Genomic DNA, 71848 nt, shown 5'->3' on the forward strand with positions numbered 1-71848 from the left:
ATGATTAAGTACCTGACAGTCATAATAGCATATCTGAATAAAAGAACCTACAAGTACACCTTGTGACCACACAGTTAGCCAACTTTCGGATGGCTATTATCTGGTGTAGGGTTGCATGCAATGTCATTGATGTCACGTTACAAGAAAAATGCTTATTCTTTTAGCGTGCGTTTTATTAATTAAATGTCTAGACAAGCTGGCCGTATAACGAAACAAAATAGAACAACATGCATGACTCCATATATAACAACGTATAATAACAGCCTCAGTCCTCTAACATAAATATAACCAACCTAGCTAAATAAAGGAATTAAACATGAACACTTAGAATATTTGTAGTACTGGAGAACAATAACAAGTAACAACGAAACCAACATGAGCATGCATGGATGTAAGGGATAAGGATCTTAATTTATTATTTCATTTGAAATCGATAGTATAAATGATCTATCAATCAATCACTTTTTGGCGATCGAAACCTATTAATCCAGACATAAGCAAGAGCCACGGCCAGCTGTTAATTAATGGTATTGATGCAGCACGCGAGATATCAGGAAAGACCAGAAAATTCAGCCATGAATGGTGGAAGGTTGCAGCAGCTTTTCCAAATGAGATCAAGATATCCGAGTCTTTAATTTCCGCAGATTTTATTTCCTTTCGAATAAAGTTTCCTTAGTTGTTAATTTTACAGCAAGCTCATTTCCATTCTGAATAAGTTTCTTTAATTGTTCTACCTTTCTTTATATGAGGACTGAGTATTGTAATGGAGATATTATTGACTCGAAAAGAAAAATAAAAGTATTATTGTGGTGTTTTCCAATTTATTTGGATTCATTCATTCGTAGGAAACACAGATTTCCTATTTGTTTTGTCTTTGTTGCTTTCCGCTACACCAATTTGGCATCAGAGCAAGGTTGCGCCTGGCTCAATGGCAAGAAATGAAAACAATCAATCCCAGAATGAGGGTCCTGGTGCGCAGGCCCTTTGGGAATCTATCCAAGCACAAAACCAACAAAACCAAGAACGGTTTGAGGGGATCGAGCGCATACTACAAGAGATTCAAAGGTCTATCACTAATGTCCATATGGAGGGCAATAGGGACCAAAACGAGAGGAGGCCGGGCGGGGGCAGAGGATTTAGACCACCACGGCAAGACCATGCGGGAGATAACTCCTCCAGTGATGAAGAACTCGAGAACTTGGTGGGAGGAGGAAATCGAAGAGCTCGTGATTGTAATACCAACTTCTAGATTAAAATTGACTTACCGTATTTTAATGGACATCTCCATGTCGAAAGTTTCCTTGATTGGCTTCTAGAAGTAGAAAAATTCTTTGACTACATGCAGATACTAGAGGCTCAGCAAGTGAAATTGGTGGCCTATAAGCTACGTGGTGGAGCATCTGCTTGGTGGGAACAAACACAGAATAACTGAAGGCGCTAGGGTAAGCAACCCGTCTGCGTGTGGCCTAAAATGAAGAGATTGATGATAGCACGATTTCTTCCGCCAGACTATGAGCAACTTCTATACCAGCAATACCAAAATTTCCGTCAAGGTGCTAGGACCATCAATGAGTACATTGAGGAGTTTTATCGCCTGAATTCTCGGAACAACCTTGCGGAAATTGAGGGGCAGCAAGTGGCAAGGTACATTGGTGGGTTGCGCGTTGCCATACATGATAAAGTTACACTACACGCTGTATGGACCCTATCAGAAGCAGTCAACTTAGCCATGAAGATTGAATCACAGCTTACCCGTCCCCCTACCAGAGCACCGGGTCTCTCACCATCAACTAAAGGGGCTGAGTTGCCAAGTCAGTCGAATCCGCACACTTTCCTTTGTCCACCCGTGACCAGTGGACACAAAATAATTACCAGGTTCCTAAGGCCAACACTATCCCGACTGGGACTAGAAGGGGCACCAGTCAAAATCCTTACAGCAAACCAATAGCCGGAAAGTGTTTCCGCTACAACCAACCAGGACACCGCTCCAACGAGTGTCTTGCGTGTAAGTCTGTCAACCTGGTGGATGGTGATGATCCAACTAAGGAGAGTGACAATGAATCAGAAGAGGTTGGAGAGTTTGTTGAAGGGGATGAAGGGGATTTGGTGAATTGTGTTATCCAGAGGCTACTATTGGCGCCGAAACTGGAAGATCATACCCAGAGGCATGTTATATTCAAAACCCACTGCACCATCAATCAAAAAGTTTGCAACTTGATCATTGATAGCGGGAGCTGTGAAAATATCGTATCAAGGGCGTTGGTTTCCACATTACAGCTGAACACAGAGAAGCATCCTAAACCTTATAAAATTAGTTGGATCAAGAAGGGTGCCGAAAAAAAGGTAACTACCACCTGTCGTGTCCCATTTTCAATTGGTAAATTCTATAACAACGTGGTAGATTGCAATGTTGTGGAGATGGATGCCTGTCACGTACTACTCGGAAGGCCATGGCAGTACGATGTGGACACCACGTATAAGGGGCGCGACAATACTTATACATTTTGGTGGCATGAATGAGAAGTAGTGTTGCTGCCCGCAGGAGAACGACCCCATGATGTTATGGTGCTTGAGAAGAAAGCTACTTTCCTCACAGTACCAGAAGACCAGTTCTTAATGGACGCAAAAGAGTGTGGGGAAATCATAACGCTGGTCGTGAAAGGTAGAGTAGAGGAAGCAGTTTCTGAGTCACCTCCATCTGTTCGGCAACTACTAGAGGAATTTTCAGATATTGCTCTGCAGGAATTACCAGCTGGACTACCCCCTGCGTGACATTCAACACTGCATTGATCTGGTACCAGGCTCCAGCCTCCCCAATCTACCTCACTACTATATGAGTCCCAATGAGCATAAGATCCTACAAGATCAGGTAGAGGACCTCATACGTAAGGGACTCATTAGAGAAAGCATGAGCCCCTGCGCTGTCCCAGCGTTGCTTACTCCAAAGAAAGACGTCAGCTGGAGGATGTGTGTGGACAGTCGCACCATCAACAAGATCACGGTAAAGTATAGGTTCCCTATACCACGGCTGAATGATTGTTAGATATGCTTGTAGGATCGAAGGTCTTTTCAAAGCTCGACTTGAGAAGTTGTTACCACCAAATAAGAGTTCGGCCTGGCGATGAGTGGAAGACAGCTTTCAAAACAAAGGAGGGACTCTACGAGTAGTTAGTCATGCCCTTCGGTTTGTTGAATGCACCCAGCACCTTCATGAGACTCATGCACCAAACTCTCAAACCTTTTATCGGCAAGTTCATTGTCGTGTATTTTGACAATATTCTCCTATATAGTCAAGATGAATGGCAACACATAGAGTATTTGAGGGAAGTACTTTCTGTTTTGAGGGAAAATAAATTGTACATCAATTTGAAGAAATGTAATTTCCTCACCAGCAGGTTGTTATTCCTTGGCTTCATCGTTGGCACGGAAGGAGTGCATGTAGATGAAGAAAAGGTTCGAACCATCCGGGAGTGGCTCCGCCCATCCACCATTACCCAAGTCCGAAGTTTCCATGGGCTAGCCACCTTCTATTGACGTTTTATTTGAAATTTCAGCACACTTGCTGCACCTATCACGGAATGTATGAAGAAGGGGCGATTTCATTGGGGCAAAGACCAGGATGTGAGTTTTGCTGTCATTAAGGAGAAGTTGTCTACAACCCCTATTCTTGCGCTGTCCAGTTTTGACGCTTCCACCATCGGTATTGGGGCCGTTCTCTCAAAAGAAGGCAAACCTGTTGAGTTTTTCAGTGAGAAGCTAAACGAAGCACGACACAAATGGATTGTCTATGAGCTAGAGTTTTATGCAATCATCATGGCGTTGAAACATTGGGAGCACTACCTAATCCAACGTGAGTTTGTATTATACAGTGATCACCATGCCCTGAAATTTCTCAACAATCAAAACCATGTGAACCGAATGCATGCTAGGTGGGTTACATTCATACAAAAATTTACCATGGTCCTTAAGTACAAGTCTGGGCAGCATAACAAAGTTACGGATGCTCTCAGCCGACGGGGAGAGTTTTTGATCACCCTAAAGACTGAGATCACTGGTTTTGAACATCTTAAAGACCTTTATGTGGAGGATGAAGATTTTGCAGAAGCATGGAGGAGGTGTAAACTCAAGCAACCTGCGACTGACTTCCACATTCAAGATGAGTACCTATTTCGGGGCAACCGGCTTTGCATACCATGGTCATCGTTACGTGAACACTTAGTGCGTGAATTGCATGGGGGTGGTCTGGGGGTCATGTGGGAAGAGATAAGACTATAGCCTTAGTGGTTGAACGTTACTATTGGCCCTAATTGAGGTGAGACGTGGGAAGATTTGTTCAAAAATGCCCAATCTGTCAAGTGGGGAAGGGGCAATCGCAAAACACCGGATTTTACACTCCCTTGCCTGTACCAGAGAACATTTGGGAGGATGTAAGTATGGACTTTGTGCTTGGTCTCCCATATACTCAACGAGCAGTGGATTCTGTCTTTGTAGTTGTTGACCGGTTCTAAAAAATGGCCCATTTTATTCCTTGCCGAAAGACAGCCGATGCATCTAACGTTGGCCACCTTTTCTTCAAGGAAGTTGTGCGACTTCATGGAATTTCGAAGTCAATCACCTCAGATAGAGATGTCAAATTCCTCAGCCATTTTTGGATCACCCTCTAGAAGAAGTTTGACACGAGCCTTAAATACAGTAGCACTTGCCACCCACAAACTGATGGTCAAACGGAAGTGACTAATCGAACATTGGGCAACATGTTCCGATGCATTTATGGGGACAAACCAAAACAGTGGGACGTTTGCCTTCCGCATGTGGAATTCGCTTTCAATAACATGGTCAATCGATCAACTGGGAAGACGCCCTTTGAAATTGTTTATATTCGGCCTCCGAAGCACACCTTGGATTTAATTCCTCTTCCTAAACTTCTTGGACTCAGTATGGCAACAGACAGCATGGCAGCAAGAATCCAGCAAGTCCATTCGGATGTTTATCTTAATTTGGAAAGAGCTAACTCACGCTACAAGCAAGCAGCGGACAAACATAGGTGAGCTAAAATTTTTCAAGAGGGGGACTTGGTGATGGTTCATCTTCGCAAACATCATTTTCCTGTAGGGACCTACAACAAATTGCAGAATAAAAAGTTTGGCCCTTGTTGGGTTGTCAAGAGGATTAATGATAATGCGTACGTTATTGACCTCCCTGATAATATGTCGATCTCTTCTACTTTCAACGTGGCAGATATCTTCAAGTACCATCCACCAGATGAACTACTCTACCTTGAACATAGCTCGAGGTCGAGCTTCATCCCAAGTGGGGAAGAATGCGATGCAGCACGCGAGATACCAAGAAAGGACTAGAAAATTCAGCCATGAATGGTGGAAGGTTGCAGTAGCTTTCCCAAATGAGATCAAGATAGCTGAGTCTTTATTTTCCATAAATTTTATTTCTTTTCGAATAAAGTTTCCTTAGTTGTTAATTTTACAGCAAGCTCATTTCCATTCTGAATAAGTTTCCTTAATTTTTCTACTTTTCTTTATATGAGGACTGAGTATTGTAATGGGGATATTATTGACTCAAAAAGAAAAATAAAAGTATTACTGTGGTGTTTTCTAATTTATTTGGATTCATTCGTTCATAAGAAAACAGATTTTCTATTTGTTTTGTCTTTGTTGCTTTCCGCTACGCCAGGTATACATCCTACGTATGACGCGGTGTCATGATAGTTATATCAGTTCTTCTACGTACAACCGCGGTGAGAAACCGTGGTGTAATCGCCAATTTACTTCTATGCCACATCAGACGATTTAAAAAAAAAAAAAAAAACCAACGGACTTTGTTTTCCCTCTACTGCATCGCACCTTATTTCTCCTTCTCTCCTAAACTTCTCTTATTTTCTTTCACAAAGACAGCTCCAAAAACCCAGATGACTCCAACCAGACGACATGAAATATGTTAAGAATAAAATCTAAGAGATGGGTTTTGTTGAAATCAAGAGATGGGTTTTTTTTTTCTAGGTGGAGAAATGCTTCAACGTATCAGCTCTGATTTGCTGCTGGCCTAAAGAAGAAGAAAATCTCAGCTTCAATACTGCTCTCCGCTTTTTGCTTTCCCACCTTCTTCCTTTCTTTTTTCTTTCTTTGCCTTTTTCGTTTCTGTGTTGTATTTCTGCATTATTTTTTTTTCTTTTCCACGTGGGCCAGCCGGTGGGAGCTGCGAATATTCAAGATAGTATTGTGGGGGCTGATCAAAGTGGGTTTTTGAAACACAATAGAGGGAGGGAGAGAGCAAACCTGCCGTGGGGGGTGGGGAGAGCACAGATTCTATTTACCAGGATCTTGGTTTAGATTGCAGAGAAAACAAGTAAAAAAATCCAGAACCCCAAAAGAACACAAATTTTGAAAAAAAAAAAAAGGAACCAAAGTGAGAGTACGCAAGCTAATCAGTCAAATAGAGAGAGAAGAGTCATCATCTAATTCCGTTTAACTTTTCTTGCTTGCGTTTAGCTTTTCTTGCTTGCCTTGGAACGATGACCTCCATTGAAGGACAAAAGCACTTTAGCACACGTCTTTTTCTAGAAAGAGAAGAAGAGTAAAATAATTCTTGATTTGGGTAAAGCAGAAGGGGGAAATGATTTGGGTGCATTTTTATTTCTTTTCCACGTGGGACGCGGTTACTCCGCGATTCCCCCGCACGGTTGTATACATCATTTTTCTAGTTATATGGACGTTGCTACATCTTTCCACCAAACACTACAATTAAATCTTTTTTTTAATATTTTTATCTTTTTTTTACTATTTTTTTAAACTGTTTAAATATTTTTTAAAAATAAAAAAAATCACATATTCATTTAAAAACATTAGTACTTACTTAATCATTAAGTAAAAAAAAAAATTTTAAAAAAATTTCGGTGGTTTTTTTTTAGGAAAAATTTTTGCATCTGCCTACACCGGCACACACTCAATGCATTGAGTCTAAAAAAAAAAAAATATGTGAAGTGTGTGCCGGGTGTAGGCAGATGCATAGCAAACCCTTTTTTTTTATAGACATAGTGTTTTCCTAGCTAGCTAGTTATATATGTCCCCTTGCAAAAGGCACGTGAAACTATTGATTGATGCATGATCGCGCGCTAAGATATTTTTTTTTTTGCAAATTCGACAAAGAGCACCAGGCCGGGGATCACTCATACTATCATATATACATATAATAAGTAATGGCCTGCATTACGTAGGCTATCATGTCGTTCATGTTTTGCGCATTAATGATATAAAACAACGTCCAACGTCGTTAATTCTCGTTGTAAAAAACATATGATCATGTAGGTAATATTTATTAAAAAAAAAAATATATTTTTATTTTAAAATTTCTCATCTTCAATCATTTAAAAAAAATATAATATAATGATAAAAAATATATAATATAATATTTTACACATGTAATTAATAGATAGTATCTATTTCAAGTTAAATAAAAATGAACCTATTAATGGATGGAATTCCATGAAGAAGAAAAGGGGGCTTGCCTCACAGAGAGACGAGAAACTTCTGGGCTTTTTTTTTTTTTTTTTTTTTTTTCAGTTTGGATGTGATCAATGGATACTAATTGATGGCTGCAAAAAGTTGAGGTCGATAGAATCAATAATTAATAGTGATGGAAAAATATTGAGGTGATAAAAGGGTGCAGATTAAATATTATAAAAAACTCTACCGCGTGCAGTTAATAAATATTATAAAAAGTAATTCATCTCAATTTATTATTATAATTTTTTTAAATCTTAATATAAAATATAATAAATAATTTAATTTTTTCAAATCTTAAAATAATAATATTAAAAAATAATATTCTAATAATATTTTATTATTTCAATTCAACTTATTTTAATATCCAAACACACTCTAAAAGATTGATTGACAAGACTTCGTTTGGAAGTTGAGTTCATCTCAACTCATCATTATAATTTTTTCAAATCTCAATATAAAATATAATAAAAAATTCAATTTTTTCAAATCTTAAAATAATAATAATATTAAACAATAATATTCTAATAATATTTTATCATCTCAACTCAATTCAACTCAACTCACTTCAACGTCCAAATCGTTTATGATAAAAACATGGACCAGTTCACTTAATTCCTCTCCATAAATAGGGATGACCATCCAACATTTCTCATTCCCTCCCAAAGCAATATTATTTACACAGATCAGTACTAAAACGCAGAGATAGATCATAGCCTCGGATATGATGAACTCCAAGGTTCTTCCTAATAAGTACGCCCTAGTAACTCTGGCCCTGGTGGCTTTCGCTTGTTCTCTCACCTCTGCTAATGACCCCAGTCCCCTGCAGGACTTTTGTGTTGCAATCGACAATCATGTTTCTGCTGGTGTGTACGCATTATTATTGTTATATTCTTGAATTGTATTTTGTGCATATTATATATGTGTATATATAGTCATGATGATAAAAAACATTTTCTTTCCTTTTTAGTGCAGTATTTGTGAATGAGAAGTTTTGTAAGGATCCAAAGCTTGTCATTGCTGATGATTTTTTCCGCTCGGTGAACATTCTCGGAAACACATCAAATAAAGTGGGGTTGAATGTCACAGCTGTGACTGTGGAACAACTACCAGGCCTCAACACCCTAGACATATCCTTAGCTCACATCGACTTTGCACCACATGGCTTAAATCCTCCCCACACCCACCCTCGCAGCACTGAGTTTCTTATAGTCATAGAAGGTACTCTTCATGTTGGCTTTGTCACATCCAATGCAGACGGTAACCGCCTCTTCACCAAAGTTCTAAACAAGAGAGACGTCTTTGTATTTCCAATTTGTTTCATTCACTTCCAGTTAAATGTGGGAAATACTAAGGCCGTTGCCTTTGCTGGTCTTAGCAACCAGAATCCTGGGGTTATCACCATAGCCAACACAATCTTTGGATCCAATCCTCCCATCAATCAAGATGTTCTCACCAAGGCCTTCCAAGTGGACAAGAATGTAGTTAACTATCTTCAACATCAGTTCTAATTGCCTAAACTAAAATCATAGATTTCAAGATATATTTGCAATATTACGTACCAGCAATAAATCATTAGATCATGGTATGGTCAAGTTTGTCATGTTTCCCAGGTTGTAACATTATTGAAATTATTTTATTGAAACAAAATGGTTATTTATTTATACTCTCTTAATTTGTTATAATGATCAACAAATGTGATTGAACTTAATTGCATTTTGAATACGTTGACGTTGAGATCATATCATTTGAATACATACGCTTTTAATGAAAGGAAATCAGTGGGCGTTAAGCATGATTAAGGGTTTGTTTGGGGTTGTATTGTTTTTTTATTTTTCACAGAAAGAGCTCTGCTAGGGTTTCTTTCTCTTTTGCGTCATATGGTTCTGTTATGTAGGGCTGCATGGCAGCCACGGTTGCTAACGCTGGGCGACGTTCCTTTGCAGAACTCGCTGCGGCTGTGCCCCAGCCTCTCCCAAATGTTTTCTTCCCATCTCATATGCCTAAGAGTGTGGATAGCGTGTTATACTTTCAGTTTTTGAAAGAGGAGATCTCACGTTCGGCTAATCCTTTCAAATTTTCTATTGTCCTGAAGTTTCTCAGAAACCGTCCCTCATTGGATGCCATTAGAGCTTTCATATGCTGCCAATGGGGTCTAAAAGGCACCCCAGTGGCCTTTGCCATGCGGCGTCCTCACAACATCTTTGTTCGTTTATTGTCTGAGGATGATTTTCTGAAAGCGCTGTCTCATGAAGCTTGCGACATTGATGGAGTTTTCTACCCTACGTTCCACTGGACACCCATTTTTAGTGAAGATGAGGAACCCTCCATGGTTCCGGTTTGGATAGTGCTCCCAGGTTTGCCTCCAAACTTCTATCATGAGTCTTTTTTACGTATTTTCACTGAACCTATTGGTATGTTCATTAGAAGAGATAATCCTACTCGGTGTGTGACTCGCACGGATGGAGCTCGTTTATGTGTGGAGATGGATGTGGCGGTACAATCAATTCCGTTTTTCTAGATTGGGGTCCCTGGTACGCCCTCGAGCCGTAAACAAGATATTATATATGAAAAACTTTCTGCTTTCTGTTGTAGATGTAAAGTGCAAGGACATAACTCCCGTACGTGTCGTGTTGGGAACGCTGTGAATGGGGAGAAGTCTTGGGTTTGGCAAAAATGTAATCCTACTAGAGAGGATCTAAAGGCTAAGAGAATGAGGTAGTTTAGAATGTTGTGATTCAAAATGAGTTCGAGAAGGAACTAGAGGCAGGGGCCATTGAATATTTGGCGAGATATGAGTTTGGTGGTGGTTTCTGACGTGGCTAATCAGATGAGTTTTGGAAAGATTATTGATGAGCTTCCGTTGGTGCAACCTTCATTGTCTGAGTTGCAGATGGGTGCCGTTCTGAGGGTGCAACCTAGTGACTCTTCATTGGTTCATACGCAGAGTGTGGTTTTTGAGGTTAATGGCCAGTCTGGTATGGCTGTTGGGCCTCTTAATTCGGTTCCGTCCCATGCTAATGAGTTACAGCTTGATGTTTTCCCGCAGGTGCAATCTAATGTTCTTACTTTGGAGCAGACGTGTCTTATGATTCCTGTTCAGGATGCACTTGCACACCAATTACCTGAGATAGTAACCGAAACAGAGGAAGTGCGCCCTGAAGCAAGGGCTTTTCCGTATGCAGCAGAGGCACAAGTGCATGAGAGTCCTAAAACCAGAGATGAATTTATTTTGGAAGGGATATCAGTTTCAGATCCTGAACCTGATCTCGATTTTGCCTCAGGAGAAGGACTATCATACAGAGTCGGAGGGGGATCTCGCTACTAAAAAAAATATACGAAAAAACAGTTTGTGAAAGTCAGAAGTTCTACTCGGGTTCAAACCCGAACCACTAAAATTTCGTTATGATTGGTTCCATCTTTGTATGGAATCTTAGAGGGATTTGAACCTCTAAAGGTCGGTTAAAGAAGTTGATTGGGTCTCTGAAACCTGTTATTGTTGTTTTAATGGAACCTTTTACTAGTTTTGATCAAGCTCAAAGTTTGATGAGGTGTTTGAATTTTGAGAATGGCAAGTGAAATGAAGCTATTGGTGGGAAAGTTTGGTTACCTTGGAATAATACCATAGTGGTTCGAATTGCTAGCATGAGCTCTCAATTTATTTCGACTCATGTTGAAGCTGAGAATCAGGTTTTTTTTATTTTTTATTTTTTATTTATGCAAAATGTAATCAGAGTGATAGGCAGAAGCTATGGGTTGACTTGTGCTCGCATCGTATTGGAGTCGAGCCTTGTAATCGGCGCAAGAACACCAGGAACTCTATAACCTCTGATTGATCCACCTCCCATTCTCCCTTGCTAGCAGCCATAAGAACTTTCCCTTGTGCATCTCACAAAATAGTTCCAACACCTGCTCTATGAAGATGTTGAAAAGTCGCACCATCAACATTAAGCTTCAAGAATCCCATTGGTGGTAACTTCCATCCACAAAAGGTTCTCAAATCTGAACCATGTTGTCTTCACTTGCACAAACATTTTATGCATTATCAATGCATGTTCTATTCCCTGTCTAGCATTAAGGAGCTCATTTTCATGCAGTTTTTTATTCCTCTAGAACCACAAGCTTGATGCTATGGTAAAAAGTATTGCCAAAGCCTCCAATCCTCCTAAAGTTCTCACCTGCACTGCAACATTAAAAACAAATTGATTGTAATCAACATTAGCCATCACAGGTAGATAAGTTGTCCATAACCCAACAATACTTGGACAGTGAAGTAAAACATGAGTCAAAGTTTCTGTTTTAGAATCACATAGGTAGCAACCCCCTTTAATATCAATCAACCGCTTCTGTAAATTAGCCTGAGAAGGTAAGCACTCTAAACAAGCACGCCAAGAGAATATCTTGACTCTATGTTGCATCTTCAAACGCCAAATGGCTTTCCACAATTTCCTGTGCAACTAAGCCTCATAAGACTCTCCAGATTGTCTTTTATTTGCTCGTAGCCACCTATAAGCAAATTTGACAGTGAAAAAGCAGTGGTTCTATCCAACTCAACACCTAGATGGGGGTGGGTGAATAGGTGTAATTTAATTTTAATGGTCTATTCAAAAAGTTGTTAGACAAATAATTAATCAATAGAATAAAACACACAAATAATCAACACAGAAATTTGGTCACGAAGTGGAAACTCATTTGAAGAACGTCTTCACAATCTAAAATCACTCTGGGTGAAAGTCACTACCTCATATCTATTATACAAACTTTAGTTTGTTACAACCAATTTAGAAACATTGATAAAACCATTGCAATAGCTAAACTTGACTTGCAACACCACGAGTGACCCACTTAATCTCTACACGCATGCAGTGCTAGAACTCTGACCTTTCTATAGCTTCCCATGAGAACCTCTCGATCTCTGCATCAATAGCAGCTCCGAAAACCTTCCAGCCAATGAACACGTCCACACTAGTGGACTCAACTATATTTGATCTTAAGTGTGATATGATGGAGATGTATTTTCCAAGAGAGAATCAACTTTGAATGTGGAAGAGAGTATCTCTCAAGTGCTCTTGGAAAAAAGGCTCTGTTTTAGCTCAATTTATCCACACAAAGGGCAGAATAAAATGTTCCTTTTATACCTACGAAGAAGCATGGCGCTCAAACCCTAGCAAAATTAAGTTGTCTGAATATTCGTTCGAGTGAGTTGTCAAGCACATGTCGAGCGGACGTTGTACTTTAGAAGCTGCTCAAGCTCCAAGTTGAGCAAAGGTTAAACGAACTCTCTGGTTGATTTTCACTCAAGTGCTATGTCGAGCGCGGGTTGAGCGAACTCTCTGCTTGGTCACTGCTCTAGCTCTATGTCGAGCGAGAGAGTTTAGCGGACTTCTTGGGCCAGTTTCGCTCGAGTGCCCTGTCGAGCGAACTCTGTATATGAGTTCTACTCGAGCTATTTGACCCATTTTCACTTTAACACACTTCAACACTTGTTACGACACAATTTATCAAAGGTTTTCACAAAAATATGCCAACACACTCATTTTTATATTAATAATCTCCCCCTTTGGCATTTATGTGACAAAATCTCTAACCTATACATTAAACCTAATTTTGACACACCCCACACAGGATTCCCAGATACAAGTACAATCTTGAACAAGTTAAGATATTTCTGCACACATAACAAACAGGTGAACGTACCAAAATAAGATATGCAAGAAATATTTATACGTGTAATCAATGTCTGCTAACAAATTAAGAACTAGAATTCAAGTATAGACATGATAAGCACAAAAATTCAGGTTGGCCAGCAAGTACAGCCTGAGGGTTGGCCAAACATAAATCACATAAACATGTAAAAATAGAGAACAATGGAAAAACAAGAAACATGTGTTTTCAAATAAAAACATAGAGCTGACCAAAATTATAGAAGTCAACATCACATGGCCCATAATCACTGATACTCGCCATTGATATGTAAAAAGCCTTGCCGCTCAGCGGGTGAATCATGGAGCACGACATAGGCACAAAACCAATTATCCTCCGGCAACTTGGGCTCAATCTCCACCAACAAAGTGACACAACGCCTAAAGATATCAAGGTCGTCATTGCTATCCATTTTTGGCGCAGACCCCTTGCTCCGCTTTGATGCGGAAGCCTCAACCCTGCCCTCGTAGCACTTGCGGCGTGCAACAGACGTGTTTTGTGTGCGTAAGTCTTCCTGAGATGGGTTGGCCTGTTCCTTTTGTTTACGGGGGCAAAAAATGTGTGTCGAAGGACCCAAAGTCCCCATGGAAATATCAGTGGCATGTGTGCCCAATGTGGGGCTTTGCATCTCAGCATTAAGGCGACGCTCCTCATCACCTTCTTCCACTGGTTTGGCTGCTGGACTATGAAATGTGCCGGTGGTGTCTGACGCGCCAAAGATCGTGCATAGCTGGACATACAGTGGGCAGCCCGCATTCTGGAAACACTTAAAGTCACTTTTCACCTAGCTCAAATAATGGCACAGTTTGGTATAAGATATTGGTTATGAAGCTATAAAAAATGAAGGATAAAGCAATGATGAGGAAAGTGTGGAGAATTGCAAAAAGTATAAGATTCAGAGATCTCAATTCTATTTTCATGTTGATAGAATTTGATGATATTTGGGACAAAGATAGAGTGCTTCGAGATGGATCATGGTCTTTTGACAAACACTTGGTGTTGATGACAGAAGTGGAGGGTTGTCAACAGGTTCACCAAATTCAAATCACAGAGGCATTGTTCTGGATCAGGCTTCATGATTTACCTCTTATAGCTCGTAATGAATACGTGAGAAATTTGATTAGGAAAGTGGTGGGTGAAGTGGTAGAGATGGATTTAGACGAGGGGGAGATGAAATGGGGATTCATGCGAGTGAGGATAAAACTAGATATCATGATACCTCTTCTTTGAGGAAAGCAGATCAATCTGGGAAAGGGGGAGCCTTTATGGGTACAGTTCTCTTATGAATGCTTGCCAAACTTGTGTTATTGCTATGGACGACTGGGCCATAGCCACAAAGATTGTGTTCTCTGGGAAATGAGTCCAAGCAAATTCGAAGATGGATTACGATATGGTTAGTGGATGAGAGCTGCTCCTTTCAGTGGTCGGGGAGGATTTTGGCATGATCAGAAGATGGGACCAGAGTTTTTTGATCTGATGGCTGCTCTAGTGAGGGAAAATAGACAGTCGTCTAGTTCAACAATGATTGGTGAGAAATTCGTAAAAGATTCTCAAAGAGAAAATTCAGAGGAGGCGAGATCTTTGGAGTTTATCCAAATGGGTACAAAACTGCCTCAAGAAGGGGAGGAAAACACGGAGGAGATGTGTACGTTGAAATGAGGAGATGATGGGGAAACAAAAGAAAAGAGTTTTCAAACTTCAGTTAGGGATGTAATGGTTACGAGGAGGAATAAGGGGATTGGGGAGGATGATTCATGTGGGCTTGAACAAGGGGCTTACAAATGGGCTCTGACATGGGTGTCTCATGTGAATGGGCTGAAGGCTCTAATATTCTTGGGCTCGAAATGATAGAGTCGGAGCAGGTGAGTAACAGGCCCGAGAGGCTATTAAAGCACAATGTCTCCATGGTAGAAAATGGAAGAGGATTTTGCAAGTAAGCAACTCTCAAAAAAGGTTGTTTAAGGCTCAGCTGAAACTAGTTCTGAAAAGATGAAGGGAGCTGAAGGAGGGTGAGGAAGATCAAAGGAGAGCATCAAAGATGGTTGTTTCATGGAAGCAACATTAGGAGGATGAAATTTTGTCCAATGATTTGGTATCGGCTATGGTTGACTCTCAACCCTACTAGGAGCCATGAAACTCCTCAGTTGGAATGCCTGTGGGCTTGAGAACCCACGGGGCATTCGGATTCTTCATGATTTAGTGAAAAAGAAGAGCCCAATATCTTGTTTCTGCAGGAGACCAGATTGCATATTCGTGACTTTGAGAAATGTAAGTATTTGTTGGGTTTTACAAATTGTCTTGCTGTTGATTGTGTGGGTAGAAGGGGGGTATTGCAATGTTGTGGTCTGAGGAAGTAAATTTGATTGTTTTGAAATATTCCAAATTTCATATCGATGCTTGTATTGAGGGAGTTGAGGGTACAATATGGTATGTTACGGGGGTGTGTGGGCATCCAGAAACAAGTCTTAGACATGGAACTTGGGAGGTGATGAGATCTTGTTCTAGGAGGGAGGGGGAAGCATCGTTAGTGTTTGGGGATTTTAATGAGATATTAGATCAAGAAGAAAAAAAGGGGGGGAGACTAAGGCTCGAAAGGCAGAAAGCTGATTTTAAAAATTTACTTATTGACTGTGCTTTGAAGGATATGGGCTTTAGTGGACCACAATTTACCAGGTGTAATAGAACGGGGGAAGGTCTTAGTATTAGTGAAAGGCTTGACATATTTTTGGCTAATTCTCAATGGGAAAGAAAAACTATTTAGATTCGAGGCAATGTGGATTGGTGAGAAGGGTTGTGATGATATTGTTGCAGATACTTGGAGGAGGGGAATTGAGAACTATAGTTTTCATAAAGTGATGGATTTGATTTTTGAGTGTAGTAAAAAATTGACAATATGGAACCGTGTGAAGTTTGGGAATGTTTATAAGCAATTACAAAGGGCAAGACAGAATTTGAAGCACGTACAAGACACAGATCCTGTGTATGATAATAAAGAAAGTCATGAAGAAGCTAGAGAAGAAGTGCTCCTTAAGTGGTTAGAGAAGGAAGAGATGATGTGGAGACAGAGATCAAAGGCCCTTTGCCCCTCTCACAGGAAGCAGTAAAAATATTCTTGAAATACTCCTTAATCAAACAATTATGAGCATCCCCCTCCTGCCAACTGCCTGACTCATCTTTTAACCTTAGAATTCTATTCTTTTGAAATATCGAGCCTTATAAATTTTATGAAGTAGAGAACCCTCCTCATGCAAGATTCTCCATGGGTCAGTTCTTTGATGCAGGGCTGGGGTATAACAACTCCTATACTTGGAGAGGTTTACGGGAAGCAAAGAAATGGTTGATTCAAGGTTGTAGATGGAGGATAGAGGATGGACAAAGGGCAAAAATATGGAAGGACAGCTAGATCCCAGGGCATCAAGCTCTCTGTACAAAAATATTGTCTTTGAGTAGTGAAGAACAATGGGAGGAAACAATGGATAGCTTGATTGATAAAGATACAAACTAGTGGAAAGTAGAAAAAGTCAGAGCTCTATTCAATCCAAATGTTTCAGTTGAAGTCTTGAAGCTTATCATCTGTCTTGGCAACCATTTTGATAAGTGGATATGGGGTTATGAAAAAAGTGAAAAATTTATTGTGAGAAGTATGTACAGACTGATCAGAGACAGATTACATGGTCAAGAAGGGGAGTGTTCTGATACTAAGCAGCAACAGGCATTATGGAAGTCTATTTGGAAGATGAACGTGCCAAACAAGATTAAAGTCTTTGCATGGAGATTATGTAAGGAGAGTATTCCAAATCAACATAATCTGAGCAAGAAGAATGTCAGTACAGAGGGGGTTTGTTGTTTCTGTAAAAGTGTATTCGAAGACTTGTTGCATGCCATATTGCATTTTCAGTCTATTAAGAAGTATTGGAAAGAACTTTTGCCCATGATGGGAAATCTGGAACCACAACTATCCATGATGGAGGCTATAATGAAATTGAAAACAAGAGGAAGTATGGAAGATTTGGCATTGTTTTTCTCAGTGGCTTGGGGTGTTTGGTTTAGGAGAAATAAGATGATTCACGACAAAGAGAATATGGAGCCTAGACAAGTCATCGAGCATGCATTGTCATTACAAAGGAGCTTTGCAGTTTGTAAGGACCTACCTGTTATGAAGACTAGGGACTATTTCAGATGGCAACCTCCACCTGTTGGAGCGTTGAAATTAAATGTGGATGGTGTTATGTTAAGTGATGCTGGAACCTACTGTAGCTGAGCCTGAATCCATAGAGTTACAAGTTATATTTCGGAGCATGCAATTATAGGGATCAATACACTCATGGTGGAAAGTGACTTTTTACTCATGGTGAGGGAACTGCAAGCTAAAGATGATTCATATGCTATGTATGGTATTCTACTGCATGAAGTCAGAAAGAGTGATGTTATTTGAAGATTGCTCTATTCAACATGTAAGCCGATTGAGTAATGTGGTTGCTCATAGGCTTGTTAGGTTTGCTTGTAATGTTGAAAGCTTAATAATGTGGTGGGATTGTATTCCAGGCTTTATTTCTCAAACTCATGTGTGGCTTGATTAATGTTTGTAATCACTTTTTTAATATGAATGATAGTTTGTTTTGTTAAAAAAAAAAAAAAAAACAACGCGGGAACCAACATGAGCATGCATGGACATATATAATAACTATGGATAAGGATCTTTTCCTATTTCCTTTGATCAAATCGATACTAGTATATATCTATCAATCAATCACTTCTAAAAACACAATGACTAAAATACTTCATGGATATATCGTAGTACTGTATATATATAAAATGGGGATCAGATCCTATTCCAGGCGTGATCAAGAGCCACCTGGTAATGGTTCTATCCGGCCACGTGTTACGTTGAATATTGATGATCACTAAGATATGTTTTTGCAAATTCGATCGACAACGAAGATTGTCTTGTATATGTTGTTTAGCATGATGATATAACAACCAACATTAATTGTCGTTGTAAAAAACACATGATGATCGTGTAGGTAATATACCTGAAACCTAGGATCAGTAGAGATTAAGGTGAGAAAGGCAGATCATCCTTGAATTTTCTCAGTTTGGATGTGAATCATGGGTAAAATGATGGCTGCATGCAAAATGTAGAGATCAATAGAATCAATAATAGAGATAGAAAAATATTGAGGTGATCATTAAGGCTGCAGATTAATGTTATTTGATGAAATGCCTGTGCATGAGGACGCATGCACATGATTTAGTCTATTTAGACCAAGCACGTCGGCCTCACATTAATGTTAATTATCGTATTCAGGTCAACAATGATGGAAGAATATCGAGGTACTGAGAAAGGCTCGTTCTTAGTACAGCTTATAAAAAATATTATATTTATAAAGGTGAGAAATTAAAGGCAGATGATCAATATTTTAAAGACATGTGGACGGAAATTTTGACCAAGCTGATCAAAACTCAGGACATTATTATCGTATTCACTTGTTAATTAATTTTATATCACAAAAAATGGGTATATGTATATATATATATGTATGTATGGAGTATACTTATATATACAAGACAAATGGGACAACATATATATATATATATACAAAACGATGGTATCTTCAAGTATTATTCAAACCCACGTACGCAGTAATTGACGATTTAAGGAGATGGAGTACGCTCACATTGCCTGAGTTTACATCTAAGAAAGGAAAAAAAATGAATTCTTTCTGTGAGAGAGAGAGAGAGAGAGAGAGAGAGAGAGAGCTGGGTCAATGTAATACAGCTCAATATTTGTGGAATAATGAAAGTACTGTATGCACCGTTCCATTATTTGAAGGGGTCGAATTTGGTTGCATTTTCAATGTATATATGTGTGCGAGCAATATTAGTGGTTAAAGAATGTTTCCACCATCAAAGAAAAAATAATAATAATCGATAACCTTAGATTAATTAATTAAAGAGTAGTTGACAAGTATTACACGTTTATGGAAAAAACATGGACCAGTTCATGATCAGTAATTCCTCTCTATAAATAGAGATGTGACCATCCAACATTTCTCATTCCCTCCCTGCCAATATTAATTACTTACTTACACAGATCAGTACTAAAACCCAGAGATAAATCATAAATAGCCTCAAATATGATGAACTCCAAGGTTGTTCCTAAGTATGCCCTTGTAACTGTGGCCCTGTTAGCTTTCGCTTGTTCCCTCGCCTCTGCCTATGACCCCAGTCCTTTGCAGGACTTTTGTGTTGCAATCGATAATCCTGCTTCTGCTGGTATATACACATTATTATTGCAGTATTCCCTGATCGTATTTTCTGCATAATATCATGTGTATAAATATAGTCATGATGATAACAAACATTTTCTTTTCTTTCTTTCTGCAGTATTTGTGAATGGAAAGTTTTGCAAGGACCCAAAGCTTGTCACTGCTAATGATTTCTTCCGCTCGGTGAACATTCCCGGAAACACCTCAAATAAAGTGGGGTCGAATGTCACTGCTGTGACTGTGGAACAACTACCAGGCCTCAACACCCTAGGCATATCCTTGGCTCGCATCGACTTTGCACCACGTGGCTTAAATCCTCCCCACACCCACCCTCGCAGCACTGAGTTTCTTGTAGTCATAGAAGGTACTCTTCATGTAGGCTTTGTCACATCCAATGCAGACGGTAACCGCCTCTTCACCAAAGTTCTAAACAAGGGAGACGTCTTTGTGTTCCCAATTGGTCTCATTCACTTCCAGTTGAACGTGGGAAATACCAAGGCGGTTGCCTTTGCTGGTCTGAGCAGTCAGAATCCTGGGGTCATCACCATAGCCAACACAGTCTTTGGATCCAATCCTCCCATCAATCAAGATGTTCTCACCAAGGCATTCCAAGTGGATAAGAATGTGGTTAACTATCTTCAGAAACTGTTCTAACTAACTTCCTCAACTAAAATCATAGATTTCAAGACATATTTGCAACAAACCATGAGATGCTGTCATTAAGTTTGTCAATGTTTCCCAGCTTGTAACCTCATTGAAACTATTTTATTGAAATAAAGTGGTTGTTTATAATTTATAGTCTCTTTGTTATAATCATCAACATAACTTAATTGCATTTTGAATACGTTGAGACATAGAGAGATATCACTTGTGAGGGGGCCCGACCTTGCTCCCCCTATCTTTTCGGCACCAAGGCAAAATATACAAAAATAAATAAATAATAACACGAATGAAAAATATATTACACGTGAATTTAATGGATAGGATTCAAATTAATTTATTATTGAAATTTATTACTTGAAATGTATAAAATGCCTTGTCACGATAATTCTTAGTCAATAATGAGGTCAGAGACTTGATTGTTGGTCCAGATGCTCTAGTGTACGATGGGACGAAGAGCATTAGGTAGGCAGATTTATCTCTTTTATTCAAGATCCTGAATTTGATCATCGCTAACCATATTAACCTTCGGTAGCACAAGACCGTGGTTGGCATGGATCGAGCGAGATTTATGATATGGGTTGCTCGTGGCATTCCGATCGACCTGGTGAGGTATATATTTGAGAGGATCCGATCAGAGGCTCGGTACATTACGACAGATATACTGCCATTTGGGATCTTGATCACTCGATTTTTGCTACATTCCAGGGTCATGCCAGATGTTGCTGAGAGTTCACGGGAGTCGATAGGATTGATCAACAGCGCCACCCTATCATGGAGCACGGGACCCTCGAGATTTCATTTTCATGGACCTGTTCTTGATGACAGGGCTGATATTTAGAGAGATGCACAGTCGGGAGATACTGGAGTATCGATTGGTGAGGCGTCTACACATGCCTAGGCATCAGGCACATCTACTCTTGAGGAGATAGTTGACATTCTGCATGCTGAGATTAGCATACACACATCAGCGGTGATCGATGTAGTGCATACTGCCATGACTGAGTTGAGTACAGAGATTATGGCTAGCGTTTCTGAGTTACATACAGAGGTTAATGAGTTACGTACAGAGATTAATGCCAATAATGCAACTCAGGTCACGCTTAGTACTTGACTGGCATAGGTAGAGAGACAATTAGCTGCAGTTGAAGCTCGATGCTCTCACCATGAATCGTAGCAGGCGATTTTAATGTGATTAGTAATGATGGGGAGCGCATTGGTGGAAACCCAAGGCCTTTCTCCTCCCTGGTGGAGTTTAATGGTTGCATTGACACTTGCGGACTCATAGAGATGCAGGTGGTGGGGCATCGATTATCGTGGTGAAACGGGCATGCAGGACGTTCCCGTAGTTAGGCACATCTAGACCGTGCGTTAGTCTCTTACCAGCTCGCCTCTTAGTACCCCAGTAATTATTTGGAATACATTGAGAGGTAGACGTTGGACCACTGTCCTTTGATTTTTCATTTCCAAAAACCAGAGATTAGATATGGTCCTCACCCATTTCGCTTTCAAAATATGTGGTGTACCCATGATAACTTCTTGCTTTGTGTTAAGGAGGTTTGGACGGAACCTGTGCGCTCGCTGGGTCTCTTGCGTCTGGCGGAAAAACTCAAGAAAACCAAAGTTGCTAAGGAAGATTGTTAAGGAAGATGTGGTGGAGGCTGCAAGAGATTTTTTTTCAGGCTCCTCTTTACCCCGATTTTATTCCTCTTCTTTTATTGTATTGATTCCGAAGGTGGCGGAGCCGAAAAGCTTTGACAAGTTTCGGCCGAGTAGCTTGTGTTCGGTTGCTTATAAAATCTTTTCGAAAGTTTTAGTGAAACGGTTGACTTGTTTTTTGCCTCACTTGATCTCTCATGAACATGGAGCATTTATTCCAAGACGAAGCATTTTGGAGAACATTACTTTGGCCCAAGAGATGGTACACTCTTTGAACAAAAAGGCAAAGGGCGGAACCTCATGGTGAAGGTCAATATGTCCAAAGCATACGATAGGGTGGACTGGTCTTTTTTGCTTCGAGTGTTGTATAGTTTTGGCTTTTCTCCAAAATTTTGCAACTTGGTGGCAGAGTGTGTGCAATCGCCATGGTTCTCGATTATGATGAATGGGATATACAAAGGGTTTTTCAAACCAACTCGGGGCCTTAGACAAGGTGATCCATTATCCTCATATTTATTTATTGTCATGCAAGAGATTTTGTCCAGGCTTATTCAAAAGAACTTCGCGGAGGGTCGTTGTAACACCCCCTTCCCGTAGGCTAGGAGTGTCACGTATTTTTCATAAAAATAGAAACAGCAAGAGATCTCAAATTTCATAAATGAAATTAGAAATTTATTATGTAGAAAAAAGTCTAATAAAACATCTTTAAAAAACATTAAAATGAATAAACTGAATAAATTCAAGTCATAAAAGCATGTTTTATTTTAGAAAGTTTGAAACTAAAATTAATTGCTCCTTCTATTCCTGGCATGCCTGCTCATAGTTATCATCCTCATCTGGGTAGTTAAAAACATGAAAACAAACTAAGATGAGTCGAAGACTCGGTAAAAAATCCATCACAACGTAAAAATAATAAACATAAGGATTTCATAAAAATTTTCATGCTGAGAGTTTAAAATTCATGACTGTTCATACTGATGCTTATGCTATGTATGACTGATTTAACTGACTGATTTGGCTGATTTAACTGATTTATCTAACATGGCTTACGGCTTGGTAGCTTGCAGGTGATTGATACGAGGGCAAGGATTCTTGTTTATTTCAGAGGCTTCGTGGGTTTGTATAGAGGGAAAATGAACGTTTACTGATAGGATTTTAGAGTTGGTTTTCATTAGGATTTGGATTTACCAAAAATTAGGGGATAAGGATGAGTATGAGGTTAGGATTATAACATCAAGATATGAGGTATACGGGTGGAGATAGGAAGAAATAAGATTTAAATTCAAACAAAACTCTAGTGGAACGTAAAATCTGATAAAATAATAATAAAATATTTATAGTCATATGAAAAAAAAATACATAAAACTTATCTTATGACCTAATCTTAGGATCGGGTTGTTATAGTCGTATAGGTTGTTTCTCGCATCCCATGGGAGCTCGCTTAGTCTCTCATCTCCTTTATGCGGACGACATACTTGTGTTTGTTAATGACGAGACCGTCATAGGCTTATCAATATTTTTGGCACATATGAGAAGTGGTCTGGGCATCTATTAAGCAAAGAGAAGTCGGCAATTTTTTTTCTCTAAATCTATTTCCTTTGTTCGGAGGAGAGGGTTGATGAGGTTGACAGGTTTGGAGGGAGGGCACTTTCCGGTCAAGTACTTAGGCGTGCCTTTGGTTTCTGGTCGTCTTACATCTCGGACTTAGAACCGATGGTTGCCAAAATTAAGGGTAAGGTTGCTGGCTGGAAATGCAAGCTGCTCTCTCAAGGAGGTAGGCTCATCTTACATAAACATATCCTCTCCAGTATGGTAATGCAGTTGTTGGCTGTTTTGAAGGTTCCAATGGCTGTTTTCAACAAGCTTAACTCGATCATGTCCACTTTTTTCTTGGGGGAGTTAAATGGCAAACCTCGCATGAAATGGTGCGTGGAAAAAATTTGTTTGCCGTACACAGAAGCGGGTCTGGGTATTCGTAAGTTTTCAAAAGTTCAAAAATCATTACATATGAAGTTTGCTTGGCGGTTGATATCAGTCGATAATTTAAGGTCCCAATTTTTTCGTGCAAAATATGTGAGGCAAGGACATTTGTTGCTTACTGAACCAAGGGCTAATGCTTCCAGATTTTGGAAATCAGTTATGCTTCCAGATTTTGGAAATCAGTTTGGAATGTACTTCCGGATGAAATGTTGGGTCTGCGATTAAGAAAGTTAGATTTCAGAACTCCTATCCTCCGCTTTCAGAATAAGTATCGCGTTTGGTCTAGGTCTGAAAGAAAAGCTGTGATTTTGGGTCTGCAATTTTGGAAGAAGCTTGTTGTTTACTTTTGATGGATTAGTTGGCAGTGGTAAAGTAATGATTAATCGTGTCAAAATCACACAGTTCTTTGCCAAAATTTTCAATGATTTTGGGATTTATCCAAACGGAGAAGTGAGAACTATGAGGTTGGCAGTCGTGATTTTGAAATGAGAAAAAAAAAGGGAAGAAGGGGAAGACGAAGAATAGAAGAAACGCCGTCGTTTCTATTTGGCCACGTGGGACGCGGTTTCCCCGCGGTTCCGCTAGCAAGTTACAAATAGACTTTCTCAATATATATATGGCGTATATATCTATGTATGTGGAGTATTATATATACAAGACAAATGGGACAACATATATACAAAACGACGGTATCGTTAAAGTATTATTCAAACCCATGTACGTAGTCGACGATTTTACACAAAATTCTGATCCTCGTATGATCTATATATTTAAAGATCAGATGGGGTGCGTTCACATTGTCAGCTCAGTAAAAATCTTATAAGAAAAGAAAATAAATTAAATAAATCTTTCTGAATATCTGAAAGGTGGAATTAATGGGAAACTTGTTGTAATTGCATACGTGGTGGTGGTCATCATGAGTACATGCAGGGTCTATTTGAGAGAGAGAGAGAGAGAGAGAGAGAGCTGGGTCAATGTAAACAAGCTCTTTTGTGGAATAATGGCACCGTTTCATTATTTGAAGGGGTCCAATTTGGTTGCATTTTCAATGTATATATATGTGTGCGAGCAGCAGTATTAATTTGGTTCCATTAAATTAATATAATTAGCGATAACCTCAGAATATTAAACGGTTGACAAGTGTTACACGTTTATGGAAAAAACATGGACCCGTTCACTTAATTCATCTCTATAAATAGGGATGTGACCATCCAACATTGCTCATTCCCTCCCAAGCAATATTAATTACACAGATTAGTACTTAAACACAGAGATAAATCATATATAGCCTCAAATATGATGAACTCCAAGGTTGTTCCTAAGTACGCCCTTGTAGCTGTTGTCCTGGTAGCTTTCGCTTGTTCCCTTGCCTCTGCCTATGACCCCAGTCCCCTGCAGGACTTTTGTGTTGCAATCGATAATCCTGCTTCTGCTGGTATGTATGCATTATTATTGTTATATTTTGGATTGTATTTTGTACATATATAATATATGTGTATATCTATATAGTCATGATGATCATAACAAACATTTCCTTTCTTTCTGCAGTATTTGTGAATGGGAAGTTTTGCAAGGACCCAAAGCTTGTCACTGCTGATGATTTCTTCCGCTCAGTAAACATTCCTGGAAACACCTCAAATAAAGTGGGGTCGAATGTCACTGCTGTGACTGTGGAACAACTACCAGGCCTCAACACCCTAGGCATATCCTTGGCTCGCATCGACTTTGCACCACGTGGCTTAAATCCTCCCCACACCCACCCTCGTGGCACTGAGTTTCTTGTAGTCATAGAAGGTACTCTTCATGTTGGCTTTGTCACATCCAATGCAGACGGTAACCGCCTCTTCACCAAAGTTCTAAACAAGGGAGACGTTTTTGTGTTCCCCATTGGTCTCATTCACTTCCAGTTAAACGTGGGAAATACGAAGGCTGTCGCCTTTGCTGGTCTGAGCAGCCAGAATCCTGGAGTCATCACCATAGCCAATGCAGTCTTTGGATCCAATCCTCCCATCAATCAAGATGTTCTCACCAAGGCCTTCCAAGTGGACAAGAATGTGGTCAACTATCTTCAGCAACAGTTCTAATTGCCTAAACTAAAATCATAGATTTCAATATATATATATTTGCAATGTTATTACCGGCAATAAACCATTAGATCATGGTATGATTAAGTTTTTCATTTTTCCCAGCTTGTAACGTTATTGAATTTATTTTATTGAAATAAAATGGTTATTTATTTATACTCTCTTTGTTATAATGATCAACGAGTGTGATAGAACTTAATTGCATTTTGAATACGTTGACGTCGAGAGAAATCATTTGAATACATACGATTTTATTCAAAGTAGTAAAAAGTACTTAAATAACCTAAAAGTTCTTTAATGATAAAATTATGTTTTTTTTGGTTGTTACATACTAAAATAATTTTTAATCTAAAAAAAGTTTAGAAGTATATTTCAAGAAAAATATCATTGTAATGGTTTTCCTCACGCGCGTGCTTTTCTGAATAATGCGGAGCATAGTTTCAATTTTAAAGGAGATTGTTAATGAACAAAATGATCATAAAACTTTTAGATAATTATAGTTTTGCCTTTTGATTTTATCATAAGTATGACACTGCCTTAAATGACCTTTTATGTCATTTCTACCACCAAAAAAAAAAAAAATTATATTTTTTTCCAAACAAATGTAAAATGTTTAATGAAAGTGCTTTAGGCATATTGTTACCGAACAGTAAATAAATCTTTAAAAGTTAGTCTACATACATTCTCCTAAAGGGCATTGCTCATATAAGTCCATACACAATTAAGTTTAAAAAAAATTTTAAAATTACAATAATATTATTTTTAAAATGATTTTTTCCCTTTTATTCCCATTTATAAATGAGACTGTCCCCCACTCAAGACTGTAAATAAAATTTCTCAATCTTTTATAATACTAACTCAAATTATTACTTAAGTTCTACAACTAAAAGCTTTGATGTTAAAAGTTATATTATCTATTGTAATTCCAAACTGCATGCACTAAACTTCGAATCCCCAATTGTAATTAATTAACCCGCTTGTACGTAGTTGATGTTTGTGGAACGAAGAGCTAGCATGGTGATGAAATCACAACATTATGCCACTACACCATTTATGGCCTTTTCTTACGAGTCAAAATGGTCGGATTACATACCACCTTGGTGAGAAAAGTTTTTAACTCACCAAGTTCTTTGGTGGGAGTTTGGTGGCATATTATTGCAGAGATGAGGTACCTATTTGTTCCCATCAAAATGCTATCTTGTGGGGAAAAAATACTATTTCCCACGATGAGATTGGTGTGGAAATCATCTAGATTTGGCAGCAAATATGTCATCCTCTGTAGCGGATTTGGTGAAAATAAAGACATTTGTTATGAAATGAGGTGGTGGAATTCAGTTGTTGCCATGACCAGTTTTCGTGGGAAATACTTTTTTTGACATTGTGGAAGGTACATATTTCCACCACCTCAACTCTTCTTAAAATGTATTTTCTCACTAATACATCATGTAGGCAACTACCAGTATTTGTGAATGGGAAGTTTTGCAAGGACCCAGAGCTTGTCACTGCTAATGATTTCTTCCACTCGGTGAACATTCCCAAAAACAACTCAAATAAAGTGGTCTCATTCACTTCCAGTTGGTCTCATTCACCAAAAACAACTCAAATAAAGTGGCCTCTTCACCAAAGTTCTAAACAAGGGAGATGTCTTTGTGTTCCCAATTGGTCTCATTCACTTCCAGTTGAATGTGGGAAATACCAAGGCCGTTGCCTTTGCTGGTCTAAGCAGCCATAATCCTAGGGTCATCACCATAGCCAATGCAGTCTTTGGATCCAACCCTCCCATCAATCAAGATGTTCTCACCAAGGCCTTCCAAGTGGACAAGAATGTGGTTAACTATCTTCAGAAACAGTTCTAACTAGTTTCCTAAACTAGAATAATAGATTTCAAGATATATTTGCAATAAACCATGAGATGGTGTGATTAAGTTTGTCAATGCTTTCTAGCTTGTAACCTCATTGAAATTATTTTATTGAAAAAAAATGGTTGTTTATAATTTATAGTCTCTTTGTTATAATCATCAACAAGATGTGAGGATTGGACCTCATTTATTTCCCTACATTTTCTCTTTCCTATTTTCTTTTCTTCCTTTTTCTTTTCTTCTTTTCTTTTCTTTCTCCCCTGGTCTGTTTCCTGCGCGCGACGCACTGTCTCTCCCTTTCTCCTCTCGTTCCTTCTTCTCCACCCAGCGCTGCCGTGAGCTGGCGGTGACCGTCACCGCCCAGCCCGTTAGCCTCCCTAGCCGCTGGTGACCTCACCCCACCAACCTCAACTCCAGTCGCGCCGCCATTAGCCACCACGAGCCTCTCCAAGCCGCGGCCACCATTTGCTCTAGCGCCGCCGTCGCGCCACCTCCGGCCACCATATTCTCACCACATCATCCTCGACCTCCTAGCAACCCAATGGACCCAACCCCAGCTCCGATCCATCACCGGTGAAGCACAACCAACCCCATTTCCAATTTGGGTATTTTTTATCTTTAACCACCCATTTCGCCGCCACCATCGGCCAACCTTCACTACCACTAGCTTCACCGACATCCCTAGGCCCTACCCTATCATTCTTGGGTCTTCGTTTGTCTTCGTTGAAAAGTGAGTAGTTGAGACCCACGGCCACAGTGCATTTTGCACTGTTACGTTGCTCAGACGTCACTTCTTGCAGCTTCGTGATCCTTCAGAAATTGCTATATAGCGCTGTAAGTATTTCTCCAAAGAACTTTCGTGATTAAATGTATTTTTGCACTAACTCATTTCACTGTATTTGGTTGAACATGCCGGACTGAGTCCGAGAAGTACGGAGGTCGGATGGATTGGTGATTGGAGTTGTTTGTGTGATCGATTGGGTTGGTAATTGTTGGTTTGGATATTGTGTTGTTCATGTACATTGCATTTTGCACGCATGATCATGTTTGTAAAGGAAACTGGGTTTTCGTGTATTGCATTCATGTTCATGTGTTTATGAAAACTGGGTTTTCATGTGAGAATAGATTTTGGGTGCGTGTGTATCACAACCCCAAGTCGAGATGAGGCATTATCTCGGTGGAGCTCCTCTGGTTACTCGGGAGCGGAATATATTGAGTAACGTCCCCTGGATTGTCGCTGGGCGACAATGGAATCAAACGAGATGGTCCGGTGCCAACTCCGTGGTCCTTCTGCTGGCGGGGACTAGAGGATGTCTGGCAATGAACGCGCTGGGCGCGGAACTGGGCATCGCTTGTTGCGTAGTGGGTACTTAGCCATGAATGCGTTGGGCACGGAACTGGGCATCGCTACGAAGCCAGGATGTGCGGATGATCCCTAGGGGAGATCATGATGCATATGGTAATAATGGATTAATGAACTATTTTCTGAGAAAATAGTGTGTGTTGGATTTCTGTGTAAATGATTTTCTGGGAAAATGTTTTACGGATATTTTGGGCCAAATGGGATTTTGGCGTGTGTTGGAAAATAATCATTTTCGGGGAAAATGATGTTTTGAGAAAAATGCATATTTCATCATATGCATGCATGTTGGTTGCATTAATGCATTTTCATTACGTGGTTATTTGGGTTATACTTACCTGCGGTACCATTTTGTGGTAATGCAGATTTTGATGCAGATGAGTTGGATGAGGACGAGCCTGGGAGACGACTCCACCCGAGGAGTGATCTGGGATCACTTGCTTAGATATTTTATTTTACTGTATTGTATATTAATTTTGGATGACTGTATAACTACTTTTTAAACCTTACTGATGTTTAGATTGTATTTAAATTCTGATATTTAGTTGACTAATCCGCTGCATTGTTTTGTACACCGTTGCATGTACACACTCACTTGGCACTATCGTTGGGATGCGTGACAGTGTTGTCATCATCCTGGCGTCTCGATTCCCGTGTTTCCTTACATGGGAGTCGGGGGCGCCACAGGTGGTATCAGAGCAGTTCGGCTCTGGGTAAAACCACATTTCCTGTAGGTGCAGTTCGGTTCATGAAGGAGCTGTCCAATATTTCCAAGAGTTATTAAGCCACGAAGGTGAGGGGGAGCTTCCAGAGTTGAGCCAGTTTATTGACAAAGAAATAACGGAAGAGGAGAATAAAGAAATCACCAAGTGCCCAGCAGTGGAAGAAATTTGGCAGGCCTTTTTCAGTATCCTAGTGGAAAGTAGTCCGGGACAAGATGGTTTTGGCGTGGGTTTTTTCAGAGCATGCTGGGAATTTATACAAGGGGATGTGGTGGATGCTGTAAAGGAATTCTTTGAAGGAAAACAACTACCAAGGTTTTATACGGCATCGTATGTGGCCCTCATTCCCAAAGTACAACAGCCCATCGAGTTTGAGAAATTCAGGCCTATAAACCTATGTTCCGTGGTTTATAAAATTTGATGATTATGTAGGTAATATTTTTATATAAAAATAATAAGTTTTATTTTAAATTTTATCATATTATATATATCTTCGATTATTTTTAATAATAGAATGATATATAATAAATATATAATATTTTACACTAAATAACTAAATAGATAGTATCTATTTCAAGTTAAATCAAAATGATCTAGCTATATATATAGTATTCCATGAAGAAGCTAGAAGAAGGGGCTTCGCTCATAGAGAGAGACGCGTGTGCATGAAACTTCAGGTTTTTTCAGTTTGGATGTGAATGGGTAAAACGATGGCTGCATGCAAATTGTAGAGATCAATAGAATCAATAATAGAAAAATATTGAGGTGATCATTAAGGCTGCAGATTAATATTATTTGAAATGCCTGTGTATGAGGACAGTACTACATGTACATGATTTAGTCTATTTAGACCAAGCACGTCCCTCACATTGTTAATTATCGTATTCAAGTCAATAATGATGGAAGAATATCGAGGTACTGAGAAATAGGGGTGAGCACCGACTGACCCGATTAGTATTTAGGATCGACCCGACCCGACCCGTCACGCAGAACAAAATAAGCGGTTTGACCCGTCCCGACCCGACCCGACTCAAGTTTGAAGAGTAATAAGACCTTAATATCAAGAGATCGAGATACAAACGGGTTGATGTAAGATTGAGTTCGAAAGGGGGTACAGGGGCATAAACGCAGAGAGAAAGCGAGAGTGAGAGGAACTAACAGAGGAAATCGACAACATCTCTGCGTTCGACAAGAAGGGACGGATGTTCGACAAGATGGGATGGGTCGCCATGGTTGGAGCTCGCCATAACCTCAACCGTAACAGAGTGGGAGAGCTCGCCGTGGTTGGAGCTGCGTTCGACGACATCGCTGCGTGGATCCTGCGGCTCTAGCCGTGGCACTTGCGGGTGACGGTGACAGTGGTGGCCACAAGAGCCCCCTGATATCAATTTGGGTTCTCCTCTCAGGTGTTAGTTTCGTCACTTTCATGTTGGTTTTCATCGGACCCGTGATGAAATGGGCATTTTTGCAGAGCATCCGATATGGGTTTTATGGAGATTCCAGGATGGTGCTTGGACCGAGCTCCTTACGGTTGATGCAAGCAAGCCTTGCTTTTCTTCTTCAATTTAATTCGTTGGTTCGTTCGTGTATTTACAAGGTTGGGTTTTTTCCGTGATGAAATGCTCTGTTTTTTCTCTTTTTTTTTTTTTTCCAAATTGGCATAAAATTGAGGATTTTCCTTGTGGTTGAACGATGCTCCAACTCGTGCTTTAAATCAACTGCAAGTGCTTATAACGACAGAGAGAAATGAGGAGGGATGGCAGCTTGGGTTTGTGATCAATTGTGAAAATGTATAGTCGATTTCAGCGGGTTCGACCCGCAAGCTATTTCAACCCGCATTTTCGGGTCGGATCGGATCGGGTCTTACGGACGGATCGGGTTATGTACTTTTTTGCACAGCCCTACTGAGAAAGGCTCATTCTTAATTAGTACGTGAGCTTATAAGAAAATATTATATATCAAGGTGATCAGAAAGGCATGTAGCAGATCAATATTTTATAGGCATATTTGGACGGACATTTAGACCAAGCTGATCAAAACTCACATTATTATCGTATCCACTTGCTAATTAATTTTCTATCACAAAAAATGGGTATATATTTACCCTATTATAATAAGTGATTATCTAACTATGAATACTAACTTTTATTATTTTTCCGTTAATTTTTCTTGTTTTTCTGTTAAGTTTGTTAAATTATATTTTACCAAAAAGTCCTTAAAACCCTTGATGATTTGACATGTAGCTCCATTGTAGAATTTAATGCAGGATCTTGTTTTACCAAAATGTCTTTAAGATCCTTGACCATTTAACGTGCATTTCTCTTGTAAAACTTAATGAAAAATCATGTTTTACCAAAAGGTCCTTAATAGCCCCATGGCACACAAGAATTGACGTCTCTTTTCCATGTCCTTTTTGTTCTGAAAGTGCACTCATTCTCCTTTCTTTTTGTTTCAATTTTTTTAAAATAAAAAATTAATAATATTTTATTATTATATGGAGAGTAAATAGATAATTTAATATATATAGATACAAACCAATACTCATACTTTGTTGAAGTTTAAATTTTTTTTTTAATTTTTAATTTTTGTCTTTTTTTAACCTTGTATTTTCTTTTTCCAGACAAATAAATAACTGACTTTTTCACTTTTGATTTTTACTTAAATCATTATATCAGGTACACCCCGAGACTAACGCATCTAGAGCCATTCCCTAGTGTGTATATATATATATATATATATATATATAAATGAATTCTTTCTGAATATCTAAATGGAATTAATGGGAAATCAGCTGTTGCAATTCATGCCGTGATACGTGGTGGTGATCAGTTTGTGAGAGAGAGAGAGAGAGAGAGAGAGAGAGAGCTGGGTCAATGTAATACAGCTCAATATTTGTAGAATAATGAAAGTACTGCATGCACCGTTCCATTATTTGAAGAGGTCGAATTATTTGGTTGCATTTTCAATGTATGTGTGCGAGCAATAGTGGTTAAAGAATGTTTCCACCATCAAAGAAAAAATAATAATAATCGATAACCTTAGATTAATTAATTATAGAGTAGTTGACAAGTATTACACGTTTATGGAAAAAACATGGACCAGTTCATGATCAGTAATTCCTCTCTATAAATAGAGATGTGACCATCCAACATTTCTCATTCCCTCCTCGCCAATATTAATTACTTACACAGATCAGTACTACAACGCAGAGATAAATCATATATAGCCTCAAATATGATGAACTCCAAGGTTGTTCCTAAGTACGCCCTTTTAACTGTGGCCCTGTTGGCTTTCGCTTGTTCCCTCGCCTTTGCCTACGACCCCAGTCCCCTGCAGGACTTTTGTGTTGCAATCGACAATCCTGCTTCTGCTGGTATGTACACATTATTATTGCTATATTATTTGATTGTATTTTCTGCATAATATCATGTGTATATATATAGTCATGATGATAACAAACATTTTCTTTCCTTTCTTTCTGCAGTATTCGTGAATGGAAAGTTTTGCAAGGACCCAAAGCTTGTCACTGCTGATGATTTCTTCCGCTCGGTGAACATTCCCGGAAACACCACAAATAAAGTGGGGTCGAACGTCACCGCTGTGACAGTGGAACAATTACCAGGCCTCAACACCCTAGGCATATCCTTGGCTCGCATCGACTTTGCACCACGTGGCTTAAATCCTCCCCACACCCACCCTCGCGCCACTGAGTTTCTTGTAGTCATAGAAGGTACTCTTCACGTTGGCTTTGTCACATCCAATGCAGATGGCAACCGCCTCTTCACCAAAGTTCTAAACAAGGGAGACGTCTTTGTGTTCCCAATTGGTCTCATTCACTTCCAGTTGAACGTGGGAAATACCAAGGCGGTTGCATTTGCTGGTCTGAGCAGCCAAAATCCTGGGGTTATTACCATAGCCAATGCAGTCTTTGGATCCAATCCTCCCATCAATCAAGATGTTCTCACCAAGGCCTTCCAAGTGGACAAGAATCTGGTTAACTATCTTCAGCAACAGTTCTAACTAATTGCCTAAACTAAAATCATAAATTTCAAGATATATTTGCAATAAACAATTAGATGGTGTGATTAAGTTTGTCAATGTTTCCAAGCTTGTAACCTCATTGAAATTATTTTATTGAAATAAAATTGTTGCTTATAATTTACAATCTCTTTGTTATAATCATCAATAGGTGTGATTGAACTTAATTGCATTTTGAATATGTCTCAGGAGTGATATCACTTGTAAGGGCCCCGGCCTTGCTTCCCTTATCATTCCGTCCTCAAGGCAAAATATACAAAAATAAATAAATAATAACACAAATGAAAAATATATTACACATGATCGTAATTTAATGGATAGGATTCAAAAGAATTTATTTCTTGAAATGTATAAAATGCCTTGTCACGGTAATTCTTAGTCAATATTAGAGGAAAGGAAAATAAAAAAGACAACACATTTGCGAGTTTGTTTTTGGATTGTCCGAAGCAAAATTACAATATTAGTTGAAGGAATCGAATTTGTATGGTATTTTCAATATTTGCGAGTACTTGTAGTAGTTAAGAATGGTTCTCCCCACATTCGATAAACAAATTTATTAAAAGCTGATCAAGAATTTACCAAGTCTTACCTGTAGCTCCTTACAAGGAAAGACAGAGACCGATTCATGAATAACTCCCCTACATAAATAGTTAGGCATGCTCCCATGCAACATTCTTCACCCCTCACCCAAAGCAAGAATATACGTACAAAATGTTGATAGCCTCAAAGATCTTGTAACTGTGGTCTTGTTGGCTTTGGCTTTGGCTTTGGCTTTATGATCTACCTCTGCCTATGATCCTAGTCCTCTCCAAAACTTTTGTATCGCAATCAAGTACGGTTCCAGTGCTGATTGTTAGTACACGTAGTTCTCTTTGTTTTGGAAATAGTTTGAATTAGCATCTGGATTGTGTTAGTTTTGGCATCACATGTTTAATTTCGGCCAATATAATGGGCAGTGTATACCTGTTGTGATAATAACATTTAACAAGCTTATCTTTCTGCAGTGCTTGTGAATGTGTAATTCTAAGGGGTGTGATCACCAAATGGTATACCCCTTTGAATGACACCCTCTCCAGGGTAATGGTTCCCATGTGGGTGGTGTTTAAGGAAGTATAAAAAGACACAACCTTTTGATAATGTAAAAATGAGTGTATTGACATATTCTTGTGAAAAGTTTTGTTAAATTGTGTTGTAACAAGTGTTGAAGTGTGTTAAAGTGAAAAATGGTCGAAGTGAGCTCAACATGGTTCGAGCAAAACTCATATAGAGAGTTCGCTCAACAGACGCTCGACATATTGATTGAGCAAAACTCATACAGAGAGTTTGCTTGACAGGCGGTCGACATAGCGCTTGAGCAGAACTCATATAGAGTGTTCGCTCAACAAGCGCTCTACGTGAAGCTCAAGCGGTATCCCAGACAGAGAATTCGTTCAACACTCTGCTCTACATGGAGCTCGAGTGGTAACCAAGACAGAGAGTTCTCTTAACCCTCGGTTGACATGGAGCTCGAGCGACTTCTAAAGTAAATCATGCGCTCGACACATGCTCAACACGTAGCTTGGTGAGTAGGAAAGGAAACTTATTTTCTATCCTAATGTGGGAGAAACTGAGCTAAAACAGAGCCTTTTCCAAGAGCACTTGAGAGATGCTCCCTTCCACATTCAAAGACGAATCTCTCTTGAAAAATACATCTCCATCTTATCACACTCAAGATTAAACACAGATGAGTCCACCGGTGTGGACATGTTCATTGGCCGAAAGGTTTTCGGAGCTGCTGTTGATGCAGAAATCGAGAGGATCTCGTGGGAAGTTATAGAAAGGTCAGAGTTCCGGCACTGCATACGTGTAGAGATTGGTGGGTCACTTGTGGTGTTGCAAGCCAAGTTTAACTACTACAAAGGTTTTGTGAGTGTTTATAAATTAATTGTAACAAACTAACGTTTCTATAGTGGATTTAAGGTGGTGACTTACACCCAGAGTGGTTTTAGATTTTGAAGACGTTCTTCAAATGAGTTTCCACTTCGTGACCAAACCTCTGTGTTGATTATTTGTGTGTTTTGTTCCATTGATTAATTGATTGTCTAACAATATTTTTGAATAGACAATCAAAATTGAATTACACCTATTCACCTCACTCTAGGTGTTGTGTTGGATAGAACCGTTGCCTTTTCAATTGGTATCAGAGAGGGTTCACTCCGCTAGGATTTATTTCCTGAGTGTGATCCTGCTTTAGTGATTAGAATGGATAGGTCTCAATCACTCACATCACCACCATATTTTTATGGTAACAACTATGCCTATTAGAAAGTTCAAATGAGAGATTTTCTTAAATCTATAAATGAAAGAGTGTGGGTATCTATGAGAAGAAATTTCTGGGCCTGAAAGGGCATATAACTTTTTTTAAGGCATATAACTTTTCTTCTAATCCATGAAAAAACCTTTTGCACATTAACAACACCAAAGCCATCAGAAAATGTAGAAAATGGGCTGGATGGAAGTGGGAGCAGTGAACCAAGTGAAGATAAATAGGAAGAACACAATGCATGGGCAAAAGTTTTAATTTTGTATTGTATGAATGATTAGATCATTCCTCTCTTTGAAGACTATGAAACTGTTAGAGGCTAAGTATGGTTTAAGATCGGATATTTATATACAGTTATTATTGGATAACTAAAACCAAACTTGTATGAAAGAGAATGATGACATTGGCAATCATGTACTTCAAATGGAGTTGACTGCTAAAGAATTATATGATGCCGGTCATCCTCTCACTGATAAAATGTAAGTTACAACCATACTAAATAGTCTTCCTTCATCTTGGGATCACATTGTTACTCCTTTAACACATAGTGAAAATGAAATAACAATGATATTGCTTCTAATACTGTTAGTACTAGAAGGAGAAATGATGGAAATGACAAATAGAGATAGTGAATCATCCAATTTATTGATGGCTCAGAACAAGCGTTTTACATAGAACAAAATGAAGCCAAAATAGTTTAAGAAAAAGAAACTGTTAAAAAAAACAAAGCAAACCATTTACTAGAAACTATTTTAAGTGTGGAAAAAATGGGCATTACAAATCACAATGTCCAAATAAGGGAAAAACACAAGAAAGTAAAGGAATTGTGATGACAGTCTCAGAAGTAATGCTAGTGTAACCAGCGTCAGATTTATGGTGGGTTGACCCTGCAGCAACAAAACATATATGCAGGAACAAATATATGTTTGTCAAACTTAAAGATTAACAAATAGGAGAGCACAAAGTGTATATGGGCAACAACACATACTGTGATGTCTTAGGGCAAAGTACATGTAAATTTAAAGTGAATGATTCCGTTAGTTTACCTAATGATGTATTATATATACCTAATATTTGGAGGGATTTAGTATTAGTGCCTGTACAAGATCAGAAAGGCTACACAGTTGAGTTTAAGTTTAGAACCATTTTAATAAGTAAGGGTAATATGTCAGTGAAAGGCGTGAAAGATCACGATATGTATGTAATAAATGCTGATATTAATAAAGTATCTATTTCTGATTATTTGAATGTGTCTATAGATTGTGCATATTTATGATATTTATGATTAGACCATATAAATAAAAATAAGATGATCATAATGTATAAAAGTGGATTAATAAGTGAAATAAACTCAGATAGTTTTGATATATGTGAACCATGTATCAAAGGAAAAATGAGTAGTAAATGTTTTTCAAAAAGTTGAAAATCCACAGATTTATTTGAAATTATAAATTCTGATGTTTGTGGACTTTTTAGAACTAAAACCCATAGAGGAATGGAATACATTTATACTTTCATTGATGACTATTCAAAATATGAGCATATCTGAAACTCTGTTGGGTAGGGCCATTAAAGGTTTGAATAATGATAGAGGATGTGAGTTTGAAGCTTTGGATGATTTCTCCAAATTGAATGATATAAGACATTTATACTATACCATATAAATCTCAACAAAATGGCATTGCGGAAAGAAGAAATATAACTCTATTGGATATGATGAGATTGGTGATGGCAAATGCTAATCTACCAATAGATTTATGGGGTGAAACATTATCGACTGTGGCATATATATTAAATAGAGTTAAAAGCAAAACAAAACCTCTTACACCTTACGAGATATGGACGAAACATAAACCAGACTTAAATAAACTCAAAGTGTAGGGTTTTAAGCCACAAGTGCTTATCCCAAAGCCAGTAGGAGATAAACTAAAAAGTAAAACCTGGGAATGCAGGTTTATTGAGTATGTAGAAAATGAAAGTGGATAGAGATTTTATCATTCTGAAAGATGATTTATAGAAAGTAGGGATGTTGTTTTCTAGAAAAATAAAAATCTTATTACTCTAGTTGATCATATGGATTTATTAAATGATTTAGAAAATCAAAATATTTTCACAAAGTCTGACAATGAAAATTATGATATTATTGAGATACAGAATAATAAAAATAAAAGAAAGTCAAATGAAAATCAATCTTCAGGTATTGATGCTAGAGATAGTGGGAGTAAAAGAACCAGGTGACCATCAATATTATTTCAAGATCATTATGCACTAAATACTAGTTTGGAAAATTTTGGAAATGACCCTGAAATTTTCTCTGAGACAATCAATAGTATCGATTCAGATAAATGGCTTGAGGCCATGAAAGATGAAATAGAATCTATAAACAAAAATAATATTTGGGAGTTAACAAATCTTCCAAAAGATAGAAAAGCTATTGGTTGTAAATGGGTTCTCAGAAGAAAATTTAAAGTTGATGGTAGTTTGGAAAGATATAAAGTAAGGTTAGTAGCCAAGGGATATACTCAATAACCAGGTGTAGACTTTGTGGATACTTATTTTCCTGTGGCGAAGTTCACATTCGTAAGGATCATGTCTATTGTTGTCAGGATGAATTTGGAATTACATCAGTTAAATGTAAAGACAACTTTTATTAATGGTGAATTAAAAGAGGATATCTTTATGATTCAACTAGTGGGATTCCAAATTAAAGGACAAGAAGAGAAAATCTACAGTTTGAAGAAGTCACCGTATGAGCTTAAACAATCTTCAAAATAGTGGTACTTGAAGTTTCACAAGCCTTTTTGGAAATGAGATATGAAATGAATCTACTAGATCATTGTGTATACATATGGAAAAATAATAATAAATTAACATTATATGTTGATGATATATTACTGGCAGGTATTTGTCGAGATATTTTGAATGAAACAAAAGAATTCTTGAAATCTAAATTTGAAATAAAAGATATGGGTGAAACCACGTATATTCTTAGTATAAGAATTTCTAGAGATAGAAATTCAAAATTATTATATTTAGATTAAGAAAAATATCTAGAAAAATACTTAAAAGATCTGGTATGGAAAATTATAAATCCTTAAGTACACCTGTTTGCAAAAGTCATGCTTTAAATAAAAATATGTACTAAAAGATGAGGAGAAAATAAACGAAATGCTTAATGTTTCTTATGCTCAAGCTGTGGAAAGCTTCATGTACACAATAATAAGTACAAGACCAGAATTTTTTCATGTAGTAGGATTTGTAAGCCGATATCGATCCAATCCAGGTAAGAAACATTGGCAAGCAGTTAAGCGTATATTTAGTTATTTACAAGGTACCAAAAATTTGAAATTGTGATTTGGGATAAGTGATCTAGATTTAATCGGCTATAGTGATGCTGATTTGGGAAGTGGTGTAGATGATAGAAAATCTATAACTGGATATATATTTCTATTTGGTGGAACAACAGTTTCTTGGTTGAGTAAGAAACATGGTTGTGTTTCTATGTCTATTATGGAAGCAGAATATCTTGCTTGTAGTACTACAATGAGTAATGCGGTGTGGATGAAATGTGTTATTAAAAGCTTAAATTTGGGTATATCCACATAATCAATCAACATATTTTGTGATAATCAGTCTGCCATCTTATTGATAAAAAGTGGAATACAGAGTTTCAAGGACAAATACATTGATGTGAACTATCACTATATTTTAGATATAGTGAAAATATGTGAGGTCAATGTTAATTTCATTTTCTCGACTGAGGTGGCAGTAGATCCGATGACCAAATGATTATCTCTGGAAAAATTTGGAGAACATGTGACTAGAATGTGGTTGAGAGAAATCTAGGTGAAGCAACCTCATGGTCGACATGCCTAACTCAGGAAATTCTGGAGACGCCTAGAAAATTGGAGTTATGGTGATACCCAAATAAGAATTTTGATCATTTGTAAAGTCACTGATAAGGTAATTAAGGAAAACCTCAAGAATGGCTTTAGGGAAAGTATTTAATAAAGTTTCAGTGCAAGTTGATTAACCAAATAATTGGTTTATAAAGTCGCTGATAAGGTGATTAGGAAAAGCCTCAGGGATAGCTTATAGAGGAAGTGCTAAACAAGAATTCTGTGGAGGTTGATACATGTGTTATGTGTTTGGCTAAAATCATCAGTTGTGACAGAGATATCTATTATTGATCTAGTCACGAAGAATTAATATCGTTCATTAAATTTTTTAGTGAAATGAAGTCACCCTTTATATGTAGTTAGTGGGACCACATATGGTGGAGGGTGCAATTAGATAAGGTAATGACAAAAGTGTGTGCACGTATAGCTTTTTCATGCTCTGACGTCGATATGCAAAGTTGAGTAGTGAAAAGCTTATATTGGTACAAAGGTAAAATACTCAATTGAATTATCACCGTTTTATGTGATCAAGTGAGAGATGTAGTTCTATGGGGTGTGATCACCAAACGATGTACTCCTTTGAATGACACTATCTCCATGGTGATGGTTCTCATGAGGGTGATGGTTAAGGATGTGTCAAAACGCACAACCTTTTGATTTAGTCAAAATGTTGTGTCACTTCTTAAGGTTGTCATTTGCCAACCAATGAGTTACTAATAGTTGTATCATTTGCCAACTAGTTCATGATAGCCTATAAATAGGGCTCATTGGTGCATAATTGCACTCACTCAATTCCCTTTATCCATCACCAACTTGTGGAACAAATACCCTCACATAAGTGTCACCATATTGACAAAGTTTTGTTCAAATTTCTGTCGCTTTTTTGTTTTTGATTTTTCTACAGAATGGAGAATAGTTCCTTAGGGACCCAAAGCTTGTTGAAGAAAGTTATGCAGATACAATAATTTAAAAAAATAAATGTGATTTTGAGGCGTGTAGCAAACTTTCTTTAAGGTGATAATTTCCGCCACTCAAAATAGTTTGCTATCGAGTTACAAGCAATTCACCTTCAGGATACAACAAAGTCACCAAATAGCAATTCTGAAGTTTTTCCTTCAGAGTTTATCTACAAAATTGTGTAAGTGACTGAAAATATGGGAGAATGAAATGTTAAAATTTGTGGGTCTCATCACTTATTATGATACCCCGTATTTTTGTGTTTTTTTTAGTTGAATGATTTATTTAATTAACTTAAATATTGGTTTTCTTGTTTTAAATTTATCGGGTTTCTCGTTGGATTTATTTTATAATTTTTAAGTTGTGAAATTTATTTTGAGGTTCCTTTTTTATATTAATTTTTGTTTGCATTTAAATTGCTCTTTGCTTTAATGAATAATTTTATAGTTGGACTTTAATTATTTTATTTTATTAATATTGAGCTGTAGTGTTTTAGTTGGCTCTAATTTATTTTTATTGTGCCTTTTTTTTCTTTTGTCGGACTCTTCTATTTTTCATACTGGGCTTGTTTGAGTGTGTTTTTGTTTCTTTTGGTCCTAGCCCATTTGGTTTCCAGCCCAACCCATGAGCCTTCAACCCAGCCCACTAAACCCCCCAAACGACGTCGTTTGGCCCAGCCATAGGGTTGCTTCTTCTCTTTTCTTCTCCTGTGTTGTTGCCTCTCCAGCTTTCCATTTCAGTTTTCATTCCCCTTTCTTCAATCTGTGCGGCTGCTGCTTCTCCTTTTCTCCTTCATTTTATGTCATTTCTTTCCTCGATTTTTCATTGGGATGCCATCTGCTACGTTCCTTCTTCCTCTACATCCTATTTTCGGTTCTTCCCATTTGTAAGTTAGCAAATGCCACCAGTCAGTAAACGCCACCAATCATTCCTCCATCTTCGGCTAGTAATGTTTCCATTTACATCTCTTTAATTTTCGATTTTCCTTTTAGCTGTAAAACCGTGCAAATCTCTTCCTCTTTAGCATATATTTTTCATCTATTTTTCTCTCCATTTGCAGGTCTGTCCGTGAGCCTCCATTGTTGTGCTTTATGTTAAATTTTTCTTACTAATTTCGTGGCTCATGCTTGTGATTTATTCCCATTGCATTCCCTTTTTGTTTTGTCTTTAATTGCTCTGTTTTGCCCTTTTTTCCGTGCCCTATTTTTCCCATAAAAGCCATGAGCTTCACTCGGTTTCTTGGTGATTTTGGTGTTTGCCGTGAGTGCATCTTCTAGTCATCGCTTGTTGCCTCTCAGTTTCCTTGGGTAAGTCTCTGCCGCTGCTCATCTCCTGATTTTCTTTTGTTTTGTGGTAGTTTTCTTAAGAAAGAAATATACATATGTTTGTGTATCTCAGTTACTCTAATAATATTAGGTGTTTTTACCATTTTGCCTTATTTGAAACACGTGTTAATATTTTGTTTATTGAATCTAAAAGCTTGAGTTTTGTTTTACTTGGGTTACAGTCTATTTTAGGCATAGATGTATGGGCTTATAAACTAAGTCAGTATACTGATGCTTTTAACAGAATATTTATAAGTTGATCATGTTGTAGTTTTTATATGTTAAATTCACTTTGTATGAGTTTTGTTTTAAATACAAATTAAATAAATATTTGAAAGATATTATTAGTATTAATATTTTTTTTAGAAGTACATAGCAGTGCAAGATTTTTTATTTTAAACTCTTTAAAGACATACTAATTAGTCTATTTTTATTAAATGAAATATTTGCCTTCCTACTTTAATCAATTTTGTTTTAATGAGCCTTTAAACCAGAAATGTATTTTACGACATAATTGCATTTATTACTAACATTATTATGCAATTTTAGAAATATCCTAAGTTTAATAGTTATGTGGATATTGAGGAATTTAGGAAGTGATGGTATTTTAGAATTAAGAGAAATTTTAAGTTTTTGAGGAATTAAATAGGTACTTCAGGTGTAATAAGAGATTTATCTGTTCACTGGAGATTTATTTAAGTTACATGAATTTTTATAGGTGACAATTGACAATTGTTCAGTACTGTTGCGGAGAATTTCTAAATAACCTAAGAAGTCCAGGTAAGCGGGGTTTCTATGCTAGGCTTTATACAAATTATTGAGACTGAGGTTGACTTTCTGAAAACTTTGCATATTTTTTGATGAAATAAGAACTTGGGAAAAACTAACATCGGTCGCTTATTTGCATTACTTATGAAATCTGTACTAAAAAGGGAAAATATTTTCTGATATGCATAGTGTAAACATGAGCTAAATTTTGCCATGCTGTCTCTGAAATCTGAAAAAGAACGATGTTGAGAATATGAAAAATTGTGCATTGATTTAGAAAGATGCTCCGAATTTTGTTTTCAGTATATGAGAATGATTTGAATTTCAGTACTCTATTTTGATATGATGTGGTATCTGAAAAACCTTTGGCAAGACTTTCTGATTTTGTTCTGACTCTAATTCTGACTCTGATATGATGATTCTGATTTTCTTTTACTCTGATATGTGGCCCTGTCATGAGATACAATAGTGACATCTGGCCCTGTCACAGGATACAATAGTAACCTCTGGCCCTGTCACGGGATATAATAGTGACCTCTGAGCCTATCATGAGATATAATAGTGATCTCTGACCCTGTCACGAGATATAATAGTGACCTGTGGCCCTACCACGGGATATAATAGTGGATTTCTGTTCTGAGTGCAATCGCTTTGATATTCATGGTTATTTATGTTCTGCTTGGCTTTCCGCATAATGAACAGCCCTACCACGGGGGTTAAACATGGTCTCTGTTTCGATATAATGCTCTGATATGACATGATAAGATGAAGATATTCAATCATGCTGTGCCAAATGAGTCTTTGAATATGTAATGTTGGTTTCTGAATATGAAATGTTTGAAATATCGCTCTGATTTTTTGATAATATGTGTTTTTGAGATTTGCTTGTTGAAACTAAAATGTTTTGTTTCTACATTCTGAACTCTGTGAAAACGGTCATGTTTACATACTAGCATATGTTCTTAGCTTACTGAGGTTTTGATAACTCATCTCTTATCTCCATAACATTTTCAGATATTTTTATGGTCCAGCTGGAGAACAAGAGTAGGAAGTAATGGAAAGGCCTGATGATCATAGATGAATGAGTGCTAAGGGTACAAGTATTTTGGGAGGACCAGATTTAGTAGTTTTATCTCTTGCGGTTATTTTGTTACTTCAAGTTATGAATAATTTGAGTCTTTGTGAGATGTTATTAGTTTTATTGAGGTTTTTGTTTAGTATTTCTGTGGAAGGACAAGGATTTTTGGATCGAAGAAATAAGTTAAGTATTTTGTGGAGTTGTTCATTTATTATTGATTATTGGAGATGTTCTTGAGTAATAGGAGCTAACTCTCCGGACCTTCAGGAACAGGCCGTTACACTTATTCCACAGAATATATAAATCAAAGTGTACTTGTGGAATTTCGAATTTCTACCATTTCATTTGAAACAACACATCATTACCACTGAACCAATGCATCTCTTTGAGATAATAGTTCACGAAAATAAAATAATATCCACATTCCATTAATTCACATATTTAATATCACAATCTATAATAAATATAATAATCCCCACTTAGATTGTGATATTAAATTTTTAGTCAAATATTGATATCCTCATGCATACAAGAAGGTATATCTCGATTAAAACCTTCAATTAGTGTAAGTATATCAAATTCTTAATGAAGTCATTGGTGACCTAGGCTTAAACCAAGATTCTATACATTAAGAACGGACCGCAAACATGATTCCATCCAATTTTAGTGACTTATGGATTTACCCAGAACCAAACCGCTCTGATACCACCAATGGCACCCTTGACCCCCACGTGTGATTCAGTAGAAGTCGTGACACCTGGATGATGACCACATGGATCATACACCCCATCGCCATGTGCAAGTCTATGCAAACATGCGAAATGTGTACAACATAAATAACACAGTGAAAAAATATAAGGCAGTCAAAACTAAGTACCATAAAGTTTAAAAATGATACAACCCAAAACAAAGTCCTCCAAAAGGTTAATATAGTCATCTGGTTGAAATAAAGGAAATTAATAAAAAGGTCCAACAACAAATAACGGGTAAAGTCCCAAGCCATCACTCATCAGGTGGGGCTGGTTTCTCTTGCTCATACCCCTCCTCTGCATCAAAGTCTACGATTCTATGAAACAGAACTGTATGTAGGAATACCACAATGAGATTTTGCAATCTCAGTAAATAAATCAGCAGAGTGATAACCAAGAGATTCAAACATGAAATTATACAAATAAACAATGAACAACAGTCATGGAAGCAAAAACTCCAAAAATATCCATTTTTATGAACATCCCCTAAATGCATTTATTAGAACCTCTCATGCCAAAAACACATCCATTTACTACGCATGCACCATAGTCTTCCCTATGGACCATGCGCACACCTTGGCTCCATTCGTCACACTAAGGTTAACGATCCTGCATGTGACTTCTTAACGAGCAATGCTCAACTCTACACCCAGTGTGTATGTGACTAGGCATCCTCTAACTCCCGCCATCGGAGAGGCTACAAAGTCGGCACGAGAGCGTTACCATCTCGTCCGAGCCCCTTGTCGCTTGGAGACAACCTAGTTGGGGACGTCACTCAGTTTATTATTCTCCCGAGTGACCAGAAGAACTTTACCGAGATAATACCCCACCTCGACTTGGGATTGTGATATGCACGTACCCATAAAAACATTAACAAGACACGAAAACCTTGTTTTCAATTTTATCAGCATAGTATTTAACATGACACAATTGAATAAATCATGGCAAATATCAATAACAGTAATATGCAGATGCATGACAGACATTTTATTGGATGTATTGACATAACACACAACAGTCACAAATGACAACACCGTAGTCACAAATCCACAGTTTCACAAATCCCAACTATATACACATATTTTCCATCCTCCATCCGGCCCTCGGCCCAGATTTCGATAACAACTATGTCAAATATTTCCAACACTTTCCCGGACCCTAGGCCCATCTCAAAGACAACTAAACTGCAACAAAATTAGCAATAATTTCACGTCAAATTTTCTGGAGAGTTACTTACCAACACGAATTAGATTTTCTGGATGATCGCAACATGTTGAGTATATGCGTGTATGTGAGCATTTACTCAACATGTCAAGATCAATAGAATCAGTAATTAATAGTGATGGAAAAATATTTATCGATCAAGTGATAAAGGCTGCAGATTATTATTATTTGAAAGGATAACGTCAGGTTGACTATCAAATGTGCTCACTAAATTAATATGCACATTAGTATAAATGATTTTTTTTTCTTTAAGTACTTTTTAAACATCCTTAACCATTAAGAAAAAAATTAAAAAAATATATAAATTCACTAATAGTCACTTCCTTAATCATTAAAAAAATAAAAATAAAAAATAAAAATAAAAATATATGAATTGACATATTTGGTGCTGGATTCTATTTAAAAGTCGTGTGAGAACGCACATTTAGACCAAGCACGTCGTACATCCTCACATTGATATATTTATATATAATATGGTACATTCAAGTAAATAATGATGGAAGAATATTGAGGTACTCATCAGAAAGGCAGAATATTTTAAAGGCACATATATATATATATATATATATATGGAGTATATATGTATGTATGTGGAGTATTATATATACAAAACAAATGGGACAACATATATACAAAACGACGGTATCTTTAAAGTATTATTCAAACCCACGTACGTACGTAGTGGACGATTTTACACAAAATTCTGATCCTTCGTATGATCTATATATTTAAAGCGACGGTTCACATTGCCAGAGTTTACATCTAAGAAAAGAAAAGAAATTAAATAAATCTTTCTGAATATCTGAAAGGTGGAATTAATGGGAAACTTGTTGTAATTGCATATATACATGGTGGTAGTCATCATGGGTACATGCAGGCCGGTCTATTTGAGAGAGAGAGAGAGAGAGAGAGAGAGAGCTGGGTCAATCTAAACATGCTCTTTTGTGGAATAATGGCACCGTTCCATTATTTGAAGGGGTCCAATTTGGTTGCATTTTCAATGTATATATATGTGTGCGAGTAGCACTAATGCTTAAAAGAATGTTTCACAGGCCCATTAAATAAAATAATAATCGATAACCTCAGAATTTTAAAGGGTTGACAAGTCTTGCACGTTTATATATGGTGAACACAAGGACCAGTTCACTTAATTTCTCTCTATAAATAGGGATGTGACCATCCAACATTTCTCATTCCCTCCCAAGCAATATCATTTACACAGATCAGTACTAAATTAAACGCAGAGATAGATCATAGCCTCGGATATGATGAACTCCAAGGTTGTTCCTAAGTACGCCATTGTAACTCTAGTCCTGTTGGCTTTCGCTTGTTCCTTCGCCTCTGCCTATGACCCCAGTCCCCTGCAGGACTTTTGTGTTGCAATTGACAATCCTGCTTCTGCCGGTATGTACACATTATTATTGCTATATTCTTTGATTGTATTTTCTGCATAATATCATGTGTTTATATATAGTCATGATGATAACAAACATTTTCTTTCCTTTTTTTCTGCAGTATTTGTGAATGGAAAGTTTTGCAAGGACCCAAAGCTTGTCACTGCTGATGATTTCTTCCGCTCAGTGAACATTCCCGGAAACACCACAAATAAAGTGGGGTCGAACGTCACCGCTGTGACAGTGGAACAATTACCAGGCCTCAACACCCTAGGCATATCCTTGGCTCGCATCGACTTTGCACCACGTGGCTTAAATCCTCCCCACACCCACCCTCGCGCCACTGAGTTTCTTATAGTCATAGAAGGTACTCTTCATGTTGGCTTTGTCACATCCAATGCAGATGGCAACCGCCTCTTCACCAAAGTTCTAAACAAGGGAGACGTGTTTGTGTTCCCAATTGGTCTCATTCACTTCCAGTTGAACGTGGGAAATACCAAGGCGGTTGCCTTTGCTGGTCTGAGCAGCCAGAATCCTGGGGTCATCACCATAGCCAATGCAGTCTTTGGATCCAATCCTCCCATCAATCAAGATGTTCTCACCAAGGCCTTCCAAGTGGACAAGAATCTGGTTAACTATCTTCAGCAACAGTTCTAACTAATTGCCTAAAATAAAATCATAGATTTCAAGATATATTTGCAATAAACCATTAGATGGTGTGATTAAGTTTGTCAATGTTCCCCAGCTTGTAACCTCATTGAAATTATTTTATTGAAATAAAATGGTTGCTTATAATTTACAGTCTCTTTGTTATAATCATCAACAAGTGTGATTGAACTTAATTGCATTTTGAATACGTTGAGACGTCAGGAGATATATCACTTGTAAGGGGCCCCGGCCTTGCTTCCCCATCTTTCCGGCCCCAATGCAAAATATACAAAAATAAATAAATAATAACACGAATGAAAAATATATTACACATGAATTTAATGTATAGGATTCAAATGAATTTATTTCTTGAAATGTATAAAATGCCATGTCAAGGTAATTCTTAGTCAATATTAGAGGAAAGGAAAATAAAAAAGACAACAACATTTGCAAGTTTGTTTTTGGATTGTCCGAAGCAAAATTACAATATTAATTGAAGGAGTCGAATTTGTATGGTTTTTTCAATATCTGCAAGTGCTTGTAGTTGTTAAGAATGGTTCTCCCCATTAGATAAACAACTTTATTAAAAGCTGATCAAGAATCTACCGAGTCCTACCTGCTGATCCTTGCAAGGAAAGACACAGACCGATTCATGAGTAACTCCCCTACATAGTATATATCTATCAATCAATCACTTCTAAAAACACAATGACTAAAATACGTCATGGATATATAGTAGTACTAGTACTGTATATATAAAATGGAGATCAGATCCTATTCCAGGCGTGATCAAGAGCCACCTGGTAATGGTTCTATCCTACATGTCACGTTGATTCATGATGATCACTAAGATATGTTTTTGCAAATTCGATCGACAACGAAGATTGTCTTGTATATTTTGTTTAGCACGATTATATATATATATATATATATATATATATAATAACCAACGTTAATTCTCGTTGTAAAAATAATTTGATGATCATGTAGGTAATATTTTTATATAAAAATAATAAGTTTTATTTTAAATTTTATCATATTATATATATATCTTTGATTATTTTTAAAAATAGAATGATATATAATAAATATATAATATTTTACACTAAGTAACTAAATAGATAGTATCTATTTCAAGTTAAATCAAAATGATCTAGCTACTTAGCTTATTTTGCTGCATTAATAACTTTGTAGAGTTTCAATGTGGTTATTTAGAGTACTTGAGATTGAGTTTTGCTAATAAAGTTTTGGAGTTTTATTTTAGTTGTGTTGGGAAACATGATCTGAGGTGACAAGTAGTAATTCTCCAAGCCAGCCGGGTTTGGGGCGTTACATGGCAGCTTCAGCAGTTCCTTTTAGGTATTCACTAGTCTTGAAGTTTCTCAAGCAGAGGTCAACACTAGATGCAATAAGACTATTCATATGGAATAGATGGGGGTTAGTGGGGACCGTGGTCGTCTCTTCAATGAGTAAAAACAAAAACGTCTTTGTACGCTTAACTTCAGAGGATGATTTCAACAAAGCTTTTTCACGTGAGACTAGTGAGATAAATGACATGCCTTACAGATTTTTCCACTGGACGCCGAGTTATACAGAGGAGGAGGAATCTCCGATAGTTCCGGTCTGGGTAATGCTTCCAGGTTCACCACCAAATTTTTAACATGATTCCATCCTCAGGATACTACAGCGCCACTTGGGAATTTTATTCGATCTGATAACTTTATAAGATGTGCAACCAGAACGGATGGTGCACGAGTTTGCTTACCAATGGATGCCTCTCGGCAGCAAATGGATTAGTTCTAGATAGGATCATCGGGGTCTGGTTTCAAGCAAGAGGTGGAGTTTGAGACCCTACCAGCGTTCTGCCTTTTCTGTAAAATGCAGGGCCATAACTCACGGAATTGTAGGAAAGGCAATAGCAATAGAGACCTTGAAAAGGCAGGGAAACATAGAGTTGTCAAGTAGTACCGTGAAGTAAGAGTGGGCCCAAAAGCAACGGGATGAAATGATTACCAAGTGGAGAATGGGGCGGTGGGAAGAGATGCGATAGAGACTGGGTCGGTGGAAGACCTGGAATGACCTGCACATGGGGGAAAGGGTGAATGAAACGCAAGTAGAAGGAAATCTGGCAGAGAAAGAAATCCAAGGTATGCAAGGCTTAAATGAAATGCAAGATGTGCAAGGGAATAATGACCTATAGGATGGTATGCAGGAGCAGGTGGGGCAGGAGCAGGGGTTCCTTATGGACAGCTTGACTCCCTTGTTTACAAGGAAGATTGTTTCATGGAGACGCAAGAGATTGTACTAGATAGCTTGAAACAAACGCTTGGCAATGTGCACAGAAAGGAACATGAAACACAAGAACAATACGGAAGAAGGAGGAGGATGTCGTCCTAATTGAAGACGTGCCTTTGGATGAGTCAAGGCAAGAGAAGCAAGATGGGGAAATAATGAGGGAGTTCCAATCTTTGTCTGATCATGAGGAAGATGGACTTAAACCAGTAGTGGGGAGAGAAATGGATTACTTGTCTAAGGAAGGAATTAGTGGAGAAAATAAAGGAGATGCTAAGGGAGAATTGAGCACATCCAGAAGCACAAAGCGGGTAATTACCCGCCCCTCAAAACTTAATTTATGATAGGTCCAATTTTGTATTGGAACATCAGAGGCTTGTGCACATCAAGGGGAAGGTTGAAGAAGCTTGTTAAAAAATTTAATCCCAAAGTTGTAGCACTAGCAAAGCCTTTCGTTGATGAGAGGAAGATGGGCAATCTTATGAAGCAACTATGGCTGGAGAATGGTTGGTCTAACCAAGCACAGACTAGGAAACTTTGGCGGTTATGGGATAAAAGTGTGAATGTGAGCATTGTGGGAATGAGCGATCTATTCATTTTGGTCAAGACGATGGAGGGGAGCACTGAATTCCTAATAGCATTCGTATATGCTAAATGTAATTATGGATTTCATAGACAATTATGGAGGGACTTAGAAGAGGTGTGGCATAGACAAATTTACCTTGGATGGTCTTAGGGGACTTTAATGCTATCCGAACTGACGATGAACGAAGGGGGGGTGCCCATCATCCTCGGGTAGCGATGGAGGAATTTAATTCGTGGATCAATGGGAGTGGGTTACTTGAAATAAATTTTCAAGGAAAGAGGCTAACATGGTGTAACCGGCAAGAAGGATTAGCAAGAAGTTGGGCTCGGCTAGACCGAGGTTTTTCAATACAAAGTTTTTAGACCGGCTCCCTCAAATGTTGTTGACTTACTTGGGCTGCAGCACCTCAGACCATTCACCTATGATAATCTCCTGTGATCAGTATTTCCAAAGGTATGGGCCATCTCCGTTTTGTTTCCAACAGATGTGGGTGGACCACAAGGAATTTCTCCCATATGTCAAACTGTGTTGGAAGGAGGAAGGGCATGGAAGAGGACTGGAAAAGCTGGCTTTTAAACTGAAGTGCATGAAACAAGCTCTTAAAACATGGAACATGGATGTATTTGGACGTGTGGAAGTTATAATCCGAGACATAGAACTGAGGGCTGAATTACTAGATACTCGCCTACAGGAGGGATATGAAGAAACGATGGAGTAGGAACTATTAATCTCAAAAATTGAGTTGGTTATTTTGAAAAGCAGATAGGAGTCCATGCTTGCGCAAAAAGCCAAAGTTAAATGGCTAAAAGAAAGAGACAACAATACTCGCTTCTTCCACTCAATTTTGAAGAGAGGGCAACAAACTCAAGTAAAACAAATGCTCAAAGTTGATAGAACTTTATACGAGTGTCCAGAGGCGATTCATGAAGGAGTTGTCCAATATTTCCAAAAGTTATTAAGCCACGAAGGCGAGCGGGAACTTCCAGAGTTGAGCCCGTTTATTGACAAAGAAATAACGGAATAGGAGAATAAAGAAATCATCAAGCGCCCTACAGTGGAAGAAATTTGGCAAGCCCTTTTTAGTATCCCAGTGGAAAGTAGTCCGGGACCAAACAGTTTTAGCTTGGGTTTTTTCAGAGCATGCTGGGAATTTGTACAAGGGGATGTGGTGGATGCCATAAAGGAATTCTTTGAAGGAAAACAACTACCAAGGTTTTATACCACATCGTATGTGGCCCTCATTCCCAAAGTACAACTACCCACCGGGTTTGAGAAATTTAGGCCTATAAGCCTATGTTTCGTGGTTTATAAAATTTGCTCAAAAGTTATTGTAGCACGGATCACACATCTATTGTCGAGGGTAATATCTCAGGAACAAGGGGTCTTCATTCCCAAGAGGAGCATTTTTTAAAACATAAGCTTGACTTAAGAAATGGCCCATTCCATTCATAAAAAGAAGATCGGAGGTAATGTGATATTGAAAGTGGACATGTCCAAAGCGTATGACCGCGTGAACTGGAACTTTTTGTTACATGTTCTGGCATCTTTTAGTTTCTAGAAAGAGGTTTGTGGGTTGAGCAAGACTCGTATTATAATGTCTTGGTATTCCATTCTCCTGAATGGAACTGTAAAAGGGTTATTTATTTATTCTAATGGAGGAAGTTTTCACAAGGATGTTAAAAAGGAAATATGAGAATGGATCTATTGGAGGTTTCTCTCAATCTAGAGGGACGCCCTCCATTTCCCACTTGTTATATGCGGATGACATAGTGATTTTCACTAATGGAGTAAAGAGATCTATTAGAGCCCTATTTAAAGCCCTATTTAAAGCCTGAAGTTGTATGAACAGTGGTCTGGGCAAAAAGCTAATAAGGAGAAGTCGGCCATTTTGTTCTCAAAACACATTACACCAGCTAAAAGAAGAGAAGTTCTCAATATCACGGGCTTCGAAGAAGGTAGCTTCCCGTTTAAATATTAGGGGTGAACATAGTTAGTGGCAAGTTAACTAGTAGAAACCTAGAAGAACTTATATATAAGATACGTGAGAAAGTAAGTGGATGGAAGATGAGACTACTCTTGGCAGGAGGTGAACTCACTCTCCTTAAGCATGTTTTATCAAGTATGCTAGTTTATCTTCTTTCAGTTTTACAGGTGCCTAAGTTGGTATTTTTTTCCTCCATTAATTGCATACTTAGCACCTTTTTTTCGGGCGAACTGGATGGATCACCAAAAAGAAATGGTGTGCGTGGCACAAACTTTGTAAGCCGGTTTTTGAAGGGGGTTGAGGTCTACAGGATCTAGAGGAAACGCAAAAATCTTTACATATGAAATTCGCTTGGAATCTACTCAAGGATGACTCGCTATGGGCATGTTTCTTTCGGGGAAAATATGTGAGGGGAAATCATCGATCACTTGTTGAAACACAAAAGGCACACGTTTTTAGAGAATGGTGATGAAACAAGTTCCGCAAGTTTTAGAATTGTCCTGCTGAAAAGTGTGCGGGGGAAATGTCAATTTCTGGTTAGATTCTTGGCTGGAAGATGGTCCTCTGGTTGACACTCTAGGAATAACTGATTACCCTGGGATCAAGATATGCGAGTGCAAAATAGACAATGTAACACCTCGTATTTTAGTGTATTTTTACTGAAGGATTATTTTTATTTATTCAAAACTTTATTCTCTTATTTTAAAATTGTTGGATTTTTAGTGGGTTGATTTTATGAATTTTAATTTTGTGAAAATTATATTTTGAATTGCTTTCTTATTATTAATTATTGTTAAGCATTTAAATTGTTTTTCATATTTAATTAATTTATTGTTGGGTTTAATTACTTATTTTCATTTTAATCATTACGTTTGAATTATTTTATTTCACTTGCTGTTTTAAAATCGTTTCCATTGGATCATTTTTGTGACCCAAGATGTGAGGATTGGACCTCATTTCTTTCCCTACATTTTCTCTTTCCTATTTTCTTTTCTTCCTTTTTCTTTTCTTCTTTTCTTTTCTTTCTCCCCTGGACTCTTTCCTGCGCGCTACGCACTGTCTCTCCCTCTCTCTTTCCATTCCTTCTTCTCCACCCAGCACTGCCGTGAGCCGGCAGTGACCGTCACCGCCCAGCCCGTTAGCCTCCCTAGCCGCCGACGACCTCACCCCACCAACCTCAACTCCAGTCGAGCCGTCGTTAGCCACCACGAGCCTCTCCAAGCCGCGGCCACCATTTGCTCTAACGCCGCTGTCGCGCCACCTCCGGCCACCATCTTCTCACCACATCATCCTCGACCTCCTAGCAACCCAATGGACCCAACCCCAGCTCCGATCCGTCACCGGTAAAGCACAACCAACCCCATTTCCGATTTGGGTATTTTTGGTCTTCAACCACCCATTTTGCCGCCACCCACGGTCAACCTTCACTACCACTAGCTTCACCAACATCCCTAGTCCCTACCCTATCATTCTTGGGTCTTCGTTTATCTCCGTTGAAAAGTGGATATTTGAGACCCACGGCCACAGTGCATTTTGCACTGTTACGTTGCTCAGACGTCACTTCTTGCAGCTTCGTGATCCTTCGGAAATTGCTATATAGCGTTGTAAGTATTTCTCCAAAGAACTTTCATGATTAAATGTATTTTTGCACTAACTCATTTCACTGTATTTGGTTGAACATGCCGGACTGAGTCCGAAGAGTACGGAGGTCGGATGGATTGGTGATTGGAGTTGTTTGTGTGATCGATTGGGTTGGTAATTGTTGGTTTGGATATTGTGTTGTTCATGTACATTGCATTTTGCACGCATGATCATGTTTGTAAAGGAAACTGGGTTTTCGTGTATTGCATTCATGTTCATGTGTTTATGAAAACTGGGTTTTCATGTGAGAATAGATTTTGGGTGCGTGTGTATCACGACCCCAAGCCGAGATGGGGCATTATCTCGGTGGAGCTCCTCTGGTTACTCGGGAGCGGAATATACTGAGTAACGTCCCCTGGATTGTCGCTGGGCGACAATGGGATCAGATGAGATGGTCTGGTGCCGACTCTGTGGTCCTTGTCCTTCTGCTGGCGGGGACTAGAGGATGTCTGGCCATGAACGCACTGGGCGCGGAACTGGGCATCGCTTGTTGCATAGTGGGTGCTTGGCCATGAACGCGCTGGGCGCGGAACTGGGCATCGCTACGAAGCCAGGACGTGCGGATGATCCCTAGGGGAGATCATGGTGCATATGGTAATAATGGTTTAATGAACTATTTTCTGAGAAAATAGTGTGTGTTGGATTTCTGTGTAAATCATTTTCTGGGAAAATGTTTTACGGATATTTTGGGCCAAATGAGATTTTGGCGTATGTTGGAAAATAATCATTTTCGGGGAAAATGATGTTTTGAGGAAAATGCATATTTCATCATATACATGCATGTTGGTTGCATTGATACATTTTCATTACGTGGTTATTTAGGTTATACTTACCTGCGGTACCATTTTGTGGTAACGCAGATTTTGATGCAGATGAGGAGGATGAGGGCGAGCCTGGGAGACGGCTCCACCCGAGGAGTGATCTGGGATCACTTGCTTAGATATTTTATTTTACTGTATTGTATTTTAATTTTGGATGACTGTATAACTACTTTTTAAACCTTACTGATGTTTAGATTGTATTTAAATTCTGATACTTAGTTGACTAATCCGCTGCGTTGTTTTGTACACCGTTGCAAGTACACACACACTTGGCACTATCATTGGGATGCGTGACCGTGTTGTCATCATCCTGGCGTCTCGATTCCAGTGTTTCCTTACATGGGGGTCGGGGGCGCCACAGGTGGTATCAGAGCAGTTTGGCTCTTGGTAAAACCACATGTCCTGTAGGTGCAATTCGGTTCATGAAGGAGCTGTCCAATATTTCCAAGAGTTATTAAGCCACGAAGGTGAGGGGGAGCTTCCAGAGTTGAGCTAGTTTATTGACAAAGAAATAACGGAAAAGGAGAATAAAGAAATCACCAAGCGCCCAGCAGTGGAAGAAATTTGGCAGGCCTTTTTCAGTATCATAGTGGAAAGTAGTCCGGGAGAAGATGGTTTTGGCGTGGCTTTTTTCAGAGCTTGCTGGGAATTTATACAAGGGGATGTGGTGGATGCCGTAAAGGAATTCTTTGAAGGAAAACAACTACCAAGATTTTTTATGGCATCGTATGTGGCCCTCATTCCCAAAGTACAACAGCCCATCGGGTTTGAGAAATTTAGGCCTATAAACCTATGTTCCGTGGTTTATAAAATTTGATGATTATGTAGGTAATATTTTTATATAAAAATAATAAGTTTTATTTTAAATTTTATCATATTATATATATCTTCGATTATTTTTAATAATAGAATGATATATAATAAATATATAATATTTTACACTAAATAACTAAATAGATAGTATCTATTTCAAGTTAAATCAAAATGATCTAGCTATATATATAGTATTCCCTGAAGAAGCTAGAAGAAGGGGCTTCGCTCATAGAGAGAGATGCGTGTACAAGAAACTTCAGGTTTTTTCAGTTTGGATGTGAATGGGTAAAACGATGGCTGCATGCAAAATGTAGAGATCAATAGAATCAATAATAGAAAAATATTGAGGTGATCATTAAGGCTGCAGGTTAATATTATTTGAAATGCCTGTGTACGAGGACAGTACTACATGTACATGATTTAGTCTATTTAGACCAAGCACGTCCCTCACATTGTTAATTATCGTATTATCGTATTCAAGTCAATAATGATGGAAGAATATCGTTCCATCGTATTCAATGAATGTTGTTAATTATCGTATTCAAGTCAGTTTGAGAGAGAGAGAGAGAGAGAGAGAGAGAGAGAGAGAGAGAGAGAGAGAGAGAGCTGGGTCAATGTAATACAGCTCAATATTTGTAGAATAATGAAAGTACTGCATGCACCGTTCCATTATTTGAAGAGGTCGAATTATTTGGTTGCATTTTCAATGTATGTGTGCGAGCAATAGTGGTTAAAGAATGTTTCCACCATCAAAGAAAAAATAATAATAATCGATAACCTTAGATTAATTAATTAAAGAGTAGTTGACAAGTATTACACGTTTATGGAAAAAACACGGACCAGTTCATGATCAGTAATTCCTCTCTATAAATAGAGATGTGACCATCCAACATTTCTCATTCCCTCCTCGCCAATATTAATTACTTACACAGATCAGTACTACAACGCAGAGATAAATCATATATAGCCTCAAATATGATGAACTCCAAGGTTGTTCCTAAGTACGCCCTTTTAACTGTTGCCCTGTTGGCTTTCGCTTGTTCCCTCGCCTTTGCCTACGACCCCAGTCCCCTGCAGGACTTTTGTGTTGCAATCGACAATCCTGCTTCTGCTGGTATGTACACATTATTATTGCTATATTATTTGATTGTATTTTCTGCATAATATCATGTGTATATATATAGTCATGATGATAACAAACATTTTCTTTCCTTTCTTTCTGCAGTATTTGTGAATGGAAAGTTTTGCAAGGACCCAAAGCTTGTCACTGCTGATGATTTCTTCCGCTCGGTGAACATTCCCGGAAACACCACAAATAAAGTGGGGTCGAACGTCACCGCTGTGACAGTGGAACAATTACCAGGCCTCAACACCCTAGGCATATCCTTGGCTCGCATCGACTTTGCACCACGTGGCTTAAATCCTCCCCACACCCACCCTCGCGCCACTGAGTTTCTTGTAGTCATAGAAGGTACTCTTCATGTTGGCTTTGTCACATCCAATGCAGATGGCAACCGCCTCTTCACCAAAGTTCTAAACAAGGGAGACGTCTTTGTGTTCCCAATTGGTCTCATTCACTTCCAGTTGAACGTGGGAAATACCAAGGCGGTTGCCTTTGCTGGTCTGAGCAGCCAAAATCCTGGAGTCATTACCATAGCCAATGCAGTCTTTGGATCCAATCCTCCCATCAATCAAGATGTTCTCACCAAGGCCTTCCAAGTGGACAAGAATCTGGTTAACTATCTTCAGCAACAGTTCTAACTAATTACCTAAACTAAAATCATAGATTTCAAGATATATTTGCAATAAACCATTAGATGGTGTGATTAAGTTTGTCAATGTTTCCCAGCTTGTAACCTCATTGAAATTATTTTATTGAAATAAAATTGTTGCTTATAATTTACAGTCTCTTTGTTATAATCATCAACAGGTGTGATTGAACTTAATTGCATTTTGAATACGTCTCAGGAGTGATATCTCTTGTAAGGGCCCCGGCCTTGCTTCCCTTATCATTCCGACCCCAAGGCAAAATATACAAAATTAAATAAATAATAACACAAATGAAAAATCTATTACACATGATCGTAATTTAATGGATAGGATTCAAATGAATTTATTTCTTGAAATGTATAAAATGCCTTGTCACTGTAATTCTTAGTCAATAATTGAGGTAAGCAAAATAAAAAAGACAACAACATCTGCGAGTTTGTTTTTGGATTGTCCGAAGTAAAATTACAATATTAATTGAAGGAATCGAATTTGTATGGTATTTTCAATATCTGTGAGTACTTGTAGTTGTTAAGAATGGTTCTCCCCATTAGATAAACAAATTTATTAAAAGCTGATCAAGAATCTACTGAGTCCTACCTGCTGATCCTTGCAAGGAAAGACAGACCAATTCATGAGTAACTCCCCTACATAAATAGCTAGGCATGCTCCTATGCAACATTCTTCACCCCTCACCCAAAGCAAGAACATACGTACATAATATTGATAGCCTCAAAGATGATGAAAAGTGTTCCCAAGTATCTTGTAACCGTGGCCCAGTTGGCTTTGGCATTGGCTTTCTGATCTACCTCTGCCTTTGATCCTTGTCCTCTTTAAGGCTTTTGTATCACAATCAAGTACAGTTCCAATGCTGATCGTTAGTACACGTAGTTCTCTCTGTGTTGGAAATAGTTTGAATTAGCATTTGGATTGTGTTACTTTGGCATCACATGTTTAATTTGTAATGCCCCAGTCCCCGGAGAGGTCGGAGAGTTACTACCTACCGTCTAAGATTATCTTTCACAATATAAAAGGATATTCCGAAAGAATCCCTGAACATAACCTCCTGTAATTTCAAAAGAACTCCATAAAGATAGATTCATCTATTACCACCAAAAATACATGAAACTCTTTCTACATAGTCAGCAAAATAATAATCTAACAAATAGATAACTCCTTAAGGCTTTAATAAAAGTGTCAACATCCATTAACTAAATCGATAAAACAAATTAATCTTCTAAATAGTAGCCTCCAAAAATTCAGCACTACTTGCATGCCCCCTCCACATGACAATCTTATTGGTTCCCCGCTTTCATTCTTGATCCTAAGTTGAAATATTCAAATCATCTGAAAAATATTGTGGAGATAAGGAGGGTGAGTTATCAAGAATTTAGTAAGCAGAGAACATATACTAGTATATAAACATGAGCCTTTATCAAAATTTAGAATGCGGAATCAGAATACTTGTTTTTAAAATGCAAAATTGAAACATGTTACCAAAAATATAAGAGCGAAACTCTAAGAAAACATTCTTATTCAAAATTCCCTTTGGCAGAGCATAACTGAATATCTTCATCTTATATTTTTATATTAGAACAGAGACCATGTTTATCCCCTATGGTAGGGTTGTGCATTATGTAGAAAGCCAAACAGGACATAAATTACCATAAATATCAAAGCGATTTTACTCAGAACAGAAAACCACTATTATATCCTGTGACAAAGCCAAAAGTCACTATTATATCCCATGACAGGGCCAGAGATCACTATTATATCCAGTCACAGGGCAAGATGTCACTATTATATCCTGTGACAGGGTCAGATATCACTATTATATCCTATGACAGGGCTAGAGGTCACTATTATATCCCGTGACAGGACTACATATCAGAACAAAACAGAATCAGAATCAGAGTCAGAGTCAAAACAGAATCAGAACATCATATCAAAGATTTTTCAGATGCCAAATCATTCCAAAACAAAGTACTGAACAAATTCAGATCACTTCACATTTTCCAAAAAAAATTCAGAATATTTTCCCGTCACATGTAAAAATTATCAATTTTCATATTCATTCATTTTTTTCTAAGTTCAATAACATAATGCAAAAAATAAGCTCATGTCTATATCAGTCATGCTAGAAAATACTTAATTCTTATACAGAATCTCATGAACAATACAAAACAAATAACTGAAGTCGTTTCACATTTCTTTTCATAAAACAACATGCACATTTTCAAAATTAACATCAGTTCATTTAATTTTATACAAAGTCCAGCATATCAACCCCGCTTACCTGACTCTTGTGGAGAGTTACTAGAGCGTTCAACTTGAGCTCTATCAATGTCACGACCTAAATAGAAAATTATTCACTAACGTGTTAATACCCCATATAAATAAGAATTCAATAAAACTAACTAAATTCTGTGATTCTATTCAGCCCACACATGACATCATTTTGCTTCGGTTTCATTACATGGTATAAGCATACTCACACACAACCTCCAAAACATCAACCCAACATGCCATACCCAACCAACCAACTCACTTTCATAACTCGTTACGACATCGATAGCCCATAATCGTCGCAACCCAACATAACCCTCCATAACACAAGTTCAACATTCAACATTAACTCAAATTATAGCACCTAACAATTACAATATCGCCAAACCATACAGTCTAAACTATCATATTTATCCACCCAAACGACTATTTATCAATTCCAATAGTAACTTAAACATCTACCATAACCAACATCAAATCCAAAACACCAATATTTAAACTTGAAATAGACAACAAATTCCACATGATCCAATCACATAAACAAATCTATCATCCAATCCAACCGACCACCCTTACTCATCGGACTCAGTCTGGCACAACCAATAATTTCATAGTAAATATGAGTTAGTGTAAAAATACATTTAAATTTCAAAAGTTCTTTATAAAAAATACTTACAAAGATGAAAGGCAACTCTGGAAGATCGAGAGTGATGCCAAAACTGGCCGAGCAGTGGCGGGTAGAGGTTTCCAAAAAACAGCCGTAGGTCTCAAAATCTAATTTTTGAACGGGGACAAACGAAGACTTGGGATGCCTAAGGGAGAGCTTAAGGGTGTTGGTGAAGCTATTGGTAGTAGTGGTTGGCTGTGGGTGGCAGCGATTGAAGGCCAAAACACCCAAATCGAAAATGGGGATGGGGGGCTTCATGGGTGGTAGGTCGGAGCTGAGGAAGAGTAGGTTAGGTAGCTGGAGGGCCGATGATGGTGTGGTGAAAAGTGGCCAAAGGTGGCGCGACAGTGGCGTTAGAACCCAAAGACCGCTCAGCTTGAAGCCGTGAGTGAAGGCTAACGGTGATGCGAGAGAGGTTGAGACTAGAAAGGGAGGGTCGCCGGCCGGTGGGGAAGAAGATGGGAGGGGTTGTGTCACACACGAACGACGCACTGAGCAGACGAAGAAACGGACAAGGAGAGGGGAGGGGGTTGTCGCACGCGGGAGGAGAAAGAAGTAGAGGAAAAAGGAGAAAAAGGAAAGAAGGAAAAAAAAAGAAAAAAAAAAAGGAAAACGAAAAAGTGAGGGAAAGAAATGAGGTTCAATCCTCATAACTTGGGTCAACAAATTGATCTAATGAAAAAAATTTCAAAACAGTAAGTTGAATAAAATAATTTAAACATTGTAACTGAATAAAATAAAATAGTAAATCCAACAATAAAATAATTTAAAATAAAGATCAAATTAAATAATAAAAAATAATTAATAACAAGAAAGACACATTGAAATAGATTCCACAACTTAAAATATCATAAAATAATATAACAAAACTCATATAATTTTAAAACAAGAGAACTAATAATAGAATAAATGAAATAATTATTTAATTAAAATACATGTAAATATGGGGTATCACATAATCTCTAGCAATATTATGGGCAGTGTAAACCTGTTGTGTGAAATACCAAAGCCGTTGCCTTTGTCTGTCTTAGCCGCTAGAATCCTGGGGTCACCACTATAGCTAACGCAATCTTTGGATCTAATCCTCCCATCAATGCCTAAAATGATGTAGGTTATGTTAATGTCAGTTTCTTTTAGTTTAATTATTCCTAAAATAAAACATGAACTGATGAGGCGTAAATCCTAAAATGAGAGATCATATTAAAATAGGCTATGGCCCAAAAAATCTTATGGTGGGATACTAGGTTTTATTGGATTTTTTTTTTGATAGGAATGTAACACTTTTATTCATGAACAACCCCAATAACATCAAAGTTTCAGACCAAATTACTAAGTAGTCTAGATGTATGGCCTACTTTTCGAAAGTGTGTGCTGCTTCATTAGCCATCCATCCCTTGTGTTGAATAGAACAGCTTGGGAACATCTTCATCATATTCTTCACCTCAAAAACCAGGTTACCCCATGCTGATGTTGGTTCACATGCCTCAATCAATTCATTGACTATAAGTAATGAATCACTTTCAATAATCAGTTCATCAATACCCATGGGAATGCAGATTTGTAGCCCTTTGAATATAGCTAGTAGCTCAATTTCCATCGGGTCATTCACTCCATTTTCCTTCATATTTGCAACCATGATCACTTCAGAGGAAGTATTCTTTAAGATAACACCCACACCTGCACGATTTAGAGTTGCAAAAATAGCCCCATCTACTTTTAACTTCAATGCATTTTGAGAAGGAGCCTGCCAACAGCAACTTAAAAGTTTTCTGGTTTGTTTCTGAACTCTAGCTTCCTTGTGATCCTTAGCCAAAGTTAAAGCATACTCAATTACTTGGTCTGTTTTCAAGACTTTATTTTCAAAAATCTTCTGATTTCTTCTATGCCACGGACTCCAAGCAATAAGAAAAAACTGATTAAGATCTTCATATTTACCTTGACTCAGAACCTTCAAAGCTATTTGCATAATATCCGACTTAAAATCATCCGTCTGTAAATCAGGAAAGTAGTGATACCAAAACTGTCTAATAGAGGAGCAATAGCATAATGCATGTTCCACATCTTCATCCTCATATGTACACCATTCATAGAGAGCTTCCTAGAGTACATGCCTATCTTTAAGATTCCTTCTAGCTAGCAGCCCATTCCTACATGCTCTCTATTCAAAGATCTTGACAGGTACCTTCATGTGCCATAGTTTCCTCCAAAGCCTTCTCTGATCTTCAGCATTGGAACACTCACCATTTTGCTTAAGTTGTTGTTGAAACGGATCATATGCACCCTTTACACTGAAAACTCCAGACTTTTCATGTTCCCATATAAGACAGTCAGGTCTACTCTCTACTCTAAGCAACACTTTGAAGACATCTTCTACTTCTCGAGGGTATAATAAACCTCCAACTTTTTCCACATTCCACCATCTTGTTTTTGAATCAATGAGATCTGCTACTATTATTGTATCATGATCCTGTCCATGAGGACTCCTTTGTAACAATTTATGCCCAAGCAACCAATAATCAGTCCAGACATTAATAGACTTATCATCCCCAACCCTCCATTTGCAACCGGTTAGCAAAAGTTTCTTTGATTCCCATATCCCTCTCCAAACATATGAAGGGCAAGACCCTAAACTTGAATCACAAAAGCTTGAAGCAGGAAAATACTTAGCCTTGAACAGCTTGTGCAGCAAAGTTGTTACCTCAGTCATAATCCTCCAAGCCTGGTTTGCAAGAAGGGATTGATTGAAAATCTGTAAGTCCTTGAATCCCATACCTCCTTGTGATTTTACCTCACAAGTTTTCTTCCAACTAACCCATCTAGTTTTTCTTTCTTCCTTCTTTTGGCCCCACCAAAATTTTGCTATCATATTTTTGAGCTCACTACAAAGGGTACTTGGTATTCTAAAGCAACTCATTGTGTAAGTTGGAATTGCCAATGCTACTGTCGTGATCAGTATTTCTTTGCCTCCTTGTGATAATAACTTCTCCTTCCAACCATTCTGCTTGTGCCAAACTTTCTGCTTTAAATCTGAAAAAGCTTATTTCTTTCCTCTCCCCACTATAGGAGGAAGACCAAGATATCTTTCATATTGTTGGTGATGTTGGACACCCTAGAATCTCATTATTTCCTCTTGTTGGCTGCTATGGACATTTATGCTAAAGACCATTGATGTCTTTTCCTTATTCACCCTTTGACCTGATGTTCTATCATATATATCAAGGAGATGCTAAATATTTAAGCAAGTTTGCAAAGTGGCCCTGCAAAACAATACACAATCATATGCAAATAAGAGATGATTAAGCTCCTTTACAAATTTGAATACCTTCTATCTGTTTTTATCTTTCATCCTGTTGTACTAAAGTAATCAGTCCCTCTGTGCACAACAAGAACAGGTAAAGGGATAAAGGATTCCTTTGCCTCAAGACTCGAGATGGAAATAAAGGACCTTGAGGTACCCCATTTACCAATATGGAAAAAGAGACTGATTTCACACAAAGCATTATCAACTTGATTCGATTATCACCAAAACACATTTTCTGCATAACAGCTTCTAGAAACCACCCTATGATATGCTTTAGGCATATCAAGTTTCAGAGACATAAAGCTTTTCTTACCAACCTTTTTCTGTCTGCGGAAATGCACCAATTCATATGCCACAAGGATATTATCAGTTATGAGCCTGCCGGGGACAAAAACACTCTGTGAGCTTGAAATAATAATGGGCAGCACTTCCTTGAGCTTGTTTGCTAAAACCTTTGAGATCAATTTATAGATTACATTGCATTGACTAATAGGTCAGAAAACAGAAATCATCTCAGGCAGCTTCTTCTTTGGGATCAAGGTTATGAATGTGTGATTTATCTCTTGTGGGAACTGACAATGGTTAAGAGCCATCACAACAGCATCTATTACCTTGTAGCCAACAATGTTCCAAAACTTGTGGATTTGATAATTAGGTTAAAACTATATATGCAATATTTTAAAGATCAAGTGAAATCTTATTACTTGGTAATTGGCCCAAATATATTATTGAAAGATTGATTTATTTTGAACATGAGATTAAGGCTCGGTTTATTTATGAAACCCAAGCCCATTAACGTATTCAATTTTAAACAAATGTTACAAATTTAGAGTTCCATTCACGTTAAAATTCCTTGAACCTATTGTCTTCAAGATATTTAAACCCATGCACGTTTCTTCCTATTTTTTTCCTAGGGTTTCAGCCAACTATATATATATATATATATATATCATCTCATGGGATGGGTTACTTGAAATAAATTTTCAAGGAAAGAGGCTAAAATGGTGTAACAGGCAAGAAGGATTAGCAAAGAGTTGGGCTCGGCTAGACCGAGGTTTTTTTAATACAAAGTTTTAGACTGGCTCCCTCAAAGGTTGCTGACTTACTGGGGGCGTAGCACCTCGTACCATTCACCTATGATAATCTCTTGTGATCAGTATTTCCAAAGGTATGGGCCATGTTTGTTCCGTTTCCAACAGTTATGGGAGGAACACAAGGAATTTCTCCCACATGTCAAACAATGTTGGAAGGAGGAAGGGTGTGGAAGAGGACTGGAGAAGCTGGCTTTTAAACTGAAGCGCATGAAACAAGCTCTTAAAACATGGAACATGGATGTATTTGGACATGTGGAAGTTATGATCCGAGACATAGAACTGAGGATTGAATTACTAGATACTCGCCTACAGGCAGGATATGAAGAAACGGTGGAGCAAGACCTATTAATCTCAAAAATTGAGCTGGATATTTTGAAAAGTAGAGAGGAGTCCATGCTTGAGCAAAAAGCCAAAGTTAAATGGCTAAAAGAAGGAGACAACAATACTCGCTTCTTCCACTCGATTCTGAAGAGAAGGCATCAAACTCAAGTAAAACAAATGCTCAAAGTTGATGGAACTTTATACAAGTGTCCAGAGGCGGTTCATGATGGAGCTGTCCAATATTTCCAAGAGTTATTAAGCCACGAAGGCGAGGGGGAGCTTCGAGAGTTGAGCCAGTTTATTGACAAAGAAATAACGGAAGAGGAGAATAAAGAAATCCCCAAGCGCCCAACAGTGGAAGAAATTTGGCAGGCCCTTTTTAGTATCCCAGTGGAAAGTAGTCCAAGACCAGACGGTTTTAGCTTGGGTTTTTTCAGAGCTAGCTGGGAATTTATACAAGGGGATGTGGTGGAAGCCGTAAAGGAATTCTTTGAAGGAAAACAACTACCAAGGTTTTATATGGCATTGTATGTGGCCCTCATTCCCAAAGTACAACAGCCCACCGGGTTTGAGAAATTTAGGCCTATAAACCTATGTTCCGTGTTATAAAATTTGGTCAAAAATTATTGTAGCACGGATCACACATCTACTGCCGAGGGTAATATCTCAGGAACAAGGGGCCTTCATTCCCAAGAGGAGCATTTTTGAAAACATAAGCTTGACTCAAGAAATGACCTAGTCCATTCATAAAAAAAAGATCAGAGGTAATGTGATATTGAAAGTGGACATGTCCAAAGCGTACAACTGTGTGAACCGGAACTTTTTGTTACATGTTTTGGCATCCTCTAGTTTCTTGAAAGAGGTTTGTGGGCTGATCAAGACTTGTATTACAACACCGTGGTATTCCATTCTCCTGAATGGACCTCATTTCTTTTCCTACATTTTCTCTTTTCTCTTTCTCTTTCTTCCTTTTTCTTTTCTCTTCTTTTTCTTTTTCTTTCTTCTCCTTCTCCCGCGCGCGACCCATCTCTCCCTCTCTTTTCCCGTGCATCGCCCCTCTTCCCCAGCCCACCGCCGTGAGCCGGCGGTGACCGACACCACCCCTCCCATCAGCTTCTCCACCGGTCGGCGACCCGACCCTTCCATTTCCAGCCCTCCTTGCACCGCCGTTAGCCACCACGAGCTTCTCCAAGTCACGTTACTCCTTGCGCCGCCGTCGCGCCACCTTCGACTACCATTTCTTCACCACTTCATCCTCCACCTCCTAGCAATCCAATGGACCCAACCTCAGCTCCGATCCGTCACCGATGAAGCACATCCAACTCCATTTCCGTTTCGGGTATCTTTGAACTTCAACCACCCTTTGCGCCGCCACCCACAGCCAACCACCACCACCACTAGTTTCACCGACATCCCTAGGCCCTACCCTATCAATCTCGGGTTTTCGTTTGCACCCATTCAAAAGTGGGTCTTTGAGACCCACGGCCACAGTGCATTTGGCATTGTTTTGTTGCTGCGTTGTTGCTTCTTACAGCTCCGTGATCTTTCAAAAATTATATTATGGCATTGTAAGTATTTTTTTCAAAGAACTTTTGAGATTTAAATGTATTTCACGCTAACTCATATTTACTGTAAATTGGTTGGTTGTGCCGGACTAAGTCCGAGAAGTAAAGGGGTCGGTTGGATTGGATGATAGAGTTGTTTGTGTGATTGGTTTATGCTACGAGATTTGTTGGCGGTTTTGGATTTAAATGTTGGTGTTTTGTGTTTGACGTGGGTTATGGTGGATATTGGTGATTTTAGGAAGTGATGATATATTTTGGGATTATGAAGGTTTTAAGTTTTTAGGAATTAAAATAGGTTATTTAAGAAGCTTAGGCTTAAATATCAAAATCCGTGATTGATTGGAAACTTACGGAAATTATGTGATTATTTTTATAGGTGACGATTTATAGTCGACTCGACATTTTTGAGGAAAATTTTGAAAAGCTAAGTTGTCCAGATAAGCGGGGTTCCTATGCTAGATTTGCATAAAAATAAAATGGACTGAGGTTGAGTTTTGAAAATAAACATGTTTGGTTATAAAAATATATTTGAACTACCTTAGTTATTTGTTATGCATTACTTATGTGATTCTGTTTAAGAATAAAATATTTTCTGGCACGACTGGTGTAGACATGAGCTATTTTGCATTTTTGCTTCTAAATTGTGAAAAAGATAGCGAATATGAAAGTTTGTGCATAAAATTAAGTTTTGTGATTTCTGAAAACTCTGTTATGTTCTGAAGATGTTCTTTACTCTGATATGATGTGATTTCTGAAAACTCTGTTCTGTTATGAAGGTGGTTCGTATTATGATATGATGTGATTGCTGAAAACTTTTGACATGATATTCTGAATCGGAATGTGGTTTGTGGATGGTGACCTATTTGACCTAGCATGGGTGCTAATAGTGGCTTCTGTTTGGGTTGGTACCAATTGTTCTGTTTCTGGTGCACCCACTTTGGAAACAAAGTGGTTTTCTGGTGGTCTTTCCTGTGTGCACACTCGAGGCTCCAAGAATAAATAAAGGGAAGATTCACATTCTGTTTCTACTCGGTTAGCTGCCGGGATTTGCACAACCCTACTACGGGGGTTAAACATGGCCTCTGATGCGATATGATGCTCTGGTACCATGGTGGTCAGTTACGCTATGCCAAAAGAATTTGAATAAGAATATTTTTGAATTTTCGCTCTGATATTTTTATAACATGTTCTGACTCTGCATTCTGAAAATAAAGTGTTTTGTTCTACATTCTGAATTATGTAAATGCTCATGTTTGCATACTAGTATATGTTCTCTGCTTACTGAGTTGTTGATAATTCACCCCCCTCTTATCTCCAATATTTTCAGATGATTGTTGGATATTTCAGCTGAGGATCAGGACTATGAAGAATTGGGTGAGATGACTTAAGAATAGTGGATTAAGAATAGAAAGCTTTCGATGAGTACTGGTAATTTTTTATAATTATATTGTTGAAATGTGATTATAAGTGACATGTAGAGAAGTTGGTAATTTGTTTTGGGGTTACTATATTGAGGATTTTATATACGAGTAGGTGTGGTTAATTAAGTTTGAAGTGTTTACGTTTGATTTGAATCTTTTGGAAGAGTATTAGCAATATTGGAGTTGATTATCTGGTAATATGAGTTAACTCTCCGGACCTTCGGGAACGGGGCATTACAATGATAGACTGAGGAGGATAGGGATTCCTGTTGTATCTAAATGTAACTGTTGTCATGAAGGTGGTTATGAGGATATTAACCATGTCCTTTATGCTGGAGACTTTGCTCAACAGCTATGGAGGAGAGGAGCAAGACAACTAGGAATTTTTTTCCGGGAGGGATTAACGTGGAAGGAAAATATGCAGTTATGGTTTTGGCATGCTACTCGGTCATCTCAGATGGGTGTAAGCTGGGGTGTTCTTCCTTCAATATTAACATGGCGGTTGTGGTTGAGGAGATGTAGGGCACGCATGGGAGATTACATGGAGTCACGAGAAGAAGTGTGGCAAGCAATAAGATATTGGATGGCCAGGCTAATGAAATTTTCCTCAAATTTTCGAAAGCAGGTACGTGGGGATCAAGAATTGCTGAGTGGGATGAATATTGATGTTATACCAGTTAAAGCTAAACGCATACAAGTGGTCAGGTGGATCAAGCCTCAACAGGGGACATATAAGCTAAACACGGATGGAAGCAGCTTACTCAACCCAGGAGCTTCAGGTGCAGGAGGGCTCCTCCGAGATGACCAAGGCAACCTGATTTTTGCCTTTTGGGCAAACTTGGGTGTTGGCAGTAACAACGCAGCAGAGCTGAAAGCTATCCTGCATGGTGTAAAGCTATGTAAACAACTGAGGATTTATAGCGTAGATGTTGAAACCAGTTCCTTGATGGTGGTTAGGTGGATTAGTGGAGCTAGATGTGGAGTTTGGTACCTTGAAGACTATTGGGAGGAAGTTCGGAAAATTTTCAGAGAATCCATCCAGCATGTCTTACTAGAAGGTAATAATCCAGCCGATTTCTTAGCAAAACTAGGTGCCCACACTGCCCAGGGGAATGATCTAATATGGCATAATCTCTTGGAAGTTCGTAGGAAACTTCGAGGTCTCATTCGAACGGATAAGTCTAACCTTCCCTTTACGCATCCGTTAGTAGCCGGTTGGTGTCCAGTTTTTTGTGGGGTTTCTTTTTCAGTATGGGTAATTTCTTTGTGGTCCTGTTAAGTTTAGAGTGGGTCTTGTAATATGATTTCCTTCACCTAAAGTGAGGCATATTTCAATAAATTGGACGTACTCTCCTCTTTTTTTCTTTTCTTTTTTTTTTTTAAAAAAAAAAACCAACATAATTAATTCTAGTTGAAAAAAAAAATATGATGATCATGTAGGTAATATCTTTATATAAAAATAATAATTTTTATTTTAAATTTTATCATATTATATATATCTTCGATTGTTTTTAAAAATAGAATGATCATATATAATAAATATATAATATTTTACACTAAATAACTAAATAGATAGCATCAATTTCAAGTTAAATAAAAATGATCTAGCTATATATATAGTATTCCATGAAGAAGCTAGAAGAAGGGGCTTCGCTCGTAGAGAAAGACGCGTGTATAAGAAACTTCAGGTTTTTTCGGTTTGGATGTGAATGGGTAAAACGATGGCTGCATGCAAATTGTAGAGATCAATAGAATCAATAATAGAAAAATATTGAGGTGATCATTAAGGCTGCAGATTAATATTATTTGAAATGCCTGTGTATGAGGACAGTACTACATGTACATGATTTAGTCTATTTAGACCAAGCACGTCCCTCACATTGTTAATTATCGTATTCAAGTCAATAATGATGGAAGAATATCGAGGTACTGAGAAAGGCTCATTCTTAATTAGTAGTACATGAGCTTATAAAAAAATATTATGTATCAAGGTGATCAGAAAGGCATGTAGCAGATCAATATTTTAAAGGCATATTTGGACGGACATTTAGACCAAGCTGATCAAAACTCACATTATTATCGTATTCACTTGTTAATTAATTTTCTATCACAAAAACTGGGCATATATCTACTCTATTATAATAAGTGACTATCTAACTGTGAATAGTAATTTTTATTATTTTTCCGTTAATTTTTCTGGTTTTTCTGTTAAGTCTATTAAATCATGTTTTACCAAAAAGTCCTTAAAACTCTTGATTATTTGACATGCAGCTCTATTATAGAATTTAATGCAAGATCTTGTTTTACTAAAAGGTCCTTAAGGCCCTTGACCATTAGACGTGCAGCTCTCTTGTAAAATTTAATGAAAAATCATGTTTTACCAAAAGGCACTTAATAGCCCCATGGCACACAAGAATTGACGTCTCTTTTTCATGTCTTTTTTGTTCTGACAGTGCACTCATTCTCCTTTCTTTTTGTTTCAATTTTTTTAAAATAAAAAATTAATAATATTTTATTATTATATAGAGAGTAATAGATAATTCAATATAGATGCAGACCAATACTCATATTTTGCTGAAGTTTAAATTTTTGTTTAATTTTTAATTTTTGTCTTTCTTTAACATTGTATTTTCTTTTTCCAGACAAATAAACAACTGACTTTTTCACTTTTAATTTTTATTTAAATCATTATATCAGGTGCACTACGAGGCTAATTAACGCACCTGGAGCCATTCCCTAGTATGTATATATATATATATATAAATTAATTCTTTCTGAATATCTAAAAGGAATTCATGGGAAATTAGTTGTTGTGGTGGTGATCAGTTTGAGAGAGAGAGAGAGAGAGAGAGAGAGAGAGAGAGCTGGGTCAATGTAATACAGCTCAATATTTGTAGAATAATGAAAGTACTGCATGCACCGTTCCATTATTTGAAGAGGTCGAATTATTTGGTTGCATTTTCAATGTATGTGTGCGAGCAATAGTGGTTAAAGAATGTTTCCACCATCAAAGAAAAAATAATAATAATCGATAACCTTAGATTAATTAATTAAAGAGTAGTTGACAAGTATTACACGTTTATGGAAAAAACACGGA

At 38.0% G+C, this 71848-nt stretch overlaps 7 protein-coding genes across 7 annotated transcripts; all 7 read left to right on the forward strand.

The window, feature by feature from the left end:
- Positions 1-8238: 8238 nt before the first annotated feature.
- LOC109019522 (germin-like protein subfamily 1 member 14) lies at positions 8239-9025 on the forward strand. The gene is made up of 2 exons (XM_019001637.2): positions 8239-8380; positions 8490-9025. Exons 1-2 carry the CDS (start codon positions 8239-8241, stop codon positions 9023-9025), a joined length of 678 nt encoding a protein of 225 aa, XP_018857182.1.
- Positions 9026-19273: 10248 nt separating this feature from the next.
- LOC109021464 (germin-like protein subfamily 1 member 17) lies at positions 19274-20280 on the forward strand. Its single transcript, XM_019004090.2, has 2 exons — positions 19274-19493; positions 19605-20280. Exons 1-2 carry the CDS (start codon positions 19355-19357, stop codon positions 20138-20140), a joined length of 675 nt encoding a protein of 224 aa, XP_018859635.2. The 5' UTR covers positions 19274-19354; the 3' UTR covers positions 20141-20280.
- Positions 20281-25004: 4724 nt separating this feature from the next.
- Positions 25005-26025, forward strand: LOC109021463 (germin-like protein subfamily 1 member 7). Its single transcript, XM_019004089.2, has 2 exons — positions 25005-25220; positions 25334-26025. Exons 1-2 carry the CDS (start codon positions 25082-25084, stop codon positions 25867-25869), a joined length of 675 nt encoding a protein of 224 aa, XP_018859634.1. The 5' UTR covers positions 25005-25081; the 3' UTR covers positions 25870-26025.
- Positions 26026-27032: 1007 nt separating this feature from the next.
- On the forward strand, positions 27033-27725 carry LOC109021462 (germin-like protein 8-2). Its single transcript, XM_019004088.1, has 3 exons — positions 27033-27037; positions 27319-27394; positions 27549-27725. The coding sequence occupies exons 1-3, from the start codon at positions 27033-27035 to the stop codon at positions 27723-27725; spliced, it is 258 nt and encodes an 85-aa protein (XP_018859633.1).
- Positions 27726-32973: 5248 nt separating this feature from the next.
- On the forward strand, positions 32974-33975 carry LOC108989666 (germin-like protein subfamily 1 member 17). The gene is made up of 2 exons (XM_018963366.2): positions 32974-33183; positions 33295-33975. The coding sequence occupies exons 1-2, from the start codon at positions 33045-33047 to the stop codon at positions 33828-33830; spliced, it is 675 nt and encodes a 224-aa protein (XP_018818911.1). The 5' UTR covers positions 32974-33044; the 3' UTR covers positions 33831-33975.
- Positions 33976-47360: 13385 nt separating this feature from the next.
- LOC108989665 (germin-like protein subfamily 1 member 7) lies at positions 47361-48285 on the forward strand. Its single transcript, XM_018963365.2, has 2 exons — positions 47361-47554; positions 47666-48285. Exons 1-2 carry the CDS (start codon positions 47416-47418, stop codon positions 48199-48201), a joined length of 675 nt encoding a protein of 224 aa, XP_018818910.2. The 5' UTR covers positions 47361-47415; the 3' UTR covers positions 48202-48285.
- Positions 48286-57233: 8948 nt separating this feature from the next.
- Positions 57234-58234, forward strand: LOC108989319 (germin-like protein subfamily 1 member 17). Its single transcript, XM_018962874.2, has 2 exons — positions 57234-57443; positions 57555-58234. Exons 1-2 carry the CDS (start codon positions 57305-57307, stop codon positions 58088-58090), a joined length of 675 nt encoding a protein of 224 aa, XP_018818419.2. The 5' UTR covers positions 57234-57304; the 3' UTR covers positions 58091-58234.
- Positions 58235-71848: the final 13614 nt, after the last annotated feature.

This window comes from Juglans regia, chromosome 7, assembly GCF_001411555.2.
Source record: "Juglans regia cultivar Chandler chromosome 7, Walnut 2.0, whole genome shotgun sequence".
NCBI lineage: Eukaryota > Viridiplantae > Streptophyta > Magnoliopsida > Fagales > Juglandaceae > Juglans > Juglans regia.

Coding starts and splice junctions, on each gene's coding strand:
- LOC109021462 (XM_019004088.1), top strand. Junction 27,395..27,548: donor CTAATGATTTCTTCCACTCG/GTGAACATTCCC, acceptor ATTCACTTCCAG/TTGAATGTGGGAAATACCAA.
- LOC109019522 (XM_019001637.2), top strand. CDS start 8,239: ATGATGAACTCCAAGGTTCTTCCTAATAAGTACGCCCTAGTAACTCTG. Junction 8,381..8,489: donor CGACAATCATGTTTCTGCTG/GTGTGTACGCAT, acceptor TTTTTAGTGCAG/TATTTGTGAATGAGAAGTTT.
- LOC109021463 (XM_019004089.2), top strand. CDS start 25,082: ATGATGAACTCCAAGGTTGTTCCTAAGTACGCCCTTGTAGCTGTTGTC. Junction 25,221..25,333: donor CGATAATCCTGCTTCTGCTG/GTATGTATGCAT, acceptor TTCTTTCTGCAG/TATTTGTGAATGGGAAGTTT.
- LOC108989319 (XM_018962874.2), top strand. CDS start 57,305: ATGATGAACTCCAAGGTTGTTCCTAAGTACGCCCTTTTAACTGTTGCC. Junction 57,444..57,554: donor CGACAATCCTGCTTCTGCTG/GTATGTACACAT, acceptor TTCTTTCTGCAG/TATTTGTGAATGGAAAGTTT.
- LOC108989665 (XM_018963365.2), top strand. CDS start 47,416: ATGATGAACTCCAAGGTTGTTCCTAAGTACGCCATTGTAACTCTAGTC. Junction 47,555..47,665: donor TGACAATCCTGCTTCTGCCG/GTATGTACACAT, acceptor TTTTTTCTGCAG/TATTTGTGAATGGAAAGTTT.
- LOC108989666 (XM_018963366.2), top strand. CDS start 33,045: ATGATGAACTCCAAGGTTGTTCCTAAGTACGCCCTTTTAACTGTGGCC. Junction 33,184..33,294: donor CGACAATCCTGCTTCTGCTG/GTATGTACACAT, acceptor TTCTTTCTGCAG/TATTCGTGAATGGAAAGTTT.
- LOC109021464 (XM_019004090.2), top strand. CDS start 19,355: ATGATGAACTCCAAGGTTGTTCCTAAGTATGCCCTTGTAACTGTGGCC. Junction 19,494..19,604: donor CGATAATCCTGCTTCTGCTG/GTATATACACAT, acceptor TTCTTTCTGCAG/TATTTGTGAATGGAAAGTTT.